We start from the raw sequence: 72,089 nt of genomic DNA, 5'->3' as shown, positions 1-72,089 counted from the left end.
TTCTTCTGTTTATAAGCCACCCAGTCTGTGGCCCTGTGTTACGGACTAAGACAACCAAGTCTACAGAGTAGTAGGTCCAAATACATGTTTCAGGGGCGCCTGGGTGGCTCAGTTGTTAAGCATCTGCCTTCGGCTCAGGACGTGATCCCAGCGTTCTGGGATCGAGCCCCACATCAGGCTCCTCTACTGGGAGCCTGCTTCTTCCTCTCCCACTCCCCCTGCTGTGTTCCCTCTCTCGCTGGCTGTCTCTCTCTCTGTCAAATAAATAAATAAAATCTTAAAATATTTATGTATATATATAAAATGAAATACATATAAAATGAAATTTTATATATATATATATATATATATATGTTTCATTCATCAATGGAAGATGTTACAACCTTCCCAAGTATGGCTGCGGAGAATATTAGTAACTGGGGAAAAGGCGTTATCATATCCTATTAAGTGAGCCAAAGAGGGTGCACATTTGGTTACAGAGTTCAACCTTCAATCTTCCCCCCGTTTTTTAATAACGAAAAGAACCGTGCTCACACCTTAGCTGCCTCGAAACTGAAAGATGATGAGCGATTTCCTTCGTTGATGGCCGGCTAGGCAGGAAACCCCCAGCTTTTTTTTCTAAAGCAACCTGAATCAGCCAGAGAGCAAAGCCATGCTGCCCGAGGGTTGGGTAGGAGGCTCTGTTGTTGCCTTGCCTGCCTTCAAATCTCAAAGCCCCCCCACAGAGCCACAGAGACTCTAGAAGGACCAGTTTCCCAATGGGAAGGATACAAAGTTCCCATCTCAAAGGGGAGCTCCAAGAATGAAATGAGACAGTGGGGGTGAGGGGAACCCGGCCCATTGTATTCATGGCGGAAAGGTGAATCCATCCCTGTCTGGTGGAAATGCACAATGCCTTTAGGGAAATTTAATTGAGTTCCTTGTCCTTTGCTATCTTGATTTCCTTAAGAAATTTCTCGCCAACCAAAAGAATTAACACGTTTAGAATAATCCTCCCAAGGTGGGTCTTTGCTCCAGTCTTAAAATTTTTACTGATTTGTTTTTCGTGAACCTTTTTTTTTGGTGGGGGGGTGTCCATTTCAAGGACTGTCCCCTTTTAGGTCTTCAGTTGTATTTTTCCAACTGCCTTGCCTATAAAATGACGGTAATAGTAAATCCCAACCGTATTTTTTTAATACCCTTCCCTGGCAAGATCAAAACCTGATATTCATCCCTATGATGACACCAGTTTTTTCAATGTTATTGGCTAATGAATTCCAAAAATCCGAGGACCTCTGCCCCCCACCAAAACTAAAGGTCGCCCTGGACACTCGCTTTTATCTGCTTTCGAAGTAAGTGTGTCATGCAATTGCCTGCCCTCTCAGGAAAGAAGGCTGAGAATGTTCTTCGGCGGCTAAGTGGTGCCCTTTCCTTGGGGTCATCATCTGTCTGTGACAACAGAATCCTTGGGGGAGTAAACCCCCCTCACATCTGGACTGGGTGCAACTGTCCTGCGGGTTTGGAGACCTGTCGTTCCCTTTAAACAGGTGCGAATGCTTGCTGCGATTTTCTGAGCTGATGCCTGATCTGTCTTATATTTGTTTACCCAGAGTTTTACAGTTGCTGATTAATTTCCTAAAGTTGGCCTAGAAATGCAGCAACTAGCTTCCTTGTTGGGGAGTCCGGCCTTTGTTTCCAAGACACAACAATTGTTATTCTTAGCTAAGACTGCCCCCGTGTGGCCAGAAGCTGCATTACCACGGCCTGGGGGAAAACCTTTCCTCCGGCCCCCAGTTTAAGGAGGTCGTTCTTTTTTTTTTTTTTTAAATGATTTTTTATTATATTATATTAGTCACCATACAGTACATCCCCGGTTTCCTATGTAAGGCTCGATGATTTATGAGGTCGTTCTAATGGGCTTTTTAAAAATAAAACTAAAGTAGGGTCTCTACTTGAGGGTGGGTTCTGAGTGTTCCAGAGTCTTACAGACAGAGAACGTAACCCAATGAAATAGAGAATACTCCAGGACGTGGGCGTGAATCCAGACTTTACTTCTGAGAGGACATTCCTGCGGGCTCAGTTTCCTAATCAATAAAATGGAACAGTGGGCTCCCCATCTAATTTGTGAGATCGAGATAGACAGATTAAAAACAAAATATGACCTCTGTTCCTTGGCATGAATAAGAGCTCCATAAGCACTCGTTATAATGCCTTTCACATACAGACTCGATCATATGCCCAAAATGTATGCTACATATGTTACAATTTTTCAAATATCATCATTAATAATGTACAAATTTATTGACTGGCACAAAAGAAGTTTTGGTGGTCTTTGCCATTAAGGGTTGACAACACACTTATTTAGGGTCTCCTGTTTGTCGGTCACCAGTCACCGTTCCAAATATTAGTGACTCAATACTAAGAAAGTGCAATTAGGGCGCCTGGGTGGCTCAGTTGGTTAAGTGTCTGCCTTCCACTCAGGTCATGATCCCAGGGTCCTGGGATCGAGTCCCACACCTGGCCCCTTGCTCAGCAGGGAGCTTGCTTCTCCCTCTGCCTGCTGCTCCCCCTGCTTGTCCTCTTACCTCTCTCTCCCATGCTTTTTCTCTCTGGCAAATAAATAAAATCTTGGAAGGAAGGAAGAAAGGAAGGAAGGAAGGAAAGAAAGAAAGAGCGAGCAATTAGTATCATTTAGATTAAAAATCTGGGGGAAAGTATCACACCAAAAATAGGTTTTCATATTTTATTTTTTATTTTATTATTTTTTTAAGTAGGCTCCACGCTGTGCATGGAGCCCAACACAGGGCTTGAACTCACAACCTTGAGATCAAGACCTGAGCTGAGATCAAGAGTCAGACACTTAACTGATGGAGCCACCCAGGGGCCTCTGGTTCTCATATTTTAAAACAAAGGAAAAACAAATGTGTGTCATATGGTGGTCCGTAAGACCAAATATTCCACACCCAAAAGAACTGAAAACAGGTGTTCGAACAAAGACGGGTACATCAGTGTCATAGCAGCACCAGTCACAAGAGCCAAAAGGTAGAAACAACCCAAATGTTTATCTATGAAGGAGAAACAAAGGGCGGGCCATGCATACAAGGTAAAGGGTCCAGCCATCGAAAGACATGAAGTATTGCTACATGGCTGGACATGGGCAGACCTTGAAAAGGTCATGGTAAGTAAAAGAAGCTGGACACAAAAGGCCACATATTATATGATTCTGGTTTTTTGTTTTGTTTTGTTTTTTTATTTTTAAAGATTTTATTTATTTACTTGTCAGAGAGAGAGAGAGAACGAGTGAGGGGAGGGACAAAGGATACAGGAGAAGAAACAGGCTCCCCACTGAGCAGGGAGCCCGACGCGGGACTGGATCCCAGGACTCTGAGATCATGACCTGAGCCGAAGGCAGACACTTCACCGACTGAGCCACCCAGGAGCCCCTTTATGACTGTTTTTATGAAATATCCCAAATTGGTAAATCAGTAAAAAGAAAAAGCAGACTCGTGGTTGCCAGGCGTTTCAGGAAGGGGGAGAATGGGGAGTGAGAGTCGAATGGGTATGGGCATCTTTTTGGGGTGATGGAAATGTTTCGAAACCTGTTAGAGGTGGTTGTGTGACAATGAGAAGCTACTAAAAGCTACTGAAGTGTACGCTTTAAAATGGTTAATTTTATGTTTTGTGAATTTTAAATCCATATAATAAATAGATAGACGATAGACAGATATTTTTCAAAACAGTTCTCCACGTGTGTGATGGAGGGTTGGTCCCCGCGCCAGCTCAGCAATGTGCCAGCTTCAGAACCTCCCTACGCCTGTTTCTTCATCTGACAAAAGACTATACGGTTTCTTTGTCGTGAGTCAGTCCCAAAGATTACACAAAGTAATGCCTATATCACGACACAGTGCCAGGCTCACAGCCAGGTCTTAATAAGTCTTAGCAAAAATCTTTGTTTGTTTTTAGTTACTGTTTCTGTTATTAGTTTTGTTACTTGGAATCACTGGCACCAAAAGAAAAAACAAGAAACACAAAACAAGGGGGCGCCTGGCTGGCTCCGTGGGTTACACGTCCGACACTTGATCTCTGCTCAGGCCTTGATCGCAGGGTCGTGAGTTCAAGTCCTGCATTGGGTTCTGTGCTGGGCGTGGACCCTACTTAAAAAATAAAAAAATAGAAAATTTAAAAAACACGGAACAAGGATATGGAGTTAGAGTCACGTTCGAATCTTGGCTCTGCTGCCCACACCCTGGATCACGGTGGCAAAGGTTCGGAGACCCTGGGATTTTCAGTTCCCATCCCTTAAAGACAGGCCCACGCCTGACCTTCCTTATGAAACCAGAAACACTTTGGCTGGAGCGATGCCTGGAATCAAAGCTTCTCTATGTATCTCACAGCTTGTGGCAATCGAATACATGTAACCACATAAAAATACACATGGAACCCTGATCGCTTGAACAGGGTGGTGTCTGCCTGGGGATGTCATTATGCACCTGATAATGACACGATGGGGGGGCCCTTTACCTCTGTCGTGTATGTCCCCCAAACCCATAACCTCAGACTAAGCAGCAGAAAACAGCAGACAAGCCCAGATTGGGGGACATTCCACAATACTTCCAGTACTTCCTAACACTGTCAAACTCAAGGGGCGCCTGGGTGGCTCAGTCGGTTAAGCGTCAGCCTTCAGCTCAGGGCGTGATCCCACAGTCCTGGGATCGAGCCCCACGTCAGGCTCCCTGCTCTGCAAGGAGCCTCCTTCTCCCTCCCCCCACCCTACTCATGAGCGCTCTCTCTCTCTCTCAAATAAATAAATAAAATCTTTTAAAAAAACAATCATTGTCAAAGTCACAAAAAAATTAAGGGCAATCAGGGGCGCCTGGGTGGCACAGCGGTTAAGTGTCTGCCTTCGGCTCAGGGCGTGATCCCGGCGTTATGAGATCAAGCCCCACATCAGGCTCCTCCGCTATGAGCCTGCTTCTTCCTCTCCCACTCCCCCTGCTTGTGTTCCCTCTCTCGCTGGCTGTCTCTATCTCTGTCGAATAAATAAATAAATAAATCTTTAAAAAAAAAAATTAAGGGCAATCAGGAGCTGTCACAGACCTGGGGAGACTGGGGAGACAGGGCAGCTAAGGGCAAAGTGGCACCTGGACTGGATCTTGGACAGAAGGAAGGACATCAGTGAGAGAATACAATGTTGCTCTGAGTATAAAATTATTGCCAAATAAAAAGTTCAATCGTTAAAAAAACAGAGTCTGCTCAGGCCACTATAACATATGACCAGGTGATCCTGGAGGCCGGGAGGTCCCCCGATCTGGGGGCTGACCCCTCTGGTTCCTGGTGAGAACTCTCTTCCTGGCTTGCCCATGGCTGTCTTCCCACTGTGTCCTACGTGGTGGCAGGGAGAGAGAGGGAGAGAGAGAGAGAGAGCTCATGCCTCTTCTTCTAGGGGCATTGATCCCATCACGAGGGCTCCATTCTCATGACCCCATCACCTCCCAAAGGCCCCACCTCCTAACACCAGCACACGGGGGTCTAAGGCTTCAACATAGGAATCTGGGGGGCGGGGGGGAACATCATTCAGTCCATAGCAAACATATATGAGCGTGTGTGGGCACATGTATGTCTATGTGCGTGTGAAAACCTGCTGTTTGCCGTAGGAGCTGGGGAAGGGCCTTCCCGAGTCTCCGAGTGCTCGTCTGTCACCCACCCTTCCAGCTTTAAAAGAACCAAAACCAATTCGCTGAGAAATCAAGCCACCAAATGATCATTTTGCCGAATTTACCGTGTTTTGAACACCTTCAATTGCTTTTTTAAAAGGGATATTTCAGGGCGCCTGGGTGGCTCAGTCGGTGAAGCTTCTGCCTTCGGCTGGGGTCATGGTCCCAGGGTCCCCGGATGGAGCCCCGCATCGGGCTCCCTGCTCAGCGGGGAGTCTGCCTCTTCCTCTCCTGCTCTCCCTGCCTGTGCTCGCTCTCTCTCTCTCTGTCAAATAAAAAAACAAAATCTTAAAAAAACAAAAAAAACGGGTATTTCAACAGCTTAAACAGCAAAGCACAATTTTGTGACTGGTTATGAAATGTAATTGAATATTAACTAACCAAAGCTTGAGACACCATCCGAGAAACTGCTGGAAGAACCCTAAAAATGGAGTAACGTTGGTGCGATTGAAATCTGTACAAACTAAAACATTTCCTTCCGAAGCGTTACTGTTTTCAGCCAAAGTCCCAGCGTTCTCCGCACAATAGGCCTTCTTGGGCTCACCTGTTCTGTCACATTCTATCGAATGGTATCTTCTACTTCTTTTATTGTGCAAAGTTAAGTTCTCTTTTGCCAATTTCACCAATAGCATGTCAGTCTTATTTTTCCAACAATGGATATTTTTTAATTAAAGTATGATTTACATAATTTAATCCGTTGTACTTTTTCTGCAGCCCCTACTACGCGCGGGGCAGGATGCCACGCACTGGGCTCAGAGTTACTGATTGAACCGAGCAAACTCCCTCCTTGCCCTCCAGGAGCTCCTGGTCTGCTGGGGGCTACGAAGGAGCAAACGGATGATTTGAAGGTCAGAGCCATACAGGGGCGTATGGGTGCTCCAGGCAGCGGGTAGCTCAGAAGGGGTCCCCTGCCGGACTGGCAATGAAGGGAAGTGTTGCAGAAGAAGGGGGGAGTCTTAGGAAACATCTCAGAAGCAGAAGGGGATACTAGCAGAGCCTCAGAGGTCAGAGAGGCCCCGGGAAGAGGCGAGACTGGGTTGGTGAGCAGGGCTGGCCACTCAGCCTTCCCTCCCCACATTCTAAGGGGGCTGCATTTCACCCTGGAGGAGGGACATATTGGGTGGGAGATGTTGGGCCTGGTGAGGCGAGGTTTCTATGGAAGGACAAGCACCACCCCCACCCCCACCCCGGGGAAATCCTGTTTCATCCTTCTTGGTGGGTGCCCACCCCTCCCTTAGGTACAGAAGGTGCCATGCCAGGTCTGTGAATTTTTGGACCCATGAGAATGTTTTCATTTCAATTTCTTTCTTTTTTTTTTAATTTTTTAATTTTTATTTAAATTCAATTAATTAACATAGAGTGTATTATTAGTTTTGGAGGTAGAGGTCAGTGATTCATCAGTTGCATATAACACCCAGTGCTCATTCCATCACGTGCCCAACTCAATGCCCATCCCCCAGTTACCCCATCCCCCCCCCGCACCTCCCCTCCAGCAGCCCTCAGTTTGTTTCTTAGAGTTAAGAGTCAGAGAGGGAGACAAACCATTTCAATTTCTTTATACCAATGCAGGGGCAAAATATTTCTCCTTCATTCCTACCTCCTTTCCTCTCTTCTCCTACACATCTCGGTATGCCTCCCTCACAGAGGAGGGGCCCCCAAAAGTCATCATGTGCTCTGAGCCTCCTTACCTCCAACCAAGCCTAGTTCCACCTTCCGTCCGATATCTTCTGAATGTCAGGCCAGGCACGGGACCTGGAGATACCAGGATAAGCAGGGCAGGCTCAGCTCCCGCACAGCTCAGTCTTGTGGGCAAGCCTGCACAAGGAAACACCCGAATGCTAAAATCTGGGAGTTGTACACTACAAGAAAGCAGCAGCGATCTTGGGCTACCACTGATGGTTCAATAAACAGCATTTACATCGTTACAACTCAGTAGACTACTCAGAATCAGTCTAGGTAAGTAACATGAACCTAGGTAGGTAACATTATGACGGTTCCAGAACCCAAATCGAATGTCTCAAATCTTGAAACAGAAGAAGTAGCGATGACAGAAACTGAGAAGTGAAAGTAGAGATGCGGCAAGATGAGGACCATGACCCTCCTCGGACCAGGCAGGGAGGCAGGAAATAGAGTCACCACTACCTAGAGCCACGAGGTCAGCAGGGCAGTCGCTGCCAACTCCAGGGAGCTCCCACCCACCTGGAGGGCTTGTGGGGAGCATCTTCCTCGCTTAACCCGCAGATCCTCCACTTTGGGGGTGGGGGCGGCGGCAGGAACGCTAGGCTCCACTGGCCAAGGATGGACATTCCCGACCACTAAGAGTTGTCCTGCCCCAAACGCGGATTCCAAAGGCCAGAGCAGCAATACACTGGTGGAACCCGCTAGAAGCTCAACCGAATGGACGTGTTGCCTCTGCAGAGCAGGACCGGGGCCGAGAGGGGCGTGGGCAAGACTCCTGTTCTCCATTATAAGTCCTGTCCTGATTGTTTCAACCACTCGCATACATGATTTCATTCCTTTTTGTTTAAAGGGCAATTTCAACTGCACGGAAAGGACCCTGACGTAAAAGAACACGATCTCTATTCAATGGAGGGATCAGCTACGATCTTTCATTTGATTTTTTTTTTTTTTTTTTGAAACGGTTTCTTTTGCCAAATGGGCTTTGGTTTCAAAGGTATCCAGCTTGGGACCACAGACCAGCTGCATGTTCTTCAAGGAGAGAAAACCCCAAACCCTGACATCCTCTGATGCCTCCTGATTCCAGGCTAATCCCAGCAAAGGGTTGCCCGAAATTCCCTGGACCTGATGACGGGCGCCACCATGTGGCGAAGACGTCTCGGCCGTCTTCGGCTCACACCTGCTGACGTCAGGCTCCCGGGGAATTTCTAATTTTCGTGGGGTTCACACTCCTGCACGTTTGCTGCCAGCGATGGAGTTCCAACTGCATCTAATTCACCATTTGGGGTTTGCTGGATTCAAAGCTGCGTAAAACAGGACCTCGAGGCACCAGCGCGTGTCCCGTCAGGCTGATGTTACTTCTTGAAGATCCTTGAGCTTCTTAACTGTACGTGTCATTTGTACTTGCGGATGAAAGCAGGCCACGGAGCTGGCTGTGATCTATGATTGTTTGTTTATATTCAGGATCAACAAAAAGCAATAAAGGGAGTCATTAACGGATTCCATTTTCCAATTCGCTACACTTGCCTGCTCACCTTCAAAATCTAATCGATAATAATGAGGGAGACTTAATACAAGTTCAACCAAAAGTTCACGCACGTCGTGCCGTTGATTCCTGACGTCGCCTTTCCGCCGCTGCTGGATAAAACTGGAGATCTCGTTGTTCTGCAGTGTTGCGGCCTGTGCTGTCTTTCCGCTGGCCACAAGATGACGTGAACACCCCCCCCCCCCGGCCCCCAGCCAGTTAACCAGCACCTCTTCGGCCTCTTCAAATCCTTCCCTGGCAGAAAACTGTCTGCTCAGATGGTTCCCACGTGCCGATGATCCCTGCAGGGGGCCTGGCTGCCTTCAGCCTCCCAGAGGGGAAGTTCAGAGGGAAAGCTAGTGCGAACCTTCCCAGCTCCTTATGCAAGCCTCGGATTAGATGGCACTTCTGCCAGGAAGTCCTCCAGACTCTCCCATGGGGGTCAGACGCACCAACAGATGGGGTGTTCCAGAAATGGAAATGAAGTTCAATGTGGTGTGTTGAGCAGCCTGTCAAGTGTCTCGGCTGCATGAATGTTCAACCCCATTTGGAGATAACATCGGTGATTCAATGACCATGTCCCAGCATGGTCAGACCCTGGGCTAGTTGCTGGGGATACAGCTGTGACTAAGTCCAGTCACGTAAATCATCTGCTCAAACCCGCTCCCATGGAGTGGCTCCCATTATGCTCAGAGCAAGAACCCAAATCCTCCCAACAGGCCAACAAGACTCCATCTCCTTTCCTCTCCTCGGCCCCCGGGCCAGCCGGCCACCTGCACCTTTTCATTGCCCTTGAGTAATGCAGGGCCTTTGCACATGCTGTCTCCTTTGCCTGCAATGTTTCTCTCCCAATAACCACATGGCTCACACCCTGTCCTCCTTCGAATCTTTGTCCAAATCCCATCTCCTGGATGAGGACTTTCCCACGATTGTATTCGAAGTTGAACCCCCCACCCCCAACCCGAGTCCTGACCCCCTCCTTACCAGTTATTTTCTACTAGTCCCCGTAAGCTCTGACATACCATATAATATACTTATTACTCCATGAGGCAAGGAGTTTTGTCTTTTCACATGATAGACGCTCAATAAGTAAATGATGGGTGCATGAAGGAGCCTGACCTGCCTCCCCGACCTCACAGTCTTGCAGGAGAGAGTCGGCCTGTGGTCGACTTCATAAATGGCTAGCTCAATTTGTAACGGTGTAGCAGTCATCATACAACCGGGAGGAGGGGAGGGTTCCCCTGGATGCATCCAAGGCTTTGCAGGCAGCCACATCTGGGTCCGAATCCCTGCCCTGCTCAATCCTTCCTGCCCCCAGAGGCCCAGTGCCTAACTGTCCGAACCTCAGCTTACTTGTTTAGAGAATGACATTAGACGCTGCTGACCATAAAAGGTACACTGTGAGTCGAAGCCTTCATATTGTCCTGGGTTTTATATTCTGGCATTCCCAAATGCTTTCCCGTGTTATTTTTTTCATTTTTTTATTGGAAGTGTAACATATATCCAAAGGTGCCCAAATCACGCATATAGACCTCAATGAATTTTCACATAATAACCAGCACACAGATAAAGAAAAGAAGTATTTCCAGCATCCCAGAAGCCCCTGTGTACCTGTTTGCTGTCCCCCCACCAGGACCACACTACCCACCATCCTGATTTCTAATAACATAGGTTAGTGTTGCTGGGTTTTGTCCTTTACATAAGTGGAATCGTACACGATGTCCTCTCTCGTGCCTGGCATCTTTCCGTCAGAAGTAAGTTTGTGAGGTTTATCTATGTTACTCTGTGTCATCGTAGAGCATTTATTTTCACCACTGTATAATATTCAGCTGTAAGAATACACTACGATTTACTCATGCACTCTATTCTTTGTAGGCATTTGCACCTGTATGCTCTTTTAAAGTAGCAAATCATCAGTATTATTGCTCATGCAATACCGTCATCTCTGTACTTTAAAAAATCTGAAATCAGAATTATTTACATCATGAGGCACAGCCATGGGGATATTTCTTGCATTAAACATGTATCTGAACAGAAATTCAAGAAGTCTTGTGATCACTGTGATCTGTGGCTTTAATTCCCATTTGGGGGTGACCGGTGAGATTACACATTTATCCACCCTAGTTTTCCTGAGGTCCACGAGCCACACAAAGCCTGATCCACTTCCAGAAGTTCTTGATGATGTCACCTTAGAATAGGGACCGGAGGGACAAGAAGTGGGGAGATGGGTAAGGAACGTGAGGGGGCAGTAGAGAAAGAGGAAGAGACAGGAAGATCACAAGCTCAAGCTGCCCTCCCTTCCCCAGGACTAGATTTCCTTCTCTTTTAGGACTTCACCCCTTGTCGGGATAATTGATTTAACCTGTATCTATCTGCCTCTATCGTCTCTCCAAGGCAGAAGCCAGAAACACCTCCGTTCTGGGCTCTCCCTGAGAAGCCAGCATCTGAGGACACAGTGGAGAAGACAATGAAAACCAGAGTTCTTTTCTTTAAAAAAAAAAAAAAAATTAAACTGAGTTTTGAACATTCCTGGAAATGAATACCAAAGTAAGAGTGTTTTCTTCAGTGTTAACAATCACCGAGTAATGAACGTAAAGGCTAGCTCATGGAATGTTGAACTATAAAAATTTTAGATATTTCAGTAAAACCACATTAATAGGATCTCATCTTTCCAGCAGGATATAAAATAACACAAATACTGTCTTTGAAAAATTGTCCCAAATAGTTGAACGTCAAAGCTGGTGGGACCAGTAAATGACGTTTGTTCACAACAGCGCCACCTGGTGGTGCGGCTTGTTGAATACGTTCACCTGTGAAATAAAACGTCTGGGGTCCTTCGGTCAGTTAGTTCTATGGGGAAAAGAGTCTTGAATCACTCAAAGTGTTCCATTGTTGACTGTCTTTAAGGACGCACTTCTCACAGGCAATTTTGCAGAAGGATATCGTGCTCACCGCCTTCATCCTAACTGGAGACCGGTTTGGTTCCAAGTATAATCAAATCCAAGTTACTGCTTCAGCTAATCACAGAAATAGCCACCTTGTACAAAACTCGTGTATAAACTAGCCAGCTACTTATCTACATGTTAAAAGCACAGACATAGCTGAACCTCTTTATCAGCCATGTGCAACTTAACTTGCTTGGGCCTCAGTTTCCTGATCTGTCAAATGGTGAGGATAAATCGCCACCCTAGATAATGCATGTAAAATCTCTTAACCCTGCCTCGGGCACATAGTAAATGTTCAATGCTTATATATTAAATCGAGGAAGGAGGGGAGGAGCAATTTTCAAAAAGGCTGTAGAATAATCCGATTTCTGGCAACAGTAATAAGCAACAGCATGGCCATAGAGAAAAATCAGAAGACATAGATTCTGAATTATTAAAGGTGTTCCTCTTTAAAGGAGGGAGTTTCTACTTTCTTTATTATAGATTTACCTGAGGCTTGCTTTTTTATAAAGATGTATTATGCTTATAGTTTTAAAATTAAGAGGTTTTTTGGTATTGGGGTAAAAGACACATAAAATGTACCACTCTAACCATTTTTAAGTGTTCAGTTCGGTGGTGATAAGTACCTCCACACTGTTATTCAGCCGTCAGCACCATCTACCTCCAGACCTTTTTATCTTCCCAAACTGAAATTCTGTCCCCGTGAAACCCTCCACCTCCCCGTCCCCCCGCCCCTCACCCCAGGCCACAGCCATTCTGCTTTCCGTCTCTGTGGATTGGACTCTTCTGGGAAACCTCACATCGATGGAATCATATACTATCTACCCTTTTGTGCAAAATTTGGGTTTGTAATGGAGGCAAATAGAGGGGCTAGAGCACCATCTGTGTCCTGTGGCAAGCCCTCAATCACTGTACTTTACCAGAAGCTGTAACAGAACAGTCCAGGGACCTCCGAGGGTCCCAAGCCCCTTCAGGGTGTCCACAGGGTCAAAAAGACCTACTATACTCTGAAGTCACTTGCTTTCCACGGGCGACGCGATGTGTAATGTCACACAAGACTGAACGAAGGGCAGAGATGAGCATCTTACTCTCTTTTACGAAGTAAGACACTGAAGACAGTTACAAAAAGGGGAAACATGGCCAGTCTTCTCATAGAATTTCTTCTGCTTTGGGAATTTTGTCATTTATGATGAAAAAATATGTTATTCGGGGGCGCCTGGGTGGCTCAGTCGGCTAAGCATCTGACTCTCGGTTTCGGCTCAGGTCATGATCTCAGGGTTGTGAGATCGAGCCCTACGTGGGGCTCCGTGCTCAGCACAGAGTCTGCTCGAGATTCTCTCTCTCCCTCTTCCTCTGCCCCTCCCCCCGCTTGCACTCATGCTCACGCTCTCTCCAATAAATAAATAAATAAAATCTTTTTATTTTTTTTTTTAAGATTTTATTTATTTATTTGACAGAGAGAGAGACAGCCAGCAAGAGAGGGAACACAAGCAGGGGGAGTGGGAGAGGAAGAAGCAAGCTCCCAGGGGAGCAGGGAGCCCGATGTGGGGCTCCATCCCAGGACTTTGGGATCACGCCCTGAGCCAAAGGCAGAGGCTTAACAACTGAGCCACCCAGGTGCCCCGATAAATATATGTTCTTCATATTAACATGTATGGGTTTATTGTTTTTCCTCTTGAACTAATAAGTGTTTTCATTGTTTTAAACTCTACCATGGTAAATATCCATAAGCATGAGCCACAGAAGCAAAAACTTTTGAGGACCCTGAATAATTTCTAAGAGTGTAAAACAATTCTGAAGCCAAAAGTTTTAAGAATGACCACATTATGTTAACCTTTTCTGACGAATGGTGCTTGCATTGGTGTGAACCACGGGCAGTTTTTCTCCACGTCGGTGACCTGTCAGCATGTAAACATCTCAAATGTGAATAACACTTGTCTCCAGGCTTCCAATCTCCTATAATCCGATTATCTACTCTGCCCACCCTCACCACTCTACCCACACACGCCCGGAAAACCAAATACTGCAGACCAAGACTCTCTCGATCCTAATTACCTTTTATTCTTCTCAAATACCTGCCCCACCCACAAAGCATCCTGTGAAACTCCTTTCACTTGGTATAAGGACATATAAGGGGTAATAAACTAACAAGAGGTGAGTGTGTATTACGTTTATTGCCACAGGTAGATGGAAACGCTTACGTGCAGTGACTCAGTAGATAATCTCATGGGTAGGAGTTTATTGAGATAATTCTAGGAGACCATCTCTCTGTCATTAAAGAATTGTTGGGCTGGAATAAATCACGTATATCCATCCATCTATCCATCCATCCATCCATCTATCCATCCATCCATCCATCCTACCAACAGATGTTGAAGGAGAGCCAAACTCTGGGCTATGCCCACAGGAAACATCGATAAAATAAATTTCTTCCCCTGGGGAGCCCACCTTCAAGTGGGCAAGACCAGCAAACAAGTACACACTATGACAGGTGATACTGAGTTTTATGAGGAAAAATGATGCCAGATACGGATGTATGAGCATTCGGGTGAAGTCGGGGGGGGGGGGGGCCAGACTACCTGGGATAAAAGTGTTGCCAGGCCACGAAACAGCAAGGGTACCCCTGCAGAAATAAAGGGGTGCCCAGAAGTTTCCAGAAGGAGAACCAAGGCCTCTGTGGCTGCCACAAAGAAACGAGGGAACAAGGATACGCAAGGCCAGGGATCAGGCCTTGAAAGCAAGCCATGGCAAGGATTTGGGGTTTTATTCCATGCAGGGGTGTGGGGGCATGGGACACAGCTGGGCTCGGGGGTGGGGGGGGCAGTCCTGATGTGGGACAAACGTGCACCGAGCTCTGAACCCTAGGCCCCTGACGTGTCAGAGGCATGGAAGGAAAGGATCCATCTGTTCCTAAGATCCCTACCAGGGACTGCTGAGGGGTTAAAAGGAAAATGCCAGGAGCTGAGGGTGGCCATTAGTCTGTTGACAAAGGGAGAGGATGCCTGTCAGGCACTTAGGTCAAGGACATTTTCATTAGCATTGTAATGAGATTACAGTTGCCAGTTTGAAGCTATTTTAGGTCACCTAGAATTCCAAATTGAAAATCTAGGGAGGTTTAAGGTAATTTCTTCCTCTGGAGAAACTAAGAATTTCTTGATGTGCCCGTTAGGCACGCAGGTTCTCAGCTCTTCTCCAGACCCACAGGCCAGAATCGGGGGCGGTCCAGGCTTGGCAATGTGATTCTGAGGGTACAGTCTACAGCAGCCATAGAATTTTACGCATTTGATGTGTGTGCAAAAGTGATGATGAGATCTCACTGGGAGTGTAAGGGTAAAGGGCAATTTTTAAAAAAGTGATTTTTTTTTTTCTTCTTTGATACGACTTTTTACAAACTCACAGCTTGGAAATCCTGTCATCCTGCCGCTCTGGTCTGTTTTATCCATCGTTACCCTACAACATAAATCTGATACCACCATTTGCCCAAACACCTTCAAAGGCTCCCCCTGCACTTAGACGAAGACCCCAAATCCTTGAGGAGATTTAATACATCGGACTCTTGCCCAAACTCCAGATTTGTCCCAGGAGCCATGGCTCTCCACTGGGGACATTTTGCACCCTAGGGACATTTGGGATTGCCTGAAGAAGTTTTTTGGCTAATCCAAGTGGGGGAGGAGGAGTGCTCCTGGCATCCAGTGGGTGGAGGTCAGAGAAGTTGTTGAACATCCCCTGTTGCACGGAATTGCCCCCACAACAAAGAATGACCTGGTCCCCAAAAGTCGATACCGTTGAGGTTAAGACCTGCTCTGTTGCCACGCTGGTCTGCATTCAAGTCTTTTAACATGACGAGCTCTTCCTGACCTGAGCCATCCACGTTAGGAAAGGGCACTCTACTGAAGGCTCCAGGCGCATTACTGCGGAAATTTTGCATTAGGTGATTTGCATTATTACACGTATTAGGAAAGGCCGGCAGCCTTTATCCTTTATCCTCGCCACTAAGCTCATTGTGTTCACTTTCGTCTCTCTCCTGGCTTCCTTCCACTGTTGTACATGGTCATCATTTGGGTCTGTTTACCAGTTTTCAGCCCATCTTCAACACCCGCGCAGAAAACGTTAGCTCCATGAAGACATACGTGCAACTTTGGCTCATGGGACACAGATCCCCAGCACCCAGCACCCAGCACTCCATAAACAAAGATGTGCTGAATGAATAAAAACAGGCAGAGAGGCCACCAGTTTCACCTCTCCAAATTTGATTTCTTCTTTGAATCGTTTGGTTTTCGGGAGAAAGTGTGCCTTCTTTCTGAAGAGAAAGTTAATAAAACCACTCAAGTCAGTCTGCTCGAGTGTATTACGTGCTCCTTTTTATATAAGGGCAAACAAATACACCTGCTTATACACCTATCTTGGCAGAGAGAAACAAAGGCAAGATGAAAACCTGATTTTTTAAAACGGTTACTTTAGAGACAGAAGGAAATCGGGTGAAAGGGATGAGAAGCTAAGCTTCTCTGAATATACCTGGTTTTATAGTTTCGACTAAGGAACTGTTTTACATGACGAAATTACATTAAGAAGGAAAAAAAGGCAAAGCAGTATCTAAAGATGGAAAACAATGAACCTAACAATATATGAAGTTGTTGTCAAATCTACAGATCAGGAATTTCAGGCTCCCTAACCCATGCTGTTCCCTGAGGGGAATTTACTCAGTAGGGGGTCTCCAGCAGACTGCTAGGCCACCCCCACTCCCACAGTTTCTGATTCAGCCGCTTTAAGGTTCGCATTTCCAGCAATTTCCCAATGACGATTTTGCTAGTCTGGAACCACAAGCTGAAAACCAGTTATAAACAAGTGGACCTATTAAAAAATTTGAAATCTCCACTTAGAATGTTGGTAATATTGGCATCATGACTTAATTGCTACACGCAGCAGGATAAAGCAAGTTATGTTGATATCAGGAACCCAAGTTTTCAGAGAATCAAATATTAAGCCAAAGAAATAAAAACCTTATTTTGAGTTAGAAACAGCACTATAGGGGCACCTGGCTGGCTCAGTCAGTAGAGCATATGACTCTTGATCTCAGGGTTGTGAGTTTGAGCCCCACGTTGGGCATAGAGATTACTTAAAATGTTTTAAAAAAAAAAAAAAAGCAATGTAATTCATTGAAGGTTCCCCCCCCCCCCTTAAAAAAGCATATCTCTCCTTGTTCTCTAGGTTAAGAAGCCCTGGGAGTTGAAGCAAGCCAGGAGTAATGAGCACCCTTATCCCCAAAGCCACCACTTCTAATTACCATTTCCCGTAAAAAGAACTCAGGATCCTTGGAGAAGTTAACTCTCCAGGTCTTGGTCAGGAAATGGTCAAGATGAGCGCAGAACATCTTACCACGGCAAAAAGCTAAGAAGCCTTCAGATTGTTGTCCAGAACACACTGAGCCAACTTGAAGGAGCCCCTGTTGGTCAAAGACAGGAGACCCTAAGCATCAAAATGATGCCTGCCACTGCTTACAACTCATTACATGCAGAGAGTTCCTAACTCCCAAGTTCATTCACCAGCCATGTCTAGGGCCAGACAGGACACTGGGCACCAGATTTTATTCTCAAAGCTGGTTAACCAGGGGGAGAATCAAGTTCTATTTATTCTTTCTTGTTCAAGCTGTATTTCAGGGCAATCAAATAATCACAAGTGAGGTCTTCTGTCCGATAATAAATGCAGAGGAAATGATACAGGACTTTAAAAAATCACCTTTTGCAATATTGCTAATGCTCATCAATGGCTGCTAAAACCCAAAGGAGAGAGGCTGATGGAGAACAATTGTAGGTGTCCAGAGATGATGCAAGTGGGAGCAGAGACCCCTCCTCCCCCAAACTGAGCTCAAATCTACTTTAAACCTCTCGATTGAATTCAGCAGTTCATAGAACATACAGACATTGGAGAAAATGAGTTCGATGAAACCAAATATGCAGTAAACGCAAAGAATGCGCTACCTTCCGCACGACGAATGACCCAGCCTCTTTAGTAAATAAAATGTTATAACGTGTGTGGAGGGGGAGGTAGATTACAACAGACTTAAAAAACTGATTTTCTAGGGGGCCTGGGTGACCAAGTCAGCTAAGTGTCTGACTCTTGGTTTCGGCTCAGGTCCTGATCTCAGGGTCATGGGATCAAGCCCCGCATCGGGTTCTGGGCTTATGTGGAGTCGGCTTAAAATTCTCTCTCCTTCTGGGGCGCCTGGGTGGCGCAGTCGTTAAGCGTCTGCCTTCGGCTCAGGGCGTGATCCCGGCGTTCCGGGATCGAGTCCCACATCGGGCTCCTCCGCTGGGAGCCTGCTTCTTCCTCTACCACTCCCCTGCTGTGTTCCCTCTCTCACTGGCTATCTGTCAAATAAATAAATAAAATCTTTAAAAAAAAAAAAAAATTCTCTCTCCTTCTGCCCCTGCCCCCACTGCTCTCTCTCTCAAATAAATAAATGTTAAAAAAACAAAAAGCAAAAATAAAAAAAAAATCTTCTAAACCAATTAAGTGAATGTTGTTTGGGTCCTGATCGCAACTTACCAACTATGAGAAGCCACTATTAAGACAAGGCAATGTGGTCATGGAGGCTGGTTATGAAGAATCACTGTCCATTTAGCTGCAGGTGATCACGAAAGCCCTTATCGGTTAGGGGTACATACTGAGGTGTTTTAGGGATAAAACTAAATCACGTCTGAGCTTTGCTTTAAAATACTCAGGGTAGAAGAGGCAGGAGGGGCAAAATACTGCTGGCAAGCATCGAGGATTCATGACACTAACCGCTCTACTACCCTATAGGCTTAAAATTGTACTTATAAAAAGTTAAATGAAACAAAACCAGAAACCAGGGACACAATAAAGACCAAAACGCAAGACTGCAAAACACCAAATCTATATTTACATCCACATATAATAACATAACTTTAAGCTGAAATATATCATAAATAAAACAAGTAATGTCTACTGTTTGACAAGTATCAACAATTAAAATAAATCAAACTGGAATGAAATAAATACATAAACAAAAATCCAACGGATTGTACCTCTATTATATGTACTGTTGTCTCAAAGGAAAAAAAAAAAAAACATACAAAACCAGTAGTATCCCAATAGTTAATACTGATGGACCAAAAACAAAAACAAAAACAATTCTTGAGTACAAGGGCTGTGAAAAAAAGGACATTTTTATGCATTCAGAAATTCAGAAATGTGGTTAAGAAAGGAGAAATCCGAAAGCCCCCAAAATTTCAGCATGACATGAATTGACTTGTTTTCAAATAGATTTGGTGATTTTTTTTTTAAATACGGGTTTAAATTTCAGCCCTCTATTATCTCGTATCCCCTTTTAAGATTTACATTTATAGTCACAGCAAGCTTTCTGCAACACTCATTGGATTAGGCAAAGATCAAGTCAATCATCTTGCAAATGTGTTAAATCTTCAAAAATAGGCTATAAAAGTGCAAAACTATGAAAACAAAAATCTAGATTATGTACATATGGCTCAGCTTGTGAACAGGAAGAAAGGTCAATAGTGTACGCTTTCCTGATACAAAGCACTTCATTGCAATGCCAGCAGACTGGTCTGATCAGGTCTCCCTTCCACACGGGAGTTAAGACTTCTCTGTCAAGTACGCTTCATGTTGCATAATGAAAACAAAGCAAAAACAAAAACAAAAACAAAAAAATCAGGGTTCTTTTAGGACTTTCCTCTTGCTCCAACGCAGAAGGGCAGGGCAAAAAACTTAACAGTGCAAATTTATCTCTGAAACAGTTTTCTTAATAAAATATTTTGTGGTTGCTAACCCAATAGACTGCTGAATCGACTCAGCCACGGACAGCATGTTAAGGGAACGAAAGTTTAAAACACCTAGTAAGCCAGCTGGTGGCTATCCTCTCTTTAAAACCCAAACTGCATATGCACTGAGAAAAACTTTGCTGCTCAAAACAACCAAAAATGGGAAGACAACTGAGGTCGAGAAAAGAGCACATCTTCCCCATTACCAGAAGGCTCAGCCGGCAGTTCCTTATTCAGAATCAACGAGTCTGTAATTAACTCAAATATGTCCACAGTTAACCCAAATGCCAGGCACACCAAGACTTCCAGATTACAAACCTAAAATTTACCCCAAAACACTCATGTCCTCTAAAATTGCTTCCAATATGTGTCATTCACATATATAATTTTGCGTTTATGTTTTTTTTACATACGAATTTAAGTGAAAGCCCAACAACCTGAATTTCCCAACAAAAATGATTAATTTGATAGAAGACTCATGTCAGGAACTCCACGTACAATTTGGTATGTTTACGGCATACGTGGCCGCTCTCCAGAGGACACGCTTCTCTGTAAACACACACACTTAAAACCCCACAAACCGCACCATTTTCAGGGAAGGATCGCGGATCTGGACTCTCCCTGGGTTGACAAAATGAAATTTGCAATAAAAGGGCACCGGATTCAGAATGGCCGATCCGTATACGCAGCACATAGTCATAGAGGGTCAATACTTCCGTTAACAATTTTGTTAAGACAATGGACTGAGGAAGATTTAACATAATACAAATCATTAAGAAATTTTTTTAAAAAAACATACATTTTTAAACAAAAGAGCACAAGTAGCAGGAACCGCTCAAAGTAATGAGCTACGTGAGAGGAAAAGGGTCACGCGCAGTATCCGAACAAGCAGGCGGAGAACTTACATTATGTACAGAGATACCTGAGGTGCAAGCATCATAGACCTTCTCCCCGCCCCACCCCCCAACCCAGACGGTTTCCTTCCAGCAGCGCTCACGTAGGCAAAAGACTCCTCTTCGTATTTGGTCGATTCTAAAAAAAAATAGGATTCAGGGACAAAATAGAGATTTCCAGTCTCCATTTGTGTAGAACCCAACTGTTCCAACTATAGTTTTTATTGCTATTTGGTACAAAAGTTAACAGAACAACTTTACAAAACCGTAGTGTTCCTAGTATGTTACATGCGTGGCATGGTCACAGCTTATTTCACGGGCTTCCACCACCTGCTTTCCCAAAGGATGGACGAACTCAACTCAGGGACAGTACACACGGCCATCAGGACCTATGGAAACAAAGGTTCAAAGACCAAGTCAGAGAAAACTGACAACCGCTCAGAAAATGTGCAGTAAACAAGTGCAATCAACAGAACTAAGGGGATCCGGAAATGCAATGATTCTATGTAAGCTCGAATGTTGCAACAAAGGGGCGCCTGGCTGGCTCCGTGGGTGGAGCGTGTGACTCCTAATTCCAGCTCGTGAGTTCAAGCCCCACTGGGGGTAGAGATGACTTACAAATAAAATCTCCATTAAAAAAAAATGTTGCAATGAAAATATCAGGACTCTACCTAAGGCTGTGGCACTTCAGAGACGCTCCCATGTACTGAACAGTGACTTAATGAAGATGATTTTGCCAAGAATCAGAATGCATATCAGTTAGGCAAAGTCTGGCAAAGGCAACTGTCACTGACGAGAAACTGAAAGTTTCTAACATTATTTGATCAGCCAACGTCTCACGTATTCCCAGCAGTAGGCTAGGCAACGAACACAGGGGTCTCCTCTCAAGCTCAGCTACCCATGAAGCTGGACGTGCGGGTAAGGGGGGCACGGAGAGTGATGGCAATGAATCACACTTGCAGAGGGAACACAATGGGGAAGTCCCTAGTTCCCAGCAAACATTGTACAGAAATGATGTGTGAGCTGGTCCTGGTGTATCAGAGAGAGGCGATCGGGCATAGAAGACGCAGGAAGGGTGTTCTGGGCAGAGGGGAAGTGCAAGCAGGGGAGCTCAGAGGTAAGTTACAGAAGGAGGCCAGGCCTGACCAACAGGACAGTCCGTGTTTGCTGTTACTGACAGACCGTGCCACCGGGAGTGCAGGAACGCGGTGACAAAGGATCTGTTCCTTGTAATCCATACATTATTCGTTTTTGCTTTAATGGAGAGTGGGCTTAACCCCATTCCTGTGACAACACTTTACTCTCATTCTACTTTCACTATCTGAGCGGAAAGAGGAGTGCAGACACACATTGAGGCTGACGGGCCCCACGCGTGTCCCCCGAAAACAGGAGGGAGAAATCCTGCCCTGGAAGGACCAGGGTTTCTGCAAGAGAGAACTCAAATCTGTCCATTAAGCCCCAATCTTTTCATTCAATGTACTGGTAAATGAGGCCTAGAGTAACTTGTACGTAACTCTAAACTACTACGCACACAGCTCTACTACTGGAGTGTCTACAGTTAGATACATTGTCGTGGGAACCACCGAGTCAGAATGCAACGACTTGCTCCTGGCCCACTCCCCTCCCCGCAGACAGGATGCACGGAGGCTTTGAACAAGCTCTTAAACAGGAGGGTTGGGGGGAAGGGGGGCACGGGCTTTGGTTCATGTAGACCTAGGACAGAACCAAACAGAGTAGGCACTGGGCAAGTACCCTCATCTGTAAAGCGTGCCCAGAGCCTCCTAACCCAGGGGTCAGCAAACACTTTCTGTAAACGGCCAGAGTGTAAATATTTTCAGCTTTGCAGGCCCTGCGCTCCCTGTCACAACTACCCAGCTCTGCTAATGTGGCAGAGAAGAAGCCATCAACAACACATAAAGGAATGGCCATGGCTGTGTGCCAGTAAAACTTTATAGACAAAAACAGGTGGAGGGCAGTTTGCTAATCCCTGGCCTGATGCCCCCTGCTGTGGGAAGGATTAAGTGAGGTCATGATTATAAAACACTTCAAGGCTGAACACACACACAAAAAAATGCTTAGTAAATTCCAGTTGCTATTATTATTATTACTATTATCATCATCACTGATATCCACAGAACCTGAGCACTCCGAGTTTAAAACACTTAAAATTAAAATTAGGGGCGCCTGAGTGGCATGGTCCGTTAAGCATCCTGACTCTTGGTTTCAGATCAGGTTGTGATCTGAGTCTTGCGATCGAGCCCCTAAGCAGGGCCCTGCTGAGATTCTCTCACCCTTTCCCTCCGCCCCTCCCCGCTGCGCTCTCATGCTCTAAAATAAATAAATCTTGTAAATAAATAAACTTAATTTAAAGTAATTTTACTTTATAGTCTACTGGATAAGACAGATGGTTTATCTTCAATTAGGTAAAATCAGTACATCATACATGCTCACCTTTCTTACCCAAAATAGGAAATCAAGTTTTTTTGTCATTTGGTCGATAATGTGCATTCCCAATAAAATTCTCATAGTTTCTCTTTTGTAGCATGCTGCTAGACAAGTGTTGGTATGACACAGGCCTTTTTCCTGTTCGGAAAAAAATGTGAAAAGGTGTTTAGAATTATGTTCAACAACGGGGCAGGTGTATGTGGGTTGTCAGAGGTCAATCTTCCCAGTTCCTGACTGGTAATGGGATCAGAATACACCAGTTGCATGCGTGTTGCCAAGTTACAACTGATACGTTTTTAAATGCCCTGAGGATATTTGCTAGCACAGAATTTCAAGTCACTCAGTACTATGCTGTCATTAGTAAGAACTAAATAAAAAGTCAAGATCCAGGGTTTAGGCACAGGGGGAAAAAAAGGCAAAAAAATGGTAGCATAAAATATTTTAAACTTATATGCATCATAAACCAAAACTGTGGGGAGGAGGAGAAAAAATACTGATTTTACAAAAGGATTTTATGGAGCGCCTGGTTGGCTCAGTCAGTGGAGTGTGCAACTCTCAATCTCAGGGCTGCAGAGTCCAAGCCCCATGTTGGTTGTAGAGATTATTTAAAAATGAAATCTTTAAAAAACTAAAAATAAAAAAAATAAAGAAGAATTTTGCTGGCAACACAGAGCCAGGACTCTTCAAGTTAAGGCAAAGTTTTGACTCCTGTCCATTTTAAGAGCTCATAGGGAGAAAAATAGACAGTTTTAATCAAAAGGCTGCAAAAATTAATATTTCATCACAATTTTTATGAAATTCACTGGAGTGTGTGAAAGCAATTGTTTTTTAATTTGCTATCCCTACCAGATCAAATGGCATCAAGCTATCCTTGATAAGAGTATTGTCACCACACAGAACCCTTAATTTGAAATTAATACAAACTGAGAGGTTTAAAATGGATTTCTCTTTGGAGCTGCACAAACCAGCAGGACTTATATCTGACAAAGGAAGCGGTTTAATCAAGTTTGCCAAGTGGGGCAGGTCCCCAGGACACTCCAATCTACCTCTTCACACGCACAGGTAGGCATCACACACCTCTAAGGGAACGTGGCCAGGAGGAAGCAGGGGTTTTGAAAATATTTCCATGGGGAGAACTCCAAAGTAAATCTACGACTTTAACAATTTATCTGTTTGGGGGAAAGGGCGTCCCTTTTCAAATGCACTTAATGTTTAACAAAGGCTAAAAATAATGCAGCATGACTCCAGAATCCTAGCATCAAAACTGTTCAAAAGACCGTTCACTGGGGTTCTTCTACTTTCTGTTCCTGGTGGGTGGAGGGCCCGTGCTGGGGGGGGGGGGGGGGTGTTCACTGTGCGATGCCACCTCCTAGTGGGGACACTGCCAGCCACGTACACGGCAAAGGGACAAAAGCAGAGGCCTGGCTCCGAAGGACTTCAACGTGGGGAGCGGGGACCTAGCGCCAGCCCCGACCCCAGACCGGACCACCCCCCGACTGGACGTGCACCGGACGCCAGCCTCGGACGGTAAGCGAGGCGCAGGGCTCAGGGGACACGGGAAAGCCAGCCCCCAGGGTCTGCCACCCCCTGCCCCCCAGGCCCGGGGTCTGCCCCCCCCCCCCGCCCCCAGGCCTCACCTTCCGCGGTGGGCCCGCAGGCGAAGAGCGGCGCGGCGCGGGGCTTGGGCGGCAGCGCGGCGGGCGGCGGGCACACGCACTCGGCGGGCAGCAGAGACGGCAGGCCGCGCACCACGTGGTACTTGGGCAGCTCGAAGGCGCGGCGGAAGGCGGGCGCCGGCGGCTCGGCATCGGGCCGCGGCCGCTTGGGCAGCGGCTCTCCGGGCTCGGCGGGACGGCCGCTCGGGGGGTCGCGGCCCCGCGGCGCCCAGGGGCGCTCCGCACAGCCGTTGGCGGCGCCGGGGCCGGGCGGGGCGGGGGCAGCGGAGGGCGCCCGGGGCTTGGCCTCGGGCCTCCTGCCCCTCTCCGGGTGGGTGGGGTGGGTGGGCTCGGCCTGCGGCGGCAGCCGGGCAACCCCCTGCGCCCCGCCCGGCTGCTGGTGCTGGTGCTGGTGCGGCGGCCGAGGCGCTTTCAGGTTGCTGGGCGCTAAAGTGCTGGGGTCGAGCCCCGGGGGCGCCGGGGGCCTGGCGGGCGCGGCGGGGCCCGGCTTCCCGCGATCGCGGTCACGGTCGGCGGGCGCGGCCTTGGCGGGCGGCGCGGGCGCGGGCCTGGCCCGGGGCTTGGGGAAGTGCGCCAGCGGGGGCACGTCCTTCCCCAGCAGCGCGGGCGGGCAGCCGGTGCGCCGGCTGCGCAGCAGGGACTTGCTCCTGCAGTTCTTGTGGATGTCGGGGTTGTACTTATGCTCCAGCCGCTGGTGCATCATCAAGACCTCGGGATAAAAGGTCTTGAAGGTACAAAACGGGCAGGTGATCCCTGGGATTAAACTCTTGCTCAGAGAAATGGCCGGGCAGCCGTGAAGCGCCCCGAGGGACAGGTTCAGAGGCTTCTCCTGGCAGTCCACGCCGGGCTTGTGCTTGCCGTCGGCCGCCGCCCCGGCCGGCTTCTCCCTGGGGCCGCCGTCAGCACCGCGGGCCGCACTGCCGTCCGCGCGCGCAGGGACCCCCGCCTCCGCCCTACACGCGGGCTCGGGGGGCTGAGGGTCACCCGGCGGTCTCTTCTGTAACACGTCCAAATACGCGGGGGCAGGAGCTTTGCCCATTTTATCAGTACTGTCATCGGTTGCATTTTTATGGAAATCCTGAGTATCTCTGTGTCCTGGTGAGAGGACAGTGCTGCCCAGAACATTCTGAAAGGTGGCGGCCATCCCCTTAAGTTGCTTTGAAGGTGGGCTGCCTTTAACATCTTTGGCACCATCAAAAAATCTTTTCAAATTTTTGGTTTGCGCACCATCGGCGGCTAGTAGTGCATCTTCGGTCTCCTGGTTTTTCCCATCAGTCTTGACTTCGGCGGCAAGATCGATCTGCTTGTCCTTGTGATGTCTCTCCAGGTGGTACCGCAGAGACGTCTTCTGCGCCGCAGCGTAGTCACAGAATTCACATTTGTATGGTTTTTCACCTAAAACAAGAAGCGTCACTGTCACACAAGTTCACAAAAAACATCAAAATAGATCTCTGGAAACTAAAATTATGTGCCAAGAGAGAATATAATATACCGTCTTTCCTTTTCCCTTTTCTCTCTACGAATCTGCATCTCCAGGATTTTTCACAAGAAAGCTCGCTTTCTCACCCTTACTATACTGAGTATTTGAAAATGTGAACATATGTCTTTAACTTAAAAAAAATAGCACACTTTAAACTTACTTAACCTTCAGAATAGCCCTATGGAACAGAATATCATGATTACCCTGATTTTACAGTTAGGAACACTGGGGCACAGAAAGGTTAAGCGACTTGCCCAAGGCTGCACAGCTAGTGAGTGGAAAAGATGCCCACCCAGCCTCCTGAACCATTATCATGTTACAGCTGCTTCTACAATCTAAAGAAAATACTAAATATATCCTCGTTGCCAATCCTAACAGTTAACACCCAAAAAAGCTGTGGCATTAAATACTGAAGAGGTTTTAATAAGATGAGAGGATACAGTAGTCAGAAACTAAACAAGAAACTAACTTTGAAACAGGAACAGTTCAAGTTACAAGAACACTAACAGACTTAAAATGACAGCTGCCATCAACACACTTCACACTTACTCTTAAACTATTGCAAGGGACTAAGAATATTTGAACAATATAAAAAAGTCAAGACACAAAACTGTATCGTAGTTCTTTGAGCTAATAAGAATTAAGAAAACCCAGGAAGTTCCTTACCTGTATGCGTTCTGAGATGAATATTGAGGTAATAATTTGAACGGAAAAACTTCCCACAATAACTACATTCTCTTGAGGATGTAAGATGCTTTATTTTTCCTCCATCATCATTTTTATCTTAAAGCAGAAACAAAAAATATTTCTGTAAGAAGACAGCTCAAGGACACAAGTAAGACAGACTGACTTTAAGTATTCTTAAGGGAAACTTTTTTTTTTTTTGGAAAGCATAAAATAGTTTTTATTAAGTGTTGGGGTACCCCAGAAAGGATAGGAACACACCAAATGCTATTTTGAGACTGCCTGAAGTTTTGGAAGCTTTTTACAACACGCGTGCCCTATTTCTTGGTTTTGTTTTTGTTTTCTGAGTACAGCAAAATTTGGTGTCACAGATTTAGTTCTTCCTTTGCCTCAATCGCAGGAGAGCTCACTTAACAAAAGACTGACATGCATGGGCAACTTTCTGTTCTCCCAACAAGTCTGCAACAGGCAGGATCTGGCAGACTGAAGCTGGACCTACACACACTGGCTTCTTCAGAATAACTGATTTAGAAAACTGAGCCAATACAGAATTGCCAGCTTCCCCAGCCACCAGGCCCAAGAAGTGCATCTTAAGATTGGGCCAGCTACCACTAGAGGGTAGCAAGCACAACTTAATCTTTAAAGGAAAGAAAAGGTTTTGGCACTGGGTCAAACAGCTACAAAAGAAAGTTTGTCAAAATTTAGCACGTTTTGGAAAGCAGACTATATCATTCACAAGCACACGTGGACAAAAAAATATCGGGGAATCAATCAAAATCTGTCCCCAAATGACAATGCGCTAAACTTTATACTTCGATCTCTGCAACGACCAGGACAGTGTATCTGGGCTGCAACAGAGTAAAGGTCCACTGGGGACACTAATGAAAGGATGATTATACCCAAATACCAGCCCTCCAAAAGACCATGGCATTTGCTACAGTTAAGACACCCGCTCCCATAAAAATGAGTGTTAAAAGTTCTAGATAATCACCTCCTCTTACCAAAGACTGTATTATGTGCACTGCAATGAGGACAAGGAAGTGGAGTCCTCTCTTAAAACTGAGCCTAACTAAACCGGCTCTTTTGCCTTGAAAACTGCTAACTCCAACTAAAAAGTCCTCCTTCCTGGTTTTGCATTTTAGATTATATAGACCTAGTTTGCAGATTTTAGGCAGCAGCTTACTTATGAGCCAACCGTGGGCAGCCTCCAGTACAACAGACAGGACGGCATGATCCCCTCGCCCCTCGACTCCCCTGACGAAAAGGTGCCCACCTCTGAGCACCTCGAAACACTCTAAACCAGCAGAGACAACCACTGATCACGAGGACTTCAAAAACAATCCCATCAACAACCACCATTAGACCTACTATACAGTTGAACAAACATAAAAACAAAATATTTACTTTGCCTTTTGATCTTAAAAGTCAATCTCAAGAAAGCCAGGTTGATAGTAAATAACAGGAAGGTAAACCCAGACAACCACATCATAATATAAACTTAGGAAAATCAATTCTCTAAATACAGAAGGCCCAGCTTTGTCTTACAATCACACCCAACGAGCTGAGTTTGAACCTCACTGCAATTTCCTACTCCACGTATGTGTAGGATGTATGGTACGTTGCATCAGAGCCAAAAAGTTATGAAATGGGTCTGTTTTAACACAAAGGACGTGAAATGTCCACATATACTTGGTTCCTGCGCCTCTGGCATCACCTCTGATTGTACAGTTTCTGAAAGGACGGCAAACTTTTTTATCAAGAGGCTGTGGAAATTATCCTTGGGAGGTAGAAGACAAGGGTCGACCAACCAATTTTGCAAACAGAAATCAGGGCAAAGAAAGGTTAAGCAACGTGTCATCAGCCACAGAACAATGCAGTGGCAGAACCAGACTGCAGGCAAGTCGTGGCCCTCCCAGCTACTGCTGGGCATTCTATCCGCCTGATGACCAAGACTTCCAGCAGATCCTTCTGCCCACACCACCTACCGGCAGAACGCAACTGGCCATTTCATTTCTCTCAGGACAACGAGGACCCAAGCATCTCCGGATTCCTGTATGCCCCCAAGCAGGAATGCCACTACTAGAAACCACTGAGACGACAACAGGTCTGTGCTGAAGGCCTTTTTTATGATGTCATGAAGACACCATAATGGTGTTTTCTAGATTTCTGAAGACTGTAGTATCCTAAGCGCTAGGTTTCCTGTGGCCCCTGAATCTTGAAACATCCTAAATCCTCCGTATGAATACTACTGTTCTCACGCCCATCGTGTGATGGCAAAAGAACCTGACACTGGTTTGGAGCAGGAAGCGTCCGTGTGTCGTCCGGTCCCGTCCATCTGGGGTCTCACACCCGAGTTCGCACGAGCCAGCCACATACCATCAAGTTACAAAGGAGGCAGCATCGGCTTAAACCAAAGACCACTTTTGTGAATGATAACATCCCTCTAAGACTAATTCGTGTTCCCACCATTCAGTTGTTGAAGATGCAGGGGTTCCTTTAACTGCCTTCAAGCAGCCAAATCCTTTATTCAAACAAAGTTCTATTAAACAGACAGAAGCAGCTCTGGTTGAAGTGCAGATGGGCGACACTCAAACCACAGGTGGGATCCTGTGCCTTGGATCATGTCCCTGAGCCTCCGGCAATGGCTGTTTCCTCTAAAAGCCACTAGTACAAGAGAAACCTGCCTGAGCACTTGACATTCCTTTAAACCATCTTTGGTGTGTTCACATTCCCTTTATTTTACACTCGGTCGCCGTTCGTGAGCTATTCGCAAACACTACCCCACCAGACAGAGGACAGGGTACCGGGGAGCGCCAGCCCACCTCTAAAGAGACCCTTGCTCTGGCTGATAATCACTCCAGTACCTTCTGTGACCACTAGACCAGCATCTGGAGCTAAGTGTGTGAGAGCCAGAGCGGGGTCCCGAGGACAGGGAGGTCGGCTGCATGTAAGAACACCCCGCTTTTATAGAGAAGATCAGATACGCCAGAAAATCTGAAGCAGGGCACCTGGGTGGCACAGTGGTTAAGCGTCTGCCTTCAGCTCAGGGCGTGATCCCAGCGTTATGGGATCGAGCCCCACATCAGGCTCCTCCACTGGGGAGCCTGCTTCTTCCTCTCCCACTCCCCCTGCTTGTGTTCCCTCTCTCGCTGGCTGTCTCTATCTCTGTCGAATAAATAAATAAAATCTTTAAAAAAAAAAAAAAAAGAAAGAAAATCTGAAGCAAAGCCCAGGGGTCTCTGAACCCCGACACCGCTAACACTGGGGCCACGCAATCACCTGCCGCGGGGTGCCCTGCGCACGGGAAGATGTTTCGTAGCATCCCTGGCCTCCCCCCACTGGGTGCCAGCCATGCACACACTAACACGGCTGTGACACCCAAAAATATCTCTAGACACTACCAGGTTCCACGGGGGGCCAAACCGCCCCGGGTCAGAAGCACCGCGTCAGGCTGATGCACAAGTGAGATGATGTGTGTCCTCCAAGACAAGAGGTAAGACGACAGAACTTTCAGAACCGGAAGAAACCTCGAGAAGAATCAAGGCCCCAGAGGTTACGTGACCTACAACAGGCTGGCACCACAAGGGCCTGGACTCCACCCCAGCTCTCCCACCCCTGGATGGGCCAGCGTTTTCTGGGGCGGGAACAGAGGCAGGGCAGCGGGCCCTGGGGCAGGGGCTTACCCAAATGGAGCCCTTCCGGAAGTCCGTCCTCAGATCCATCTTCAGAACCACCTTCTCGATCCACGGCTCCATTCTCATCCAGGGTGGCGGTGAGGTCTGGAGAACACGTCCTAGGTTGCCTTCCGTCAACCGACATGGTGGGCGACTCGGCATCGGCCCTCCGGTCCTTCTTGTGCACTCGCGAGTGCAAGACCAGCTGGTGGTAGGTTCGGAAGGCTTTGCCACATTCCGAGCAATGCGTCGGCTTCTCCTTGTTGCCGGACAACTTCGGGTCCGCTTCCCCGGAAGGCACTTCACCACTGGAGGGTCGGGGCTTCTCTTTATCTTGTGCGAGTCCTGCACAACCGCTTTTGCTTGCCTTGGACTTTCCGGAACCTTCGGAATGGCTCTTACTCGCGTTCCAAATCTCGACCAGCTCCTCTTTTTCCGAACACGAGTCATCATTGTCGGTACTTCCTTCTTGGCCGGGCTGCTCCTTCACTTCTCGGCACACGGCGACCTTTCCTTTGGTAGCCAGCTGCCAAGCCTGGTAGGTGGTGAATGGATCGAGCTGAGGTATCCATTTTGTGGGCTTCTTGCCGGTTTCGGGGTGAGAGGTGGGTCTCAAGTTTAAAAACTGCAGGAACTCTTCCCCCGGAGATGGCATTCCCCCCTGCGGAGAGTCTGTTTGTGTACTGCTGGCACCGGAAGCCGCTTCTTTGGTGTGCATCTTCCTGTGATCGATGAGACTCTCCTTATTTGGAAAGAGGAAGCCACAGACCATGCAGATTTTGTAAGGAGAGGAGATGCTCTCAGCCGCCGGCTCCTGTACCACCTCATTGATGGTGGCCGGGCTCTCGGAGCCTTGCTGCAGTTTGCTCTTGGCCCCTGATTTGCCAGTGTGCGTCCGCATGTGATTTTTAAGAAACCAGGGCTCCTTGAATCTTCTCCCGCACACGTTACAGCCGTAAGTGAAAGAGTCCTTATGTTTCTTCATGTGCATCTCGACGTCGAAAGCCACTCTGAATGTCTGCCCACATACTTCACAGCTAAATTCTTCATTTTCTTTGCAATTCTTGTCCTTTGGAGGTTCTGTTCTCACTTGACTTTTATCAAGAGGACTAAGATACTCCGCTTCAACACGCAAAACTGCGGGCTCACAGAGGATCGGCCGATGTTGCATTAAGACATGTTTATTAAGGTCTTCTGAATGTGTGAAGGTCTGATTGCAAAACATGCAGTCCAAGGGCATATATCCTTCTATTTGGATTATGTTCTTCTCTTGCGTCGCTCTGAAAGGGACAGCGGTGGTCCCTTTTATGGACACGGCATCATCTAGCTCCATCTGGGTGCCAAGGGAATTGCCAATAACTTCTGGTCCATCCATATACACCAACAGGGATTGAGTTGGCATGTTTCCTGGCACTTTAGGATTGTATATAAAATAAGAATCTGGTGGAGGAATTTCTGGAATTGGGATAAGGCCACTTGGTAAGACTTGTCACTCACACCCCCAGCAGCCCTGGACTTAAAACTAGAACAAATATTTGTTATAAAAGTTCAAAAGAAAGTATATATTCCTGTAGCTTCTTATCTTCAGAAGTCGTAGGAAGCTCGGTGACAGAGCCTCTCACTGGTTCTTTCCACAAACAAGGCAGACAGACTCCCCAACGCTTTGATTCAAATATGAGTCAGCACAAAGCATTAATTCTCTTTGTCTCCATTGAGTGAGTGATTCAATTGAGCAAGAAGTCAATCCCAGCAACCTGGAGACAAGGGATTTCCAAAACCTAGAGGGGGAAAAAAAAAAAAACACAGAAATGGTTAGCTGCAGCCGGGGAAGAAGAGAAGCCTGGTGTGGACGGTTCACAGCTGGTCCGCTCGCGGCAGAGAAGGCGCCTAGGTCATCCGCTCCCCTGTTAACAGTGCATCCTGTTCGAAGGGCTCGTTAATTCAATCATTAGCATTTTATCCAATCAGTACACTTAGCAAATCGCTAGGTTTTCATGCAGTTAAGAAACTTAACACGTGGTCCCTTAATGATTTAAATCTAAAATGTAAGATTCTGGGCAGAAACTGTTAAACGCACCGGAACACATTTTAAATGCCAACACTACAATGCACATGTGTACCCTTATAAACAGCCTCCATAAATCCAGAGACTCTACCAACTGTGAAAACTGACAATTACAGCACTTTAAGTAAAAATTGAAAAGCCGGAACTTCAAACGGTCTTATACACAGTCGAGAAACACAAATACCTTAAATGCAGCCTTGAAGCTTACACATGCATTGGCCAACAACACACACACACACACACACACACACACACAACCAGGAACCTTTCCTAAAATCCACATTCAGAAACTACAGACACCTCGGAATGATGCTCATCTTGGCCAAGAGAAACGTTCATCGTTTTGGCTCACAGGATATTCTCGCCCCCACCCACTGCCCAAACCCCAGTTTGCTTGTAACAACTTTCTGCCTTCAACAAGCCTCAGGGTTGGGCTTCCCTGTCCACACGATTAATAAGGAAATACATACACAAAGCTACTTTGTGAATATACACGTTAAAATAAAATCCTCCATACCGCCAGTTCAACGTGGCTCAGTCTTCAATCAGAAAATGGGTCCTCCCATTTTTAACCCGCCTTTCACATCATGCATTGGCCAGGTCAAAAATGGACTATTGTTTTATTTAGCCACGCAGGCTCAGGTTTAGACGCGGATTTTCATTCTTGAAGAAGAATTAACCTCCAAAAAATCCAATATCCCCCACCTTTCTGGCAAGACAGAATTGGTTTTAAAGCGTCACAACTACTTTAACTGAGGTCGGTTAATTCTGCCCAACAAAACAAAGACTTGCAAACTGCTCCCACCACCTTCAGCTTTACTTTCTTCTCTCCACTTCCTCAAAGACCAAGGGCCTCCAGGCTCAGAGAAGACAAGGAAACATTTCTTCCCCTTCTTTACACTCATAATAAAAGAAAATTCTCATGCCCCTTGCTATCTTTAGTTTTGAATAAACCAGATCTTTAACATTAAGCTTTTCTAAATAAGACTGCAGATCAAAGATTAGGGAAAAGAAAGAACGTACTGAAGTGTTTTATCTTAATTTCTGAGTCTTTTGTTGTAATCACAATGGAGGATAAAATGCTGGGGCTGGCGACCAGCTTGGTGGGCAATAACAGAACACTCCAGAGACCTGAGTTCTAGTTCTGCCTAAGTCACAACCTTCAAGCTGTCACCACCACATACCCCATCTTTTTCTACTTGATGGTTAAATGATAGGATCATCCTCAAGAGTTCCAAATTTCTTTGGTTGGGGGGGGGGGGAGTAGATCTACATTTATGGATAGACCTACGCAAAAGAATATTTAATGCTATCCTAAATCAAGAGATTAAACGACGTTTGAAAATGTAACTGCTAATTTAGGGTTCTATGCATTTACTCATTGAACAAATAATGTACCGGGTAATATTTTCACTGAAGAAGTTAACAGTACATATTCTAGAAAAGCAGCTCTCAAACTCAGACATCGTTTTCACCAGCTGACAGCTATGTGAAAAACAGAAACAGCTCCACGAGTTCTACACCAAGTACACAGATAAATTTCAATTTGAGTAAAGGCTGTCCTGTATTTGAGGACCTTTCTATTTTTTTGGTTGCAAAGTCGCTTTTTAAAAAAATGAAACACTGGCAATAGGGAGTAGTAAAGTTTTCTTTTTTTTTTTTTAATGCCCTAATTTGCCAAAATCAAAGTTAGTCCTCCATGTCAGACCTCAACATTATCTTCTTCTTCTTTCTTTTTTTTAAGAAATTTTACTGCTCTGTGGTATCTTAAATTTGGGGGAACTCCAATTTTCTACAGATCATCTTTCCCAAAAAGACACCAATCCTAAACTCAATCTCTGGATGAGAAACAGGACATGTGGGTCCATCACTATTGTTTATTTCCCACCCAGGGTAATGGCATATAACTGGAAATGCCTGACTTCAAGAAATAGTTGTTTCAATTTTTATCTCTGAAATGTTCAAATATCTGGGTTAAGGAAGTCATCGTCAAGCTTCTAACCCAAGACCTGAAGGATTAGTAAAGGAAGCACAGTGAAAAAACCAAAAAAAAAAAAATAAATAAAAAAAAATAAAAATCATAGGAAGAGCCTCAGTTTTGCTTGGGGTGGGTGAAGGATGGCAGCCTGGAGATGAGCGGAAGGGGGTCCTGGGCCAGCGAGTCTCCTAGGATGGTCACATGGGGAAGAAGACCCTTCCAGGCAAAACTAAGCACTTCTTCCTCAAGGGAAGCTTCTGGCACAGATTCTGACAGTCAGCAACTGTGCCCAATTGTCGTGAGCACTAGACGACATTGGGTCATAGCCATCCTTACTCACCCAAGATAGGAAAACCCTGGGCCATTCCTCTGAAGAGCCTAGGGGGAGAGACCCTGTCGACCCTGTTCGCTGCTATCCCCGCATGCCGAGAAGGGGTCTCTGGCACAGGGTTAGGCCCTCGATAAACACCTAGTGACTAAACAAACCAACACGACGTGGTCAGCACAGGGGCAGAGTCAATACTGCACATCTCTGGCCACAGCCACCAACCATAACTCATCTGATATGAAAATTACCTCGAAGGTCCATCAGACCTTCTACACGGCTCTCTATGGCTGCCGTCTAATATCCCACTCTCTGCACTTTCCAGGGTATAATAAAAAATAACGAATCATGTTTAATCACACCACGAAGTTGGCCAACACAAGCAAAACTGTATCACTTGGATTTAAAACTGTTCTCCTTACTGACCCACCGGAACAGAAATGCAGGACAAGCTGGGGAAATCTCTGACAGCAAAGGCCTTCAACTCTTGACTCAGAAACTGAATGCAGACTAAACACTTCCTTAACCTATAAACCAATTATCTACATCACTTACAACCAATCTGCTAACAAAATCTAAAATCTTCAGAGTGATTGCAATAACAAAGACTTTAATACTAACAAAACTTACCAAAAAACAGACATTCTAATCTAATTACTGTTAATAACAACCATTCCAGGCCAGCCAGCGAACGAGCACCCACACAGCCTTCCCTGCACCTTCGGGGTTCTCCAGGGGGGGCACGCACAAGCCAAGAGCAGAGCAAGGCTCTGCAGGCGGACGGAGGAAGCGGTCTGTCCTCACCAAGAACTGGAGGAGGAGGGAGGGGGAGATCATAATCCAAACCCTACAATCTAAATGCTTTTAGTCTGCAGAAAAGTGAGCGTTCCGAACACACGAGGCTTAACTAAAAGGCAGCTGGCAAAAATGTTTTCCAATGTTTAAAAAAAAAAGCTCTTACACCTTTACTCAGGTAAAGGACAGCACTGAACTTTCAGCCATTCGCCCCAAGGCACCTGAGGCAATATAAAGGGTAAAGTCATATTCTGAAAGAACACTAGGGCTTCCTTGATACTGTGATCACTGAAGTAGAGACTTTAAAAAAAAAAAAATTTACAACAACATAATCTTTGGAAAAAAGTAGCAAGCATATTGCTGTCACTGCCTGAAACAGAAGTCTAATGCTCTTTAGGCCATGTCCCCTGGTGGGGTTTTGTTGTTTTTTTTTTTTTCCCTAAAGCAGATACTCGTTTGTGAGTAAAGCTCCTGTGAATTCTGCCACTACCTCTAGATTTTGAAGTTACCAAATTTTACACATTATACAGTGCCTAATGGAAAACACAGTATTTGGTGCTTAAACACAACAAATTAGAAGTAAATGCCACCTCGCCGACAACTGCTGTGCCTGGGCGACAGTTCTGCAGGTCCAAACGTACTCACACTGGTCACCCTTAGAGGCTGCACCGGCTCTACTCAGCTGAACAGGTTATCTCCCATTTTTTGATGTGGAATATGTATTACCCTATCATGGAGCAACGGGAACTCAAAGTCCTCAAAAACTGTCAAGAACACATAAAAATGCCATTTATAACCAAGTAATTTGCCATATTCCTACAAATCTACTTTTTCCCTCCAAGTCACTTAAGGATCCAAATCAATGATCATTAAAATATTTAACCAAACAAACCGCTGGTCTCTGGCCAATTCATTTGTACCCTCTAAACAGCGAAATTAACTCCAAGATCTGGCCAGGAAACTAACAGTTTTTCTATAAATGCTCCTTCTGTAGGTCATATACCGTTTTTTTGTCTTAATCCAACCAGTGAAGAGAACTGCACATAGAAAGCCACAGTGCAACCCAAACCTGTAACTTTAAATCCTTCAACCCTATTTCAAGGAAATCGCCAAGGTCACACCCACGAGCTAAATGGTCAACCCAACTTTCCTAATATAGCTGTGGAAAGATGTTGAAAAGTTAAGTGAAAGAAAAAGATTAAAAGATTCAGAAGTTTACATTCAACAACACATTCTAAACTATTCAAAATAGCAAATGACTGTTCAAAGGCAAAGCTTGGGGAGAGATCGTACAGCACAGTCTCATTTTCTTGAAACTGTAGAAAGTACTTAGTCCTAGATATGATTAGAGACCAAAAGTCCTACAAAAAAATATAGTCGTATTAGTATATTTGAGTGTCATGATTAAAAACTCTGCCTGATTCATTCCAAATCAATTAAGGTCAGTTAAAGGATCTTAATGTGAACTCGAAGCACCACATATTAGTTTTAGTTTCAGTATTATCAATATTAACAGATACTGTGGTCTGTAAACTGACTTTTAAAAAGTCCATCCTGACCGGAAAAAGAGAACTCTATGGGAAATGAATAAAAAAAGAACTTTCATTAAGCAAGACTAAGCCTGGCTATCTGTCAGGCTCCATTACTGCAACTTAACCAGTACTAACTTTAATACTCTGAAAAGATTCCAGACAGGGCTAACCACCAAAAAGAGGGGTTTCAACAACCTAAAACAGTAAACTCGTCTATCTTTACCTGTCTTCTTTCGCTCTCCACAAGGAAAACACCCTGTGTGTGTCTGTCACACACACACACAGATAACTGTATACAGAGATAAATAACTATAACCATCCTACTAACACCACTACCCTACACACCTACAGCTCTTTTTTCCACACGGCCCAATGGTGAGTGTCCTTAATTATACCCCATTTAACTAACCAGATTAAATATAAACGTGCGTACTGCCTTTTAAGGCATGAGCTCTTTCTTTAGCAGTATTTAAATATTCCCCGCCCTATCTCTGTTGAGTAAATACTCAAGTTGTATGTCTGGCTCTTTTAAGTCACCTGTTTGCTTTCAAAATTAAGGGAAAAACACTCCTTTCGATTCATACATATACTCACTGTTGAGGAGACTTACATACTGAACTGAAAACAAAGCTTATCCGCAGATTTAAAAAACCCCCAAACACTTCTTCTGGTGTAACTGAACTGTTTTGAGGTTACCCTGATTTGACACAGGTAGGAAAAGTAAAAACATGTAGTTCTCCTCATGCTGATATGAGAACTAAAGAGAGCTGGGCTCTCACTCTCCAGTGCACAGAACTGCATTTTAAATCCAAGAGGTCTCCTGACAACGCTAGAAACGAAGCAACACCACACCCCCCCCTAACGAAGCCATTACAAAACCAGCATCTGACTGCAGGGTCGCAGCTCCTCTCTAGGAAGTGAAGGAATAGTGGAAGGCAAAAACAACTGAAGGTAAAGCTTGAAGAACAAAAGCTGAGGAATTTAAGCCAATTCCCTCAATTTAACTTACCCAGCTGTCTTTTCAGGTTTAGTAATTTTATTTCTCAACTTTATCATAAAATTACCAAACTGGCCCCTAATTTCCAGTAACTCAGTTATGTAGTTACCCTGGGCAGGAAGTAATGGGGATGTTAAGAACAGTCAACAAATGTTCAAATGTAAAGTCGTTAATGAGCATTCCAATGTTAAGCATAAAAGGGCAGTTTGTGGTGGCAGCTGGCTGACAGGGGCTGCCCCGCTATTTATTTGGAAGAGGGCTTTATACAAGAATTGAACTTGCTCATCGTGAACGGCAGATTTTGGGAAAGGATGGTCCCTGTCCCACTTCCTCAAAATGAGATTTCTATCTGCCCTCGTGGTCTCAATTCAAACTCCTGCGCCCCACACACCACTATAAATTTGCCTATATTATCGGTTGGAGAAAAATCATCCAGATCGCCTTTTTCGTAAAAGCCAACACTTGAGAAGTTTTTACAATACCCCCAAAAGGAGGCCGTTCAGTTATAATGATCAAGCTTCCCTCTCCCAAATTTCAGAAATTGCCTGCTGTCTTTGTGTAATTCCTTCTTTCTTCCACGTGCATTTTAAACTGGTCAGCACCCCTCCCCCGCCCAATCTGGAGATGGGGTGTACAAACAAATCGAGACTCCTCCACAGCCTCAAGTTTAGTTTACATGCTGTTAACAAAACCTTTCACTATTTCGAGCATTTAATGTGACTGGGATTTCTTTAATTTCAGCTCACTAGCTGTTCTGTAAACACCTTCCAGGTTTTTATTTGTGACACCTCAGTAACTTGAAAACGGTTCTGTATATCCCAAATGGAGTCGTTTCAATTAAAATTTCATTATACTGATTTCATTCTAGTGGAATACTCCTCAGCTTATATACAACGCTCTCAGATTTCTCGTTCCTACTGTATAATTCTGAAGCTTGAAAATATATAGCCATTGTTCAGGACTTTGGCTTCAACTTTCCAATTCATTTACTAAACATACTGCTACGGGGTTAAACTCAAATAGGAAATTAGCAATGAACCATTTAAAATAAGTCATCCCCAGCAACCTCAAAAACCCTCACATACAGGCCATACTTGGCATTCGTTGAGATGGAACATTCTCAACTGAACTTGTCTTTGAGCAAATGGAAACAAAGCTTCATGTGAAACATAAAAAAGGTCCAATCATTTACAGTCCTCAGAGTCAGATAAAAGTATCTTTTTTTTTTCAAGTAGTAGATGGTAGATAGTCTAGAGTCATTAAAACTACTCCAAAGTTCTTATCCACCAATATCATGTTTGTGACAACTGTGAGAAAAGCATGTAATTTTATAAAGTGGGAAAACAGCACATCTTTTGGGACCCCTGAGGCTCTAATCAAGCGTCTCAGAATTAAGAGTGCTCCAGGGTTGGGAAAAGGCAGCCCTGCTGTGGCAAAAACATGCCATTTCATCATAAATGTTGTTAAAAGAGAGAAAAGTGATTATCTGAAATGAGGAGAGAGGGACTCCGTCTTGCCAGGCCATTATATTCCTTAATGATTTCATCAGTTTGTAAGTGACTTGATGATTAAGTCTTATTTTCTGATTTCCTCTTTAAAGGTCCACTGGAAGGGAACCAGGGGCTGCTATTCCTCCCAGAAGTTCCTCTGCCAAAAATGGAGGCTTACAAAGAGAATGCAAATCTACTTCCACCTTAAAACTAAAGGCAAAGTCAAACGCTTCTCTCCTCCCTCCTCCCTCCTCTTTCCCTCTACTACCTGGAAAAAAAAAAAAAAAAAATCAAGCTGTTATCTAAATAGATTCTTCAGGGTGAAGGCAGAAAATATTTTCTACCAATTTTATCAAAGTGGTGTATTAGTTCCTTTTTTTGATTAGGAAGTGAAAGGGAATAATATGAACCCAAGACAACTGCTAAACTTCGATCTTACAAGTTATTAAAAACAGCAAAGGTCAAACTGCAAAGTGTTAGAAGGTGCTGTGAAGATAAAAGGACTGAATGAAGTTGGACACTAAAGAAAAGTATGTGTCCTTCACCTGGAAAAGTCATAATCCTCCCCCACTTCCTCCTCCAGCCTGCAAACCAAGGCGGAGTCTAAAGGAGCAGCCTTCCTCTTCACACCAAATAATTAAAATTCCAAACACTCAGATTATTAACCCTATTCCAACAAACAAGCCCAATAAATTGTAAATTTGTGTTGTAGCTACTGACAAAGGATTTTTAAATATAAGTCACTATGCCTCTTTGAATTTAATACTTACATAACTGATGAAAAAAAATGGCAATTTGGGGTGGAAGGGGTTTGACTTCACTAAAACGCCAGGATTAAAAACACACACACTACTAGAGTCTTTGGGATACTGAACAAAAACAGTATCTAAAATAAACATGACTTCTCAGAAAAAGTCATCTACCATTAAGGACACACCTTAAAAGTTCTTAGCACACATTAACTAAGCAAGCACAAACTAGTGGTTTGACTGCTGTATTTTTCAGACAAAAAGCAATTAGATTATTACTCTGCACTTGTCACTGCAGACAGTGAAGGCTTTTTAGAAACTCTGGATTATTCCTTCTCCAAGTATTATAAAATTTAGCATTTTAGGTCTTATTTGGTATCAAGCAAGGCATCCATCCGTGGGGGAGGGGGGACAGTACAGTAAAAGAACATTTTTAAATGTACTTAACACATACAAAAGAGAAGGTGCAAGGCCTCCCAAGACCCCTACCTAGTCGCCAGGCCTGGCCGGCAGCTGTTGTTACCCTGCCTTTTCTTTTGTTGAGCTTAATCTCATGTCAACTCATTCAACCAACTCAAAAGCGATGAAGACATAATTGAATCAACCTGAACTAAATCAGACCTAGGCTTCTTAAAACATACAGCTTAATGGTTCCAAACGATCTAGAAAGCTAGGAAACCAGCTAGTATGTAGCATGTAGTGGTCTGTAATACTACACGACCCCAAACTGGCCAAAGGACCACTGCAAAAGCCCTGCACTTAATACACGTTTAGGAATGTTCATGCCAATGCTTCAAGCCCTATAGGCTGATTCAGAAAGATAAATTGAGGCTCAAGGAATTTCAAAGAGTACACACCAAAGCCTTAAACTCAAAAGTGACTATTCTTTTCTTGGCGGGGGGGGGAGGGGGGAAGAGAGAGAGAAAATAGTTTCTACTACTCCAAGTGTAAGCAGGCCACTGGGGTCCCAGAAGTGGCCACTGGTGGCTCTTTCCTGTTCCTGTAACTAAACCTTTAGGAAAAGTCCCCGCCGGCCCACCCACCCCCCACCCCCATCCCACCCGCCCAAGAATGCGGCTTCCCGTCCTCGGTGGCCCTTCCCCAATCCCAAAAAATGTGGGTTCCAACCCAGGACCTTAACGTCTGTCCCGATCCTGGGCGCAGGTACCGGCCTGCGCACCCCCACAGGCCAGGTCTTGCCCCCACCGGAGCAGGACCGCCCAGGCCGCCCCAAATCCGGCCTCCAGGGGCCCCCAGCAGCGCCCTCCTCTCCCCTCCCCATCCCGTGCCGCTCGCATTTTGGGGCCAAAGCAAGAGAGAAGAGGGCTCTACATCTGAAACTGCGCGGTTTCGCCACTCAGCGCCTCCTGGCAGAAACTTCCCTTTTAAAAAAAAAAAAGAAAGAAAGAAACACTTATAGGCGAACATTTCAATCCTTCCTGCCCTTTAGTTACTAGTTCAGCTTCCAGCTGGCTTTGGAACTCCAACTAGAAGTGAGAGTTATAAAGATATTCTTTAAGCGTTTAAGGGCTATTTAAAAAGTTCCAAAAAATCTTTAAAATTAAAGGGAAAAGAAAAACACCTTATCACACACATCCAGGAAACGCAGCCCGTGCACCGCCTGCTCAGGGATGGGCAGGAGACCGGGACTCCCGGGGACGGATTTGGCGGCGCTTGGGGGGCTTGCTGGAGTGCGCGTCGGGGTCCGCGGCGACGCCAAGCCCCTCCCTCGGCCCCTATAGACGCGCCCTCCGCCCGGCCCGTGTGGACGGTCCCGGCCATTGTTTGCGGGGGACGCCTGTTAGGACGCATTGTTTTGGCTGTTCCCAAGTTGCCCCGGCCCCTCCCGGGCCATCGCGGGGGACCCCGCGCCGGCCCCCTCCCCTCCGCCCGCCCCCCACGGCCCGGCCGGCAAACCCGGAGAGCCGCCCGGCGGAGCCACCCAACTTTTCCGGAACAGCCCCCCACCCACCCACGCACGCACGCAGCCCCCTGCTCCCTCCGGCCGGCCCCTAGGTCCCGGCCGGAGAAGGGGGACTCCCCCGCCCCCAAGCCATCCTGACTATCCCCAAGAGTGAGTGTGATGGTAAAACACTGTACACACCGGGGGCTCGCCCGGCACCTCCTCGCTGCTGGAATCGCTCCGAAGCCGGGTGGGGAGGGGGCGCCCTAGAGGAGCGGAACAGAGAGCAGGAGCGGGGGCCGGGCGGGGCGGGGGTCATCCGGGGAGGGGGGCCAGCTAACGAGCACGGGAGACTCGAGGGCGGCTCGGGGGGACTCCGGAGGGCGAGGTGAGGCGCCCCTGGGCCCGGCGCGGGCGGGGGGCGCGCCCCCTTTACCTGCGGCTCCGGCTCCTCGGCCATTTCCTCGCTCGGCGGCGGCCGGGACTGAACTGACACCACACGAGCGAGCCGAGGTTTGAATGAGGAGGGAGCAGGCGAGGAGGGGAGGGGGCGGGGAAGGCAGGAGGGAGGGGAGGCGACAGGGAGTTTCTCTCGGCCTTTTGTGCGGACACCTCCCGGCTTCCGCGCCCGTACCGGCCCCCCAAAAGAGACGGGGGACCACTGGGCGCGAGGCGAAGCCATCTCCCAGGGCGCCTCGGGACCCCGCGCCTTGAAGACCCCCCCCAAAGGGAGCGCCCCCCCGCCCCCACCCCACCCCCACCCGGGGGATTTGGGGGCCGGGCTCACCTCAGGCGCGGGGCTAAGGTGAGCGGGGCGGGGGGTGCGCACGGGGGGCAAAGGCGCGGGCGCCCCCTACTCGTCCGCGCGGGGACAGTGCAGGCGCGGGGGGTCCCTAGAGCCGCCGGGGCGCGGCGCGTCCGGCGCTGGGGGACTGTTGGGTCAGAAAGTGCTCAGGGAGCAGCTGTTGCGCCCTCCCTCGGCCCCGCCGCTCGGAAACGCCCCGCCTCCTGCCTTCACCGGCCGCGCGGCCCCGCCCCAGGCCCCGCCCCCAGGCCACGTGGTCCGCGCAGGCGCGCCCCTGCCCCGCCCACCGCCGCGGACTCCGCCTCCGCGACGCGAGCGAGCGGACGAGCGCGCGCCCTCCCGTTCTCGCCTGCGATTCCCGCGCACGCGCGCGCCTTTCACCGCCCCCACACCCCCCGCCTCCCGCCATCCGGCTAAACGTGGCCCGCGCGCGCTCCGGCGGTTCCAGTGACAGGTACGCGGAGAGGGCGGGGGAGGGGGGGGGGGGTGGGCCACGGGGGCAGCGCGCAGGCGCAGATGCACGCCTCGGCCTCGCCGCCTCCCCCTCCCTTGCAAGGTGTGCCCAGGCGAGGGAGGGGCCGGTAGCCGAACTCCCGGGTCATCCCGAATTACTAGCAAAAAGCCTCTACACCCATTTGAGTAGGTTAGGAGGCAGCCCTGCACAAACAGTTTTTCAAGATTTTCGTCAACTGTGAGCAAGGTCGAGGAGATGACATGATTAAAATGGTTTAATTGGTATCTTCATAAAGCTATCCTGTAATTGTTGTTTTTCTAAAAGGGCCCGATTTGCGCCTATATTATAACTTGAGATTTCTAAACGTGGCCTAGGTTCCAAGAATCCACTTGGCTTTGATAGAAATCCACGTGGATGAAACCAAGCTAAAAACTGGGGGGTGGGGGGGCACCAAACTGGCCTTGCCCCCTCCCCTTCCCACAACCAACGTATTTGGAGCCTTTCCCACTCTTGCTTGCTCACAAAAAGAAAGAGGTGGGGTTGATACCGAAGGCCTGTGTTCCCTCATTTTAGGTACGCCCCAGGAGGGACCATAGTAGCAACAATCACAACCACCAAGTTTTCTGCCCCAAAATGCAAACGAATGCAAATGTAAACAGAGCTACGCAACTCACCACAAACAAAACAGCCAAGTGGATTTTTTTTTATGGGATATGGGTGTATCCAAAATGGAAAAACTTAAAACATATCAAGAAAGCCACTTAAAGTATGTATTTAATAAAGGGGGGGCTATATAAAATGCTCTGCTGGTGAACAGTGCAGTTCTTAATAGAAAATGGAATTTGAGAGACAGCTTCTTAGCAGAGGGGAAGAATTTGCCAAGTGTGATGTTTTGCTGTCATTTTATATATAACTACTAACCCCACATATGGTCCGGTTAGTCTTTTTCAAAAAGGAAGTGAACCAATTACTTACAATTAATTAGCAATGCCAGAAGTAAATTCTTTGGCCAGAACTCTTTTTTGTTTTTTTCACTCAAATACACTGATGTTGATCATTTCTATTTCTAGTATTAGCGTTCCTTTTCTCAGGGAAGATAATATCAAGTCTTTAAAATATTTTTTAAACCCTTATAAATAGTCACATCCTAAAACGCAATCTAAAGACACTCTTCATAAATAAGAAACTTGATTTAACTTTTATCAAAACAAACGACTTGGAGCATTGCTCCGAAACAAACTCTGAGCGAGTGGAACCAGGCTGAGTCGCAACATTAAGTGTAGCCTTGCTCTACATGTTAATGGATAACCTTTGAACTCTGAAACCTTGAATGTTGTAAACACAATAGCACTGATAGTTAAAAATTCTAGTGTCAAAATTGGGCAAAAAGAAAAGTCCAAACTTTTCAGTAGAGATAGGGAAACAATCAAATGTTTTGACAAATAATTGTTTCACTAAGAACAATGAGGCTTCTGGCTCTCAGACCTTGTTGCTACTGAATTATTTTCTGAGCAAAAATGGTTGTGCTTTTCTCTCTGCTCTTACAAGGCTACCACTTTGTTAGCATAATAGCATCCTATGGTTAGTTACTGTTTCTCTCTCTTCCCCCCACCATGTCCCCCAAAACCTTATTATGTTGTAGCTTTTAAAACTGAAAGATAATTGTATTAACTGATCTATCTGCTGAGAGTTTTATATGTGATCCTTATGTTTGAGCAAAGAATTACAAAGAACCTTATTCCTGGAGACGTGCCAATAAAACTGGGAAATCGTTGCAAAAATTCTGCCAGTGACTGAGTGCTGGGTTGCAAACACATACTGTGTTTTTAAATGGACATACAGTGATCTGAATTTGCTGCAAAGGGCATCCCTGAGACACACACTCTCCCCTTAGAATGTGAAGACTCACACTTAAGATTTATTCGGGAAGCATGCACAGTTAAAACAATTAATAAAAAATGGAAACTCCAAAAGTAAAGGAGAACACTAGGAACATGTAGTTTTATAGTAAAAGCTCAGAACTCATTATTATTCTATGAAATGAAAATTGAAAACAAAGCAGTGCAGTCGACATATACTTAGCTCCACCCACGAATAATCCTGTTTTGCCATCACCCCCCAGCTAGACTATCTCCAAAGGAGTCAGGTGCTGCAGAGACGCGGGCAACAAACAAAGAATAGAACCAGAACCGTCCCTTCAAATGGAAGCTGATGCTCTGCTCTGCACATGTTACTCGGAGAAAGGGCAGAAAAAGCCCCACTTCACCTCTCCTTAATGCGACAAACATCAGCTACACCTCGTTTTTCACAATTATCCAAACAGACCAGCCCTCCTTAAGATATATTTCCCAGTGTACGCTTAGAAAATCGCACCATTATCTCTGATTTAATCCTCGTGATACGAGACCCCTTCGTTTGCTAACTTCTGGTTTTCTCTCCAGATGCTGCCCACCGCAGCCTTCTCAGATCTAATAACAAAACAAAAAAAAACCTTCTAATTTGCTACACTTAACATTTATTGGGATCATCTTTGGAGACCTAGCCTTAATTAGAAGGACAATGCGATACGATCTTCCTGTTTCACAAGTATTTATTTTACTGGGGAACTATTACAGAAAAACAATTTGGAAACTGCACGTAAATCCCTGGAGCTGAAATGGAGCCAACATAGATACTCGACTTAAAAAGAATTCAGTGTTCAGAGCAGGAAAACTCGAAAAACTGCAGTGAGGAGTCAGCAGGAAAAGAAAATGAGAAAGTTAGGCAAACCTGCCAGCCCTTGCTAACTACAAAGGACATTTGAGAAGGAAACCGGGACAGCCCTTTTAACACGACCGAATGCACTAAATTAAGTAGGGGTCACCAACAACTCCAGGGAACGCTACACTCCTCTCCTTTCTATTAAGTTTCTTGATCCCACTCGAGTCATCTCGAAATTTTAAGCCCTCTGTAAAACATCATCACGCTGTATGATAAAAATAAATTGCAGAAGTCACCTTTCAGAAGTGGAGGCAGGGTCTGGAGCCTGGAGACTCTCCCTCGGAGTTTGCCAGTCCACCTGGCTCAGAACAATACTGTAAGAGATGAGATTGCTGGTTTTTACAAGCAAACTGAAAAGGGAGGGGCCAAGTGTAAGGCTCAATTTAATCGAGGTTTAGATACAATCACGACTTGATTAAATTAATCGACCTTGATAATGTGCAAAGAGTGTAGTTTATTTTTAACTGTATACGTCCTATCGGCAAGTTTGACGGGCGTCCTCCCCCCATCTGCAAGCACAACTTTTGTCTTCCACCAACATTCTGGCTGGTTTTCCAAGGTTGACTTCACTTGCGTTGCAAATGTAAAGTTTCTTTAAAAATCACATGTGTCACATAACTTTCCGAGCACCTCTGGAAAGCTTTTTGCACTCATCTGATATTCCAGATGGGGAGCTTTGGGAGAAGGGGAGGTGGCGGAAGGGGAAGGTAACTAACGTTTATTGAAATCTGACTCCTGTTCTCATCTCAATAAATGGATCCATCTACCATCCGCCCACTAACTCAAGCCAAAACCCAGAAGTCAAACTATATTTCATCTCCACCCCCCCACCTGCACCTTTAATCCATCAAGTCCTATAATTTCTAGCTTAATATATCTCAACTTTGTCCACTTACCTCCATCTCTAACACAGCATCATGACCTCTCACTCTCCCCTCCAAATAAATGGAGTGTGTAAGCTTTCTCCCAGCTTCTTCCTTTCTAGGTTTGCCTTAATACAAGCTCCTGGTACAAGCTCCACCCGACGTCCAGGAGATCTTTTTACAGAGTAAATCAGATCCTGTCGCCGCCCAGCTTAATGGCTTCCTATGGCCCCAGGGGAAAAAAAGAACAAACTCCAGAGCTTGCCTTCCTAGCTCTGTAGAGCTGGCCCCTGCCTAACTCTGCTGCCTCAAGTTTTGGCAAGCCCTTCCCCGGGATTCTAAGCTTCAGCCATGAGGCCTTCCCTCTGACCTAGAGCCTTCAGACCTGTGGCTCCCTCTGCCTGGCTCCCCCTTCCCATTCTTTCAAGATGTCAGCTTCTGTTCCTCCTGAAATTCATTTAAACTCTGTGCCTCTAAGGGGAGAGAGGGCGGGTGCCCTCTGAAAATGTGCTGTCATGTCTTCTCTCCAATTGCCTTGGCCCAAGTACTCCATCTAGTTCCACCTTCTGAGAGGGGCATTAGCCTTAGAATATTATTTGATCTCTCTGGGTTTCAGTTTTCTCATCCACAAAATGGGGTGATGATGATGATGAAGAGGAGGAAGAGGAAGACCTTAAAAGCTCTCATCACAAGGAAAAAAATCATAGCTATACAGGGTGATGGATGTCAACTAAACTTCTCATAATCATTTTGCAATATAAACATAGATCAAATCATTATGTCGTACACCTTACGCTTATGCGATGTAATGTGTCCACTATATCTCAATAAAACTGGAAAAAGAAGTATCTATAATTACTATTTATGTAAATAATATTTTTTCTGTAAAGACTCTGGAGAATTAAATGAGACACACTGCGGAGCTGTAAACCCAGAGTTTTGCAGGCGGGCGAGGTGAGGCCTGGCACAGTCCTAGGCATAGGAGACAGACCTCGCAGTAAGCAAAACAAATGAAGTCTTTGCCCCTTTAGAGGAAGACAGACAGCACACAGATAGTGTATCTGCAACATAAGGGTCCCTGGAGAGGGGAGGAGGCATGCGGTTGTAGATCAGGTCTCCCTAAGGAGCAGAGACGCCCAGGACGTTAGGTGGCAAAGCATGCTAATACGGCGGGGGGGGGGGGGGGGAGGCTCAGAGCAGGAAAAAGGCTGGCTTTGGGAAAGGTGTGTCTGGGGTCCAGCGAGTGAAGACAGGGGAGTAAGGAAATAAGGCAGGGCAGTAGCAAGAGTTGGCATTGACTCCAGTTGTGACAATATGTCAAATGGCCAAGTCCATGTCCCCATGTTATTCACAGCATCTGCAATGCTTCATAGAGCTGACCCCCCTCTTCCTCATTCTTGAAACACTGTTTCCCTTGTGCTACTGATTTCCACCTCCCCACCCCCATCCTCACTGGACACTCCTTCTCAGTCCCCTTTGTGGGTCTTCCTCCTCTCCCTGACCTCCAGATTTTGAAGCGCCCAAGGCCCAGTAATGGCACCTTGTCTTCTCTTTCCTGTTCATTCCCTAGATGATTTCATCCAGTCCAGTGGCTCAAAATGCCATCTAGATGTTTAGGGCTCCTAAACATTTATCTTCCACCCAGACCTCTCCCCTCAACTCTTAAAACATACGTCCAACTGCCTACACCATCTCCTCTTACATGGCCGCCCACAGCCGTGATCGGTAGAGGTGCTCACAGCAAATGCATATAGAAGTGAATAACGAAACCCGGAGCTCGGCGGCAGAGAGGTCCGGCGGGAAGGGAACTGAGATTTGGGTCTTGAGGCCAGTCACTGGGCTCTTGACTCAGTTTCCTCATCTGTAAGATAAGGATTATAACCTCTGCTTGGCCTGCCTCATGAAATGATCAGGTTCCCCATGGCCAACCACAGGGGAGCTCTCCGTTGTTCACTAGCAAAGGGTGGCTTTTATGATGACTCTTCTCGTGGATACAGAGTAGCAGCTCCACAAACGTCTCCGCTTTTACGAAGGACTGCCTCTGAGTCCACCTGGTAACTCTAGCCTCAGCAACCCTGACGCCATTTATACGAGTCCTGAAACCCGAGGTTCCGCATTTTGCTGGGAAGAGCACAAGAGTCTTTGTCCTCACTTCCCTCCTTTTCCTTCCAGCTCTCCTTCCTGGATGAGAGAAATGGTCCCATGAGTTGTCTGTGTAGTTGGTTAAAAATGTCATTTTCTTTTCTTTTCTTTTTTGGTCTGAATCAGACTGTTCATTCCATGAAGATCAGGGACTTGTCCAAACCCACACCCAGCAATGCCTCCCGCATTTCTCTGCCTCGGGATGGGTCATGTGGACTAGAGCACCGAGAGCTCAGAAAGATCCCAGGCCCAAAGCACGGCCAGCATGCCAAGAGGCTAGCTGATAAGCGCTAACATTTATTGAGTTCTCAATGTGTGCTTTTCACTTTATAGCTCATTTAATCCGCCTAACAACCCTGTGAGGTAGGGATTATATCTTTCCATTTGTTAGAGGAAGAACCTGGGCAGAGAGGGATGGAGTTGCTCTCCCAAGGCCCACAGGCAGTAAACAGCAGCCTCCTTTCCTGTGCAGACCTGGCCAAGCCTCACATCTACATCTCACGGGTGCATCCCCAGGACCTTGAACCATGCCTGGCATAGAGTAGATGCTCATTAAAGACTGGAGGAGAAATGAGTAAATAGATACTGTGCGCCAGGCACTTTACATCCATTATCTCATTATATCCTTCTAGTAACACAATGGCTATTTTTAGTCTTGTTTTAAATGCAGAAAGGCCAAATATGCATCCAACCAATAGCGTGGGCCCGTGGGCCCGGCATGGTTTGCCACAGGCCTGGGACCCAACTGGAAAGGAAAGGTGCCTCACAGAGCTACCATTCCAGCAGAAATGCAGACAATCCCATCTCTGTCACATCGATCTTCTCAAAAGTCACATTGATCTTTTCAAAAGTCAAATCTGATTACATCAGGGCCCTGCCTACAACTCCCCATGTCTCTTAGAATAAAAACAAAAATCCCTGATAATGTGGCTGGCAGGATTTGGGGGGGTTGGGGTGCGACCCGTGACGACTTTGGATTTTTTATCCCACGGAACACTGGGAATCCGCTGGAAAGAAACGCAAGCGAAACCAACCCACTGAACTTCAAGTAAGTGTTTCTTCCTCGAGAGATTATCTCCTGCAAGATCGCATCCTGGCTGAACAAAGGAGACAGGGCAAATCGGAGGCCACTGGCGTCCTCTACTTCCTCTCCCGTGTGGAGGGCACGATCAGAGAGGCAGCGTTGTCACTGATAAACCCGTCTGGCACGGAACTAGCCGTAACCTTACCCGTCTTCACCCTTTTACTTATTACTGCTTTTTCTTTAAAAAGAGGAAACTGAGGGACACCTGGCTGGCTTAGTCGGTTACAGTCTAAGTCATGATCTCGGGGTCCTGAGATTGAGCCCCACATCGGGCTCCTTGCTCAGCGGGGAGCCTGCTCCTTCCTCTGCCTCTGCTGCTCCCCCTGCTTGTGCTCTCTCTCTCTCTCTCTCTATCTGGCAAATAAATAAATAAAATCTTTAAAAAAAAAAAAAAAAGGAAACTGAGGTTCAGGATGGTTAAGTAGCCTGCCTGAGGTCACACAGCTAACAGTCTGTTTCCCCACCTTCCAGACTACATTGAGGCCGGTGGGCCATTTGAAGCCTTTGTCAAAGCCCAGCTCTGTCACCAATCTAAATTTCCTCACTTGTAAAAAGCTACACTGATGCACATTTCTCGACATCCTATTTCCTGAATGTCTACCAGTCAGCCCTGTGTGTCTCTGGGGCAGGGTTGAAACATCCTCACCCAGCATTCTCCTTCCCCCCCTCCCACCCCATTCTGGAACAACAATATTTCACTTGGTTGCCCTGGGGCTAGTCCCTCCCACCTCAGTCACTCCCTGGCATTCTTGGTGTACCTGCTTACTCGTCCTCCATAGTCTCCAGTGGACTCCAAATCTCCTTTGAAGGTCGGGAAGAAAGGTCCTGCAAATTTACGTGCCAACAGCAATTAACAGAGAGTGCTTTTTGCACAGAGCTGGGAGCTAATAAACGTTTGTGAAAAGAATATGTCCTAGACTGGGTCTCCACTTTCCATGCTTTTCTTTACACAGCCCCTCAGAGCTAATCAGTTAATCTTACAGATCCTATCACCCAGTAGCTCTCAAATGCACCCTCTCCTTTCGATTCCTACCATCCTGTTTCCTTCGGACCTCCATAATAATCTCATAACCGGGCCCCAGTACCTGTCTTCTTCCTAGCCTAAAATACTTCTTCCTAAACCCGACAAGTAATTGTCCTGCTACTACTGCCTTGTACAAAAATCTCCAATTTACCAAAATAAATCATAGTTCCCTCTCTGGGGATGCAAAACTACACCTTGGCCCCAGCCAACCTTTCAGCCAGCTTCATTCCATAAATATTTATTGACCACTCCTTCGTCTCAGGCACTGGCTAGGTAGTAATTAAAGAGTGAGGTACAAAACAAATTGGATTCCTGCCCTCGTGGAGTTTACATTTTCATCGGAGAAACAGACATTAAACAAATTAAGACATAAGAAAAAACAGATAAGCATATAATTATAGTAACCACCCTAAAGAAATAACCACTCAGGGGCTCAAAGAAGCATACACAAGGCTATTCATCGTAGCATTCTTTATAAGAGTGCTAAAAATAAGCCACAACCTACATGTTCATCAAGAGGAAAATGGCCACATAAACTATGATATCGAAATGTCAGAATACAGACGGCACTTGGAAAGAATGAAGTAATGTCACGTGTTCACGTAGCTAGATCACCAAGACACTGTGGAGTAAGTTAATAAATAAGGCCACAAGAAGTATGCCACCTTTGTTTAAACACACATACACAATACTGTACTTTCTAAAAGAAATATATGTATATGGACATAATATATATGTATGTGTATATATGTATATGTAATATACACACACGTATGTTTAAACTACACACAGACCAAAAGAAAGATATAGGCTGTTCATTTCACAATATATACAAATTACTGAATGATTATATTGTACAACTGAAACCAATATGTTATAGGCCAATTGTATCTCAATAAATAAATAAGAAATATGTATGCAAATGCATGAATAAAAGTTGGTTAATTCTCAAATATGGACAAGGATCCAGGACCCTTTACTGGTAGCTAAATATTTTAATCTTTTAACATGTAAAACATAAGCATATTTGACCTATAAAACTAAAAATTAGCTGCCTATTAACATAGAATTCCAAACTACATTCAATACCCTGAGAAATAAAAAAACGGGGACTAAAATACCTAGTATTTTCATATACTGCTCTTTAATGAACTATTCTCTACTTACCCATCTCCTTGCTCTATGCCCACGGCCTGACCCACCTTCATTTTGAACCTCCCCAAACCCATGTGCCACACATGTCCAAAAACCAATCCGTAGCCACCTACCCATCCCCCATGGTCCACTCAAATGCCACCATGCTCTTTGTTCAGTCACTCTCTTTGTTCAACGCCTCCTTTATGACATTTGCTGGGTTATGCCTAGCCCCGGCTGTGTGTGTTTGCCATAATGGCCAGCAGGCTCCTCAAGGAAAGGTAAGGCCAGTAGCCTCCATGTCACGGCACAGTGGCTGGCACCCAGGAAAGTATCCCAATATTTAGCTGTTCTATTGAATTAAGTAAATATGCTCCCTGGGTTCCACCATTCACTCATTCATCTACTCTCTCACGCAACAAATATTTATTAAGCACCTACTGTATACCAAGCACTGTCCTAGGTGCTGGGAATACCACAGGAAAGCAAACCATCCAAATGTCTATCCTTGTGGAGTTAACACTTAATATTGTAGTGTATTAAATGATAAGTGCTACGGGGCGCCCGGTTGGCTCAGCTGGTGGAGCATGTGACTCTTGATCTCAGGGTTGTAGGTTCGAGCCCCACATTGGGTGTAGAGATTACTTAAAAATAAAATCTTTTTAAAAAGAAATTAAATGTTGGGGCACCTGGGTGGCTCAGATGGTTAAACGTCTGCCTTCAGCTCACGTTATGATCTTAGGGTCCTGGGACCCAGCCCCACGTCGGACTCCCTGCTCGGTGGGGAGTCCGCTTCTCCCTTTCCCTCTGCCTCTCCCCCTGCTTGTGCTCTTTCTGTCTCTCTCTCAAATGAATAAATAAAATCTTTTTTTAAAAAAAATTAGATGTTAAGTGCTATGGAGAAAACATGGGGGGTGGGGCAAAGGGGCCGGGGATTAGAGGGATTTGCAGGGGGTGATGTTCAACAGGCTAGTCCGGGAAGACTTCCCAGGTGGAGACATCTGGGTCAAGATCTGAAGGGGTGACAGTGGGAGCCATGTGGAGGTCTAGGGAAGAGAGCATTCCCAGCTGAGGGACTGTCACGCACAGACCTTGAAACCGTGTGCCCCATGGTTCAAGGAACAGCAAGGAAGCCAGCACGGTATTGTGGCTGGCACGGAGTGTAATAAGAGGATACAAGTCAGAAAATGAGGATGGAGGAGGTACATACCATTTTGGGCATAGTAAAGACTGGATATTACTCTGAATGAACCTGAGAGCTGGTGAATAGTATGAGCAAAGGAATAATGACCTGACTGAGGTATTAAGAGTCTTGATAAATTGATAAAACCAAGAGTCCCCCTAAACTAATAGCCCAGATAGTCTCCTTTGCTGAAATCACTCAGATATTTAAGTGTGTCCATATTTTCCGCACAACAACACAATGACCACAACGATAATAGTAACAGTAAGAAGATAAGAAAAAGAGTAACAAAAAGGGAAAAAGAAAACAATTTACTGAGCCCCTGTGATATGCCATAGTCTTAACTCCACACCTGACTTATCGAATCATAGTGTTATCTCATCGTCCTGATAACCTGTACACTTAAATTCATCTGGCAGATGAGGACTCCATAGCCATCAGAGGCTAACTCACTTTCTGATTTACTAACTTCTTTAACTTACTTGAGAGTCTACCGCAAGAAAGAAGTGGAATTAGCCCGAACGAATTCCAAAGACCATGCTAACTCACGCCATTCTTTTTTTTTGTACTAAGTGGTTGACTTTGGCCTCAGGAGAATAGAAAACAGTAATAGTGATCATTGGTTAAGTATTTATGACGGGCCGAGTACATTGTTTGCACCCTTTCTCATACCAGGCAGAGTCGGTACCCCACCCCTGTCGCCCAGATCAGAAGCTGTATCTCCAAGCACATAGTAAGCATTCAATCAGGACACACTAGTCTCGTAAAGACCACAGAAGCTCGCTGGCGCTCAGAATCAGTCTGTTCTCAACGCCAGCAGGGCCCTTGCCAGGGTCCGTATTCTGGGTTGGAGAAGAGAGCGAGAGTGTGTATATGAAGTGAGAGAGCCCATTAGAGCTGGGCCTAGGTCTGTCCACCTAGAACCCGAGGAGCTCTCGGTCATCAGCAAGACCACCCAACGTGGACAAAGCAAAAGGAACTCTTTGAAGAAAGACAGCTGGATCAGAGCGATCCTCACGGAAGCTGGGAGATACCTGCCTTTTGGGGTTCCTTGGGCATCTTCTCCAAACTGGAGGTCAAGCGAGCCCGGAGAGGTGCCTGGAGGAGAAAGTCAGAGGTGAGTGGCCACAGGGAAGGACCTGGGGGAGACGAGCTCCTGTCTTCCTGACTGTGGGTGTACCCTCTCCAGCCACACCCTCCCACAGGATGCTGGTATTTGGGGAAAATGCTGGAGAGAAGATTTAAGGTCGCACTCCTGAGAAGTGTAGTGTGACCAGGAAACCCTAAGTGTAGACCGAAGGTCAGCGTAGTGCCCTGGTGTTGGTGGTACAGTGGACCCCAAACCAGCTACCAGTGTCACCCTGTTACTTTCAGCTGATGGGCTGCGGCTCAGCAGCTCCCAAAACGAACGTGCACGTTTTCTCAGAAACCAGACCTGAATCAAACATGGTCTTTAGAGCCTGCGTGGACCCAAACCCCAGCTCCACGGCTCAGCTGCTGGGAAACCCCAGCCTCCTGACTTGACCTGCCTGCCTCACCTGTACCATGGGAATAACAGTGCCACCCACCGCACCGGGCGCTTTGGAGAGTGACATGAGCTAATCACAAGCAAACCTCAAAACAGTGCCTGGCACACGGCGATCACTCCGTAAACACCAGCCGAAATGACCTGAGTCATTATTCTCTCCAAACGTCCCCCTGTTCTAAAACAGCCCTTCAGCTTAACTAATCCCTTTAGCTTCTTTGACAATTAAAAAAAAAAAAAAAAAAGTGGTTAGCACATTTTGTTGACATATTTTTACAAATACCAAGCCTGCATGTCCTCTTAAAAATATTTTAAGAGATTATATTTTGTTCCCACTCGCTTGGAGGAACCACTTCAGCGTCACTGAGTGGGATGAAAACAGAAGCAAATGAGGATAATAGAACTTTTTTCCTGAACTTTTTCAAAAAAAAGAAAAGAAAAAGACTTGACGATTCAGATCCTGGGCTTTTAAGGACCATCTTGCGAAGTATTTTCTTATCAACTTTCCTTCTTGTTTTTTTCTCCTCCCCTCACCCCCATAAACACGACAGTAACAAGATAGTTTTTCTTTCTCCGTGCCTCCAAAAAACAAAATCTGTCACATAAATTTCTCCAAACCAATACAATTGCATTTTCTACAAGGATTTGTAACTGACATGCTCTATTCTTTCAAGAAAGTAAGAATGCTGTGAACAGAAATGAACCCTTTCTGCAGCAGTTTTATTGGAAATCAACAAATAAGAACAGCGTGTCCCCAAGGAAACAAAGTAGAATTTGGACCAAGCTAAAATGGCTCTGCCCCTAATCCCCGGTTCCCCAGTGCTTGACAGGAAGCGCCTGCTACCAGAAGTTTCTGCTAGTTTTCAACAGTATTTCTGCATCATCAACCCAGCCGTAGAGAAACAAATAAGATACTCGGCTTTAAAAAAAAAAAAAAAAAAAGAAGAAGAAGAAGAAGAAGAAAAAGAAGGTAAAATAAACAAAGAGCGTGCTGACCTGATCATTTCTACCTTGCTGGTGGGCAGACAGAGACCAAAAGAAATGCAGGCGCCCCTCCCCCGCCAGCACTGGGCTTCCCGTCTGGGTGGAAACTATCTCATTACCACATTTTCAACAAGTAGACCGGTTTCCTCGTTTAATCAAAGTTAGTCTGTGGTTGTTTGGCAGTCTGCGCATGCCATGTTTTTACAGCTATAGAAAATGTGTATTTATTTATTTTGTGACGGCTGTGACCATATGACAAACACAAGCCAGCCTCAGCCAGTGATTTATAAGAGCTCCGAAAAGCGCTGCCTTTAAGCATTTTAATAGAGGCTCTCTCATCCTTTGTAAGTGGAAGTGTAAATTGGTACAGTCCTTTTGTAAACAACTCAGGGAGACAAGTCAAGGGCCTTACAAATGTTCATACATTTGGGTGCAGTAGTAACGCTCCTGGAATCGATCCTAAGGAAATAGCCCTAATAAAGGAAAAGGTATTGTGAACAAAGATACTCATGGCAAAGGGATTTACTATAAAGGGGAAGGAAAACCCACGCGTACTGGCTCCGTGTCCATGGGGAAACGCACAAATAAAGAAATGGTTAATCTTCCAAGAGATCTCCTGCCCTTGCACACACGCCCCGTTTCGAAATTTAAAAGTTTTGAAAATATGTCATTGGGAAATAGTTATAATAGCAAATGGGAAAATCAAGATACAAAATCACATTTTCGATAAACTGGAAATCTTTTTATTAGTGAGCAAAAAGGGAAGATACAGGTATATGTAAAATTGTTTAAGTTGTTTTTCTTATCAAGGAACATTTTAGTATGGGCTGAGTATTATGGGATACCAGGAACTTACTGTTAATTCCCTAGCTGTGATAAAGGCAATGTGGGGTATTTGAAAAAAAATGTATATCTTTATTAGAGATAGATCCTGAAACACATAGGAGGAGAATGACACGTCCGAATTTATAATACTTAAGCAAATTTTAAAAACAAAAGAACTGAAGCAATGTAGTTAACTTGAAATTGCAAAACTGGGTGTTGGGTATGGGGGGGGGGATTTTACTATTCTCCCTACCTTTATGTACCCTGCGAAGTGTTTATTAAAAAATATCAAATTAGGGGCGCCTGGGTGGCACAGCGGTTAGGCGGCTGCCTTCGGCTCAGGGCGTGATCCCGGCGTTCTGGGATCGAGCCCCACATCAGGCTCCTCTGCTATGAGCCTGCTTCTTCCTCTCCCACTCCCCCTGCTTGTGTTCCCTCTCTCACTGGCTGTCTCTATCTCTGTCGAATAAATAAATAAATAATCTTTAAAAAATATATATCAAATTAAAATCGTTTTTTGGTAATGGGGTATGTATGACCTTTTTATACCTCCTATTTTTCTCGGATTATTTTCTATAATATGCTTGAATTAAAACAAATTAACATTTATTTTACCCCCAAAAAAGACATTAAAAATAAGAAGAGTTGACAGTCCACAGAGATGTTTTTATTGCTGTGTAATAGTAGTGAATCCCCAGAATGCTGTGATAAGCCTGTGAACCTTAACGTGAGCTCATAAATGGTCCAAATCCTCTCCTGGGATAGCACCCTGCCATCTGAGACTATGCAGTAAATATGATCGGCTGATAAAAAGCCCAGCTGCCAGGGACCATTTTAAAGATTAGGAACCATTTAAACACACACATACACACACGCGCACACACACACACACACACACACACGCACACACACACATCACCTCTTGCCTCTTAAATGTTAAGCGGCAAGACACTCTGGTTTTACTTCCAAAGTTTCATGCAATAATCATGGAAGCAGCAAGCAGCCCAGAGTTCCACATACCTCCAGGCTGACTCAGAAGGAAGGGTTCCACATTCCTTAATTAGCAGCCTCAGAAAAGCAGCTCTTCCTCCAGTGGCGCTTCCCATTTCATCCAGCTACTCATTGGCTCCGCACTCCCCCGCAGGTTCTCCCAGAGCCGTTCCATAGAGTCTGGAAACAGACACAATGTTATTTATTTAATGTACTTTTAACCATTTCCTTTGCTCTGTGTCACTCTATTTTATTCTATCATCCTCCATTCTATTGTATCCTAATTTTTGCAGATTGAAGATGTCCATGGTGACCGGATGCATACCCTTCTTTGTCTCCAGACTTCACGGACACCCTGTGTCTACGGAGATCACAGTTGGGAGCAGAAAATGACACTTCACCAACTTGAAAATACAATTCTCTTGGTTATTAAGTCAAAAGATTCAAAGTACTGGGCCAGAAGTTTCTTTTTTAGGACCAATGGCTTAAATTCAGTTTCTGATTTGTACTCAAGTTCTCTGGCAGAACTCACACGGGATGCAAGGGCAGAAGGAAGATCTCCAAACGAGATTACACGGTTTTCCAATGTGATATATTTGATCACCTTTGAAAAGGCAGGGACAACACTATTGCAATCTGAATTGAAATGTCAACTTCTCGGGAAACGTTCTCCTTGTAAACATTGGATTTAACTGTTGTCACAATTATTGACTTGGAACTTCAGAGGTTTTGAAGAAACGTAAAATAATCCTAAGCAGGTGAATGACAGATTTGACAGATACTTTAAAAATGCTATTTGGAAAACATGGTTTTTGCCCCTTGAGGATCCTAAAATCTGTTCAATGAGGCATTATTCCATTTTTTCCCTTCTCCTCTTTGACCACCAGGTTGAGAGATTTATATTTGCTTTTTAATTAAGTTCCTTAACTTTAAGTAAGGGAATAGAGAAGAAAAGCCCATAATCTTACATCCCAAAAGAAAGCACATGTTCTCCTCAGTGGCAAACCTGCCTACTCAGGGGTCTAAGAGGGAGCAAAGAAGGCCCACTTAGGAATTCTATTTCTTCTGAAGACATCTTCTGGCATTTTGAGAACATCTGATGTTGTTTAGTGGGGTAGACCAACCACTGACGGGTTCGTTTAAGCACAAAAGCCTTTCCTTCTGGCCCCAGAGAGTAATGAATTGCTTGTAACACTTGCATGATGATTACGATGAAAAATATATTTTAAAATTAATGTACTTTAACAAATATGTCAAGTTGAATCCAGAGCCAAGGGCACTGGCTTAAATTAAATCGACTTATGGCTTTTTGGTGTTCTTAGGTCATGTTAAAAGCTTGGTTTGACCTTATCCCTGACTCAGTTTCTCTACTTCCTCCTTATATTACAAGATACTATGAGGACATAAAAAGTGTCCCATGACGATGATATTGTCTTTTTGGAGACCTGAAGATGTCATCTATATTTTTTCTAGAAAATGAAGTTTATAGGGGGGCCTGGATAGCTCAGTCAGTTGAGCACCCTACTCTCGATTTTGGCTCCGGGTCGTGATATCCGGGTCAGGGGAACATGACATCTCCCTCCCTTGCGCACTCACTCTCTCTCTAAAATAAAGTCTTTCTAAGACATTTTAAAAAGAAAGAAAAAAGTCAAAGGAGAAATTGACTCGATCTCAGGGTTGTGAGTTTGAGCCCCATATTGGGTGGAGATTACTTAAAAATAAAATCTTTAAAAAAGAAGAGAAAAGAAAGTTTATGAAAACAGTACATTGTAAAACATGGTCATGAACCCAGGAAGTTGAGTCTTCTTTCACTTCCAAAGAAATCAAGATTGAAATAAAATTGTTATTAATAGTTGGAGGATGGCATTCATATCTAAGTAAGAATTTTGCTTGTGGAAAAAAAAGATGTCTGAACTCACTCTAAAACATTTTGTCTCCTTCCATTTCTGTACGTTAGAAAACGATTTCCGCCCTCCTCTTTACTTTTCCAAGTTATTAAAGATTTTATGTCTTTCTTAGTTTCCAAGTACACCGCAAAACACTGAAAATACATCAGAGAAATGCTGGAATTTTAACCGGTAATAATTCAAAGCTTCTACTTTGAATACAGGACCCACCACTCACAGGATATCCCGTTGTATTCGGTTTACAGAGAACCCAGGTGAACATGCTACTGGGACCGGAGTAATCTTAGCAAACTGGGATGGTTTGGGTATAGTCACTGCTACCTCATCACCCAGCTGGGCCCAAGGCTGGTGCCACCGTCTGTTAGATAGTGACCTTCAAGGCCTCCTGGCCTTGTTGATATTTCTTGGCCTATCAGTAGATCATTAGTTGGAGTATTTCCTTAGTCATAGAGACTGGCCGTTTGTTGGGACGTTCTCAGTACAAACTACAGTTGAAGATAACAGAATGGTTATTTAAACATGAATGCAAAAAACAAAACATCAACACCTCTTTCTTCTTGGGGGCTTCAGATTGTTCTGTTATTTTCTGATTCTTTAACTTTTAGTTCTTTTTAAGAGCAGAGATCTGATTTTTTTTTAATCTTTCCTATGACATTTGAATGTTTAAGTCTTTTGAAAATATTTACATTTTCCAACCAGCTAGCAACACTTCATATCTTTATAGTTCCAAAGATTAGGAAAATAAGAGAAAGCTAGAGAGTTGGCAAGCGAGTGTGTAATAATCTGGCAAGGAAATTCTTGAGCAAGAATATATGGGTTTGAGTTTATTGGAACATTTGAAAGCAATTAAAATGTTTTTTTCCCCTCAGACTTATTTTTGTCCTTTTTACTTTAAGCACACAGAGGCATACAACTGAAAAATCACATTACAAGTATAAACGAAACATTAAGCTGATGAAGCCAAGAAGCTACTGCTAGGGGTCTTTATAGAATATTAGGAAGAATGTCTATCATCTAGGCTCAGGCTTATTGGAGGGGTCAGCGCTTTAAGAAAAACTGATCAGCTCCTCAATAGTCAAATTTATATTTATTGACCTGATACAGAATGTCCTCATAGAATTAAAAATACCATCTTCCAAACTGTGGGGATAGACGCGAAAATGAGATCTATGATTAAACTATATATAAATGAGTGTTGAACACATGAAAATAGAATATAGTAGAAGCCACAGTGAATGAGTCAGAGTTATTCGGGATAACTCCACAAGGAGCTAAAAGAATATCATTAGGTCTATGTACCTGCGTTATTTGAAATACAAGCACACTCAAACTTTACAATATGGCTCAGGAAAGATTACAGGGTACACTTGAGTATGCAGAGGACAATTCTTTAAAAATATTTATTTTTATGATTAAAAGACTTACTGTTCACTGTAGTTTTGTTTGTTTGTTTTGGGGGTTTTTTTCTTAGAGAGAAAGAATTTTTTTTATAATTTTTTTTTTAAGATTTTATTTATTTATTCGACAGAGATAGAGACAGCCAGCGAGAGAGGGAACACAAGCAGGGGTAGTGGGAGAGGAAGAAGCAGGCTCATAGGGGAAGAGCCTGATGTGGGGCTCGATCCCAGATGGCCGGGATCACGCTCTGAGCCGAAGGCAGACGCTTAACCGCTGTGCCACCCAGGCACCCCGAGAGAGAGAAAGAATCTTGAACTCTGAGCTATGCGTGGAGCTTAACTTGGGGCTCAATCTCATGACCCTAAGATCATGACCTGAGCCAAAATCAAGAGTTGGAAGCCCAACTAACTGAGCCACCCCTGTTCTTTGTAGAAAAATTTAAAAACCGCAGAAAACCCCGCTAAAGTTAACACGTAACACTCACATGACAGGTACGACATAACAGCCATGGTTCCTATGTTGGTGTGTTTCCCCGCAGTTTTTAAATAATGGCTCAATTACTTGGTAGTATCCTGCTTTTCTTCATTGGATCATTCACAGTGATTTTTCTCAGGTGTAAAAAATAATGTCAGATTCTTAAATCATGTCTTATTTTCTTTTAAAATCTACAAAATACAAATGTTGTACAGACCCCCAGCCTGCTCACCCACTCATTCCCCCCACCCCAACTCCTTCTGGTCAGGCAGGGTGGTGCAGAATATCTCTGAAAAGTGAAACAGAAAAAAAAAAAAAAAAGTTTCACTGACAGTTGAATTCAAACCCTAACAGGTAAAGACTTTCATACCAGGAAACTCTTTATTTCCTCTGTATCTTAAGATATTTCAGAGCATATTAACCAGGAATAAAGACCACAAAAAGGATATTCACTTTGTAAAGGAAAACCAAATTGAGAGGGCACTTATCTCCTTCCAAAAAAAAAATCTTAGCTCTGCTCCTGTCGTGGTGACTTTGAGGGAGGGCTGGATAACCGCAGTGGGAGGGAGACTGCTGTTTCTCTGTGTATCCTTTCTGCTTCCTGAATCTGATATCAGAAGAGGGTACTCACTTCTTTAAAAAACACACATGTAGGGGCGCCTGGGTGGTACAGCGGTTAAGCGTCTGCCTTCGGCTCAGGGCCTGATCCTGGCGTTATGGGATCGAGCCCCACATCAGGCTCCTCCGCTGTGAGCCTTCTTCTTCCTCTCCCACTCCCCCTGCTGTGTTCCCTCTCTCGCTGGCTGTCTCTCTCCGTCAAATAAATAAATAAAATCTTACACACACACACGTAGATGTTGTCAGTAAAGGAGCACGGATATCTGAATTGCAGTCTTAAGGGACCAAGCTCATTAAATAAGAAACATTCCCCCTGTCTCCCAGTTCCTGAGTTTCCTGACCTCCTCCTCTCGCTTTCCACTCCAGAATCCAACTTCACTCAAAATAGGACACCTGCTCCATTTTGCCCAGGAGTAAATTGTCAGAGAAACCTTGACAGCGCCCCCAAAGTTGATTATTGAACCATATAACATAGAGACACCTAAAGCTATTCATGAGCTCAATGTTCACAGCATTCGTGCTTTGTCTGTCTGTTCCCAGCCTGGTTCAGCTTTCTCCCCACACGCCCAACCCCAAACACGGTGAATGGGCTACTGGACGTGGACACGACGTCCTATTTGCTGCAATGCAGAGTGAGATGCTCTGGTCTTCTTCAGGGCACCTGCCTGCTGATGTCCTTCCTCCTTTCCTTCCCACTTCACCTCATGGCATTAATTTAGACGTGTTCTGAAGTATTTATTTAAACCCATTCTCCTCCTGAGTCAGTATGGACTTTGCTCACCCTATTTCCTTGAAATATTTCCACCTTACAAGGGTGAGCAATGGCACAGGAGCTCTATTTCCTCCAGAGCACACCGTGGATGACGATAGTATGTGTTTACAGAGACGTAAAAAAAAAAAAAAAGGACAATTTGAGCTTCCTTTCCAAAATGATGACAGGTGCTCCTGGCTTGTAGTAACGTTGCAAGATTTGTAATTTGATATATAGTGAGAGAATCCACTGTGGGGCGTCTCTGTTTTTGGTCTTTCTCTCTTCTCATCAGACTGTCTGTCTGGCTTGGAGAACTAGCCAGGGACCCAGGTAGGGATGAGCCCAACAACCCAAGCGGGGCAGACTCCTGAAACCCGAGTAGTAACAGAATCAGTCCTGACCTAACACAGCCAACTCCAGCGACAAAAAGTTTGTGCAATCTTCTCAGTAAGATGACCTGAGGCTAGTCCTGTGTTTGCTTTCTACGTTCTAGAAAACGTTTTTAATGGGTTTGGGATTCTTCCACACTAAGCACTTTTTGCTCATTAACATGGCTTGGAGTGTTGTGCCTTACTCTGAAGTTGTATTTTGAGAGCCTTGTGGGGAAAGTCGGGATTTTTCTCTTCCTCCTCTTTTTTTTTTTTCCCCTCCTGCCTTAAAAACAAGATAAGCCTGTATGCAAATAGAGTCCACAGTGACCACAGTCCTATTCTCAGCTTTATTTATCATATCACAGAGTCTTCCTTCACCCATTATGCTCTATTTGCATACCTTTAACATTAGAAACATTTATTCCAGTAATGAGTCATTTGAGACATCTTCTGGGTTTATAGCCCCGAAGTTTTGGATTCAACGGCACGAACGCCGGAAGAATGGATGTCTTCTGGGTTAAAACCCCAGGATTGTTTACGTGTAGAGAGAGACGGAAAGGAAGAGAGGTTCTGTTTGGTTTGGGTTTTGTTTTTGTTTTTTGCTCCTTCGTTTGCTTAATTCAAAGACTGAAATGTGCTCGAATGAATTAAAGATAATATTAGAAATATATTAGGTACATCCGTCCTACGTTCAGAGCTATTCTGTACGAATGAGAATCTCATTCTATGAAGAGGGAAATGGCAGACGGCTCTTCTAGCCTCTCCAAGAAGAGGAATGGCTTTATACTTTAAATATTCTGCCCCCCCCCCGGCTCTCCTGAGACATAATCGACTCACAACATTGTGTAATCTGAAGGTGTACAGCTTGTTGACTTGATACATTATATTTTGAAATAGTTCTCAAATGGAAAAAAAAAAAAAAGGAAAGACATAGAGACAACCCCAATGCTTTTCTCAGAAAGAACAGGAAACCTGAAGGAGGAAGTATGTGACAGTTTATTTTTCAACGAGCCCACATTATCAAGTGAATGAAATCCCTCTGGAAGCTATAAACATGAAAATTGGAAGACGGCTGTGTTCGGGCAGCACAAAAGGCTTCTCGATATTTAGAACCTTTTTTTTTTTCAAAGCTAAGTTATTAATGAAAGCCAATTATTGTACTTTTCCAAAAGGAAACACTGAGTCATTCATGAAATGATCTAAGATTTCGAAACTTGCTTACACCATTTTTTTTTTCTCCTCCTTGCCTACCTGTGCCAAAAGCAGGCTCGGAAAAGCCAACCAGTAACCGTGGCCTAAATCCAGGGAGCCGGCCAAATGAGCTGAAGAAGGGAGCAATTTAACAAAGACTCCCGATGCCCCAGAGGGTGACTGTCTCACCAGAAAGGCAGGCGACAAAGTGCCTGCCCGAGTCCGGAGCCGCGGAGGGAGCCTCTGTCCCCCGCCCCGCCTGGAGTGGGGAGTGGGGGGTGGGAGGGTGGGGGGGCTGTGATTAACCGGTTCAAGCACAGCAGCTCTGCGCCCATACCCCTGGCCTGCCTCCAAGTTTCCGGTGCAACAACAAGTGGGCGTGGGCCCGCAGATAGGGAGGCCCCTGTTCCAAGGAGGCACACAATTTACGACCAGAGACCTGCAGAATGTGGCCCGAGCCGGGATCCGGAGGAGAATGTGCTCGGCGAGGAAAGACCGACGTCTTGATCCGTTTGCCAAGCGTGTTTATGTTGAAGCCATTAAATTGTGTCCAGAGACAGTCAACACAATCGGGGGTGGGGTGGGGACAAGAATAAAACTGTGCGTGAGGCAGTTCTAACCCCAGGACAGGTCATCCCCTCTCTTTCCGGCTGTGGAAGAGGGGTTCCAGGTCCTCCTTTTTAAAAACATGACTTTTAGAGAAGAGTCCTTTAACTATGAGTTGAACCACCGAACTTTCTGAACAGGAACAGTGGTAGCAGCCTGTTTCACCTTTACAAACAGCTATAAGGCCTTGTAGATAAATAATGTAGACAAGGAAACAATGTTTTGGTCCAAACAATACAGGAAAAGCTTGGAATTGTGCCTTCTTAACACGACACTTTATGTTTGCCTTGTACTCTTAAAAGGATTTTACAGATACGTTAACTTTAGACGGCTCTGCAAGGAGGCCGGGCAAGCACACTTGCCCATTTTACAGATTAAGAAACTGTGGCTCAGAGAGACCGTGACCTTTCCAAGGTCACAAACTTAATTGCAGAGCCCAAACTTCAGTCCAGGACTCCTGGCAGAGTACCGGTCCTCCCCCTACGTGGCCTGTCCCTTATAACCAGGGTCTGAATTCTGTATCCAGACTCTCTATATTCCTATGCCTGCTGCTTTTATATTCAACCTATACTTTTGAATTCTTAGGATTCCCAAGGAATATTCAATTCTTGTTTCTACACCCTACCTTAAAGATTCTGGTCCTTTTTCACAATGGGGGATGCACCTATTTGAAAAGGAAGCGGTCTAGATTCTGGTATTAGTGTCGAATGACTTCCTCTTTTTCTCCTTGTGTTTATTGTGGTATCAATTTTATCCCGACACCTAAAAAAATCCCAGATTCTGTACCACATACGAGGGACTTTTTAAAAAACTCTTTCTCATGCACTAAGATGTTACTAATAGTCACCAGTGATTTTAAAATCTTGTGTGTGTTTCTTTTTCACTTTTTTTTTCACAATGATTTTCTTTTTCTGGTCCTTTAGGAGGAAAAGTGTTTAAAAAAAAATTATCATCGCTTTTTGCGTAACTCACATGGTGTAATTCACACCATGGGTGGTTATTACTAACACCCGGAGAAAAAACATTGCAGTTTCACGACAAACCATTAGACACCTCCATAGGCCTCACTTATTTACAATATGCCCTGTAAGCACTGGTTAAAAATTGATGATTCCAGGGCAGGCTTTCTCAAGTGATTTTTGTAAAATACCTAGGAGACCTTGAACATTCTGTTACAGTTTTACAATCACGGAGAGAAGGACGGAAGGTGGTGTTCACCAGGAATATTGCTTTATTACTCAGCTAAAAGTCCCTTTGGCTCTAAAAGCCCCTCCTCCCGGCGCTGCTGCGGGCTGGCTGGGAGAAGTCAGCATTTTCTCTCCCTTCCTGCGAACGATTCCATTTTCAAAACACGTAAAGGAAAACTGTTCTTTCAGTAAATGATCTCCCCCCAGCGGGAAGAGACCACCCCCCTCTTATTTGCGGAGCAGTAGCCATCGGGTGACAGGGAGTTGTCACCAACTCACCTTGCGATGATGGCAAGCCTTTTTTACATGCTGTTCACCGCCTCTCCGGCGCTGTTGTGTGCTTTTTCTATGGATGAGCTCCGTGAATCCTTCCTACAAGCTATACGGGGCAGATGCTGTTCTACAGAGGAGAAACCGAAGCACAGAAATGTTGAGCAACCCACCCAAGATCACACAGCTAAGCGCCAGGCTCCAATCCATTATTCTTTGCTGCCTCCAGGCATTAATGCAGCCTGCAAACCTTCTATGAAGTGAGTTAGCTCACTGACCTCTGTTTCAGAGGCCGAACTTTTTTTTCTACTATCACCGGAGTGTGGGTGAAAATCGGGGTGTCTCACGGCAGAGACTTGTACTGAATGGTGAGCCAGAACCCACAGAGGACGAGAAGGCTTTCTGTCTACCCACTAATATTGCCTTTAAATCTCCGAGCCAAGTCGGTTGTGGCAACACCAACACCTACGGCTTCCCCAGTTAGGTAAACATGGCTTGAGTCTAAGAGTAAGTCCTTGATGGTTTAGCTTCGGACAGGCAGATTCATTTCAATTCATTTTAAATACTTGTGAAGCTTAAATCGTAAAATGTTAAAACTTGGTGGATTTTATGCACTAGCCGAAGGACTCACCGTTACTATGGCAAAAACAGCAATCAATAAGCAAACTAAAAAGAAACAAAAAAAGGGGGGGGGGGGACTGCACAACCAGGTAAACAAACAAATTAGATCTAGCCATAATGCTTAAGAGAATATATATTTTGCTGAATTATATTTTCTAGTTACTCAGATGTCCACAAATAAAAGTTCTGTTTCATCTTTTATATAGTATAATTATGTATTTTAAGATATATTTATATGTATACATGAATCTTTCTGGCACATTTTTAAATATACAAAAAATACTATTTATTTATTTATTTATTTATTTATTTATTTATTTATTTATTTATAAGATTTTGCTTTTAGGTACTCTCTCCACCCAACGCGGGGCTCGAACCCACAACCCTGAGATCAAGAGTAACATGCTCCACTGACTGAGCCAGCCAGGCGCCCCAGAAATACTCTTTAATCTTTAAACGTGTAATGTGGTAAATATGTCATCTTTTATAAAGCAGGTTTGGATGTCAGTAAATGAAACCGCAAGCAGAAAAAAAATATCATTTTTCTTGGATAATTTACGATTTTTCAGTGCCCTCATTCTGTACTGAATGACCATCCACAATGAAATAGAAAGAACATTAAGTCAAATTGTACCTACATGATGTCATGACTGTCCCTGGAAACTTCTTTTCTTGGGCAAATTCCTAATATCAGTTCTGTTCTCATGATCTATCTCTTCCTCCTTCTAAAGAGAAAGTGAGAAAAGAAAAGGACTCAACTTCAAAACACACACACACATTTTTATGTATTTGAGAGAGAGAGCATGAGCAGGGGGAGAGGCAGAGGGAGAGGGAGAAGCTGACCCCCCACTGAGCAGGGAGCCCAAGGCGGGGCTGGATCCCAGGACTCTGGGATCATGACCTGAGTGGAAGGCAGATGCTCAACCCACTGAACCACCCAGGCGCCCCTCCCCCTCCCCATTTTTGAATGCAGCACACACTCTATGAACATACTGCAGTGCCGTTTTAATAAGAGAAAGCAAAGCTCTCTCTGGAACACAAAGTACGCAGAACTTATATGGGTCATTAGAACTTGTCTTCATTATCAAGTTGCTAAACACTAAGGGACGCATGCAGATGCCATGACAAGTATCATTCAATTAAGCTTCCCATTCTGTGTTTGATGAAAAGACCTGAAGGCTCTCATCCTAAATTCAGTGTAAATCCCCCAAGAAAAAGTGGAAATGATTTCATTGAATGAAAGAGTTCAGTGAACTTTTTAATTCTTATTGAGCAAAATGGATTTATGCCCATAGGCCAAACACCATGAATGCAAAATGCTGTGCCAGTCCCTTCGCAGAGAAGGAAGTTGTTTTCCCGTCACCCAGACCTTAACTCCAGGAAAATGTAGTAAGGAAATGCTGCCAAATGATCTGTGTCAAATCCATGGATTTCTTACGGCTTTGACATGACAGATCTTGAATTGAGATAAATCTAAAAATATTCACGAGCCGATGAATCTATAATCCGAATAAGATCACGATAGGATGCACTGTATGAAAATCTTCCACCCGTGGACAGTCATCCAACGACATATTTCTGTTGCAGACCTACGCTACCTGGCAATATTTTGGGGGGCGGGGTTCCATGGACTCCCTTAAGGCTCACAGGTCCTTGAAAATATAATTACTTTATACTACAGCCATGACAAGATGGCAGTCTTGCAAAACAGGGCCTGGCACCTTCCTTTTCTTCTTCTTAGTCATTGAAAAATTATTGAGCACCTACTATGTGCCAGCCTCGGTGTTGGTGTGGAAATGTGGACTTGCACGCACAAAACCAGTCCTAGCCTGAGGCAAAGCTGTAGCCAGGTAAAGAGACATTAATCAGCTAATTCTAATGGAACTCAACCATTTGTAATCATTAGAGGTACTAACAGCCTGGTGAAAAATGCGGATTGGCCAGGCCTTCCCTGGGAGACTAGAGGTCACTCACACTCTGAGTGTTACCCCAGGGGACTTAGATTCAGGCGTTCTCAGCCTCGCGGTGCAGGAAGTATTTAATCACCCTTGGAGTAAGTGTTCAGTAGAAAAGTGACACAGGACTGTGAGAGCCAGCTTCTCCCTGAAGAATATGCGTTGGTACTTGGGCCCCATGATACTTTTCAGGGCCCCCAAAAATGTTTTTCTCTTAATTTCTCCCAAAGCTAGAAGAAAAATGAATGTAACAATAATGAATATAGAATAATAGTCCAGCCGGGATTATACTCATCTTTATGCCAATGCAATAGCAAAACATAATTTTTAATATCCTTTTTTGGACGAAGGGACTCACCAGGGCTAAAATACCTGGGGTCCTAGCTCTTTCTCTCCTTCTGAAACTCTCCTGATCAATACCATTTGTCCTATCTTCACAGTTTATAAGCTGTGTGACCTTGGACAAGTTACTTAACCTCTCTGTGCTTCTGTTTACTCACCTGTAAATAACTTTCAGTCTTGCTGTGAGGATTAAATTAATTAATATGTGTAAAGTACTTAGAACAATGTCTGGCACATAATAGGTACTCAATACATACTGGCTAGGTTTATTATTTCATCACATCTTAATTATCCTATATTTTGTGTATCTTTCAGTGCGAATGAAAAATCCTTTATGTGTCGATTCTATGCCTTTTATCTTGCCTCTCTCAAAGCAATTAGCATGATACAACCTACAGAGTAAATGTTCAATACATATTAGGGAATTGATAAAAATAAAATTTAGCGACCATATTAATTAGGATCAGAATCAATTGTGGATAATAGAAAAACATCGGGTAAGAGTTCATTTCTCCTTCATGAAACATAGATTTGCGTCTGTCTAAGGCTGTGTGGCACTCCAACATGTCAGCAACTGGGCTCTTTCCATTTTACTCCTTAGCCCGCCTTTCATGTGGCTTTGGCCTCAGGATCCAACCTTGCTGCTCAAGCTCCAGCCATCAGACCACATTCCAGTAAACAGAAAGAATGTGGGAAGGTCAGAAAAGGGAACATCCTCCTGAAAGACAATTCCAGGAGGCCATCTATACCACTCCCCTTACGGACCATTAGCTATAATACAGTCATACAGCTACCCTCCAAGAGCAAAGGAACCCCAGGAAATACTTTTTTATCTGGGTGGCCACGTGCCAGCTAAAAGTTGGGATTTTACTGCCGATGGAGAAGGGGAGACAGATATTGGGGCAACTAGCTGCCTCCGTCCTGGAAGTTTGAGTTTGGAATGTGAATACCACGGAGAATGGGAATGCTCTCAGACCTCTGAAAGGAAGCTGGTAACACGAGGCGTGGCTGTGACTCTTGTAGAAGCACTGTCTTATCTTCCTCTTAAAACTCTAATAATACTTTCAGAATTGATGCTATTCCATTTAGAACTGTTCACTTATGATGGAACTCCGTAAGGAAGAAAGACAAAAACATAAAGCCAGATTATTACAAAATTTTTCTTGTATATGGACAATTTCAAGCAAAATAAAGAGAAGGGTTTAATGGACCTCTATCTACTCATGATGCACCTTCAAGAACTATCAACTCATGAACCTCTTCTGTCATCTACACCCTACTTCTTCTGCTCTGTTATTTTGATGCAAATCCTAGATACTGTATAATTTCATCCATTGATATTTGAGGATCTCTAAAAGATAAGGACCTTTTAAAATGTGTCTTTATTTTATTTTATTTTATTTTTGAGAGAGAGAGAACGAGAGAGAGAGAGAGAGAGAGAGAGAGAATGCATGCCTGCACGTGCACACGGGAGTGGGTGGGGAGGGGAGGGGCAGAGGAAGAAAGAGAGAGAGTGCCTCCCTGCTGAGCACAGAGCCCTTCCTGGGGCTCGATCTCATGACCCTGAGATCATGACCTGAGCCAAAATCAAGAGTCGCACACTTCATTGACTGGGCGCCCCAGCCGCGCCAAGATAAGGACTTTCTAAAAAAGCATCGTCACAATATCATTTTCACACCTTACAAAATTAGCAAAAAGTTTTTAATATCATCAAAGATTTTTGCCAGGGTTTAAATTTCCCTCATTGCCTCAGAAATGAATTAACAAAATAAAAGAAATTGCCCTCATGTGTCTCATGGGTTTTTTTGTTGTGTTGTGTTGTGTTGTGTTGTGTTGTGTTGTGTTGTGTTTTGCTTTGTTTATTTGTTTGAGAAACCAAACAAGGTCTTTACAGTGTGGTTGGATGACGTGTGTCTAAGCCCCTTTTAACCTACTGCACAGCGCGGCACAGCAGCCACTGGCCACATGGGGCTCTTTAAATCAATGAATTTCAATACAGCAAAAATACTCAGTCAGCCACGCAAGCCACAATTCAAGCGTTCGGTGGCCACAGATGCTGTGGAATAGCACCTTCCACACTGGACCATGCAGATAGAGAAAACTTCCACCATTGCAGAAAGTTCTATCGGACGGCACGGCCCCGGGGGATGTGCGACCCCTTTTTCCCTTGCAGTTTGTTTGTTGAGGAAACTGAGGGAGTTTGTCCTGTCGAGATCCACACGTCTGAAACTCTGCGGATGGCAACCCTCCCACATCAGTAAATGGGTTTCTCTGTTCTCTGTATTCTCTATACCCCAGCA

General features: G+C 45.1%; 1 protein-coding gene across 3 annotated transcripts; it reads right to left on the bottom strand.

Moving 5' to 3' along the window:
- Positions 1 to 18,719: 18,719 nt before the first annotated feature.
- On the bottom strand, positions 18,720 to 43,323 carry ZNF217 (zinc finger protein 217). Of its 3 annotated transcripts, none has more exons than XM_057312463.1 (6): positions 43,113 to 43,323; positions 30,501 to 32,269; positions 26,800 to 26,916; positions 24,615 to 26,048; positions 22,984 to 23,115; positions 18,720 to 20,921 (listed from the first exon to the last, which is right to left on the bottom strand). In XM_057312463.1, the coding sequence occupies exons 2-5, from the start codon at positions 31,891 to 31,893 to the stop codon at positions 23,006 to 23,008; spliced, it is 3,054 nt and encodes a 1,017-aa protein (XP_057168446.1). In that variant the 5' UTR covers positions 31,894 to 32,269; positions 43,113 to 43,323; the 3' UTR covers positions 18,720 to 20,921; positions 22,984 to 23,005. The 3 variants fall into 3 exon arrangements, with proteins under 3 accessions (XP_057168446.1, XP_057168447.1, XP_057168448.1); XM_057312464.1 differs by lacking the exon at positions 43,113 to 43,323 and adding an exon at positions 42,762 to 43,037; XM_057312465.1 differs by lacking the exon at positions 43,113 to 43,323 and adding an exon at positions 42,762 to 43,037 and having other exon boundaries at positions 22,993 to 23,115.
- Positions 43,324 to 72,089: the final 28,766 nt, after the last annotated feature.

Source organism: Ursus arctos, unplaced genomic scaffold (genome assembly GCF_023065955.2).
Source record: "Ursus arctos isolate Adak ecotype North America unplaced genomic scaffold, UrsArc2.0 scaffold_16, whole genome shotgun sequence".
Classification (NCBI taxonomy): Eukaryota; Metazoa; Chordata; class Mammalia; order Carnivora; family Ursidae; genus Ursus; species Ursus arctos.
This window is presented reverse-complemented; position numbering and strand designations above follow the sequence as displayed.

What these genes read in the sequence shown, in the direction of transcription:
- ZNF217 (XM_057312463.1), bottom strand. Translation starts at nt 31,893, where the DNA reads ATGCCAACTCAATCCCTGTTGGTGTATATGGATGGACCAGAAGTTATT. An exon ending in TCCGGAAGGGCTCCATTTGG is followed by an intron (nt 26,917 to 30,500) that starts GTAAGCCCCTGC and finishes TTCTGCTTTAAG; the next exon opens with ATAAAAATGATGATGGAGGA. An exon ending in CTGCGGGCCCACCGCGGAAG is followed by an intron (nt 23,116 to 24,614) that starts GTGAGGCCTGGG and finishes TTTTCCGAACAG; the next exon opens with GAAAAAGGCCTGTGTCATAC.